Below are 72089 nucleotides of genomic sequence, written 5' to 3'. Positions count from 1 at the left end.
TAAGCGTCCGTTAGAGTTACTACACTTGGATCTCTTCGGTCCAGTCCAGCCGCTGAGTCTGGGTGGAAGAAGATTTTCCTTGGTCATTGTAGATGACTTTTCTCGGTACACGTGGATCATCTTGCTGAGTAGCAAGGATGAGACCTTTGAGACATTTTCAAAATTGATTAGAAAACTTGAAAATGATAAAGACCTAAAACTGGCTCACATCCGAAGTGATAATGGTGGAGAATTCAAAAACCAACAGTTTGTTGAATTCTGTGAAGCCAGCGGCATTGACCATAATTTTTTTGCTCCTAGGACGCCTCAACAAAATGGGGTTGTTGAAAGGAAGAACATAACCTTGGTTGAAATAGCCAGGACAATGCTGAGTGAGCATAGGCTTCCAAAGTACTTTTGGGGAGAAGCTGTTAACACAACATGCTATATTCTTAATAGGGCTCTTGTTAGACCTATACTAAAGAAAACCCCCTACGAACTTTGGAAAGGACGAAAGCCCAACATTGGATACTTTCGTACCTTTGGCTGTAAATGTTTTATTTTAAACACCAAAGATAGCCTAGCTAAGTTTGACTCAAAAGCTGATGAAACTATCTTTTTAGGCTACTCAACAAACAACAAAGCATACAGAGTTTTCAATAAACGAACTCAAGTTTTAGAAGAGTCAGTACATGTTGAGTTCGACGAAACTAACCCTGCAGGAAGATATCTGCCGCTGACCGAGGATGATCCACACTCAGTACCCACTGATCAACATACAGCCGCTGAGTCATTCCCTCAAGGGCTGACCAAAGGTAAAAGTGAACCTCAAATTGTTTTCACTGACCAGTCTACACCTGCAGAGATTGTTGAAACACAGACAGCACAAGACATCAACCTACCAAAGGAGATAAGGATACCAAGAGGACACTCAGAGAGTGCCATTCTTGATGCCGCTGAGAATACCCTGATGACAAGAAACCAACTCAGGAGATACCTCAGCAACGTAGCCTTCGTCTCAGTTCAGGAACCTAAGAACTTCGCTGATTCTGAGGAAGATGAATTCTGGATGAGCGCAATGCAAGAGGAACTTGACCAATTCAGAAGAAACGATGTATGGGAGTTAGTACCTCATCCAAGGAGTCAGAAGACCATTGGAACAAGATGGGTCTTCCGCAACAAGCTGGATGAGCAAGGAAATGTAGTCAGGAACAAAGCAAGGCTTGTAGCTCAGGGCTACAGTCAGCAAGAAGGTATTGACTACGGTGAGACCTTTGCCCCAGTGGCAAGGCTAGAGGCTATTAGAATCTTATGCGCTTATGCAAGTTATATGAACTTTAAACTGTTTCAAATGGATGTTAAGAGTGCATTCCTTAATGGAGTTATAAACGAGTAAGTTTATGTTAATCAACCTACAGGGTTTGAGGATCCTAAATTCCCAAACCACATTTATAAACTCAAAAAGGCTCTGTACAGCCTCAAGCAAGCACCACGTGCTTGGTATGAGAGGCTGACCGGTTTCCTGCTGACTAGAAATTATGTCAGAGGCAAAGCTGATACAACCTTATTCATTAAGAGAAAGGGTAAAGATACCCTACTGGCTCAAATATATGTGGATGATATTATTTTCGGTGCTACTAATGAGTCAATGTGCAAGGAATTTAGCAAGCAAATGCAGATTGAGTTTGAAATGTCAATGATGGGAGAACTCAACTTCTTCCTTGGACTTCAAATCAAACAAGGGAAAAATGGCATCTTCATCAGTCAAGCTAAATATGCCAAGGAGATATTGAAGAAATATGATCTTGAAAATTGCAAGCCAATATCTACTCCTATGGGCACTGACACTGTCCTCTGCGCTGACGAGAATGGTAAGTCGGTAGACAGCAAATTGTATCGAGGTATGATAGGCTCTCTACTTTACTTAACAGCAAGTAGACCGGACATTCAGTTCTCAGTATGCTACTGTGCTAGATATCAATCTAACCCTAAGGAATCTTATTACATAGCTGTAAAAAGAATCCTTAGATATTTGCAAAGCTCAGTGAACGCAGATTTATGGTATCCCAACACTCATGGTTTTACACTCGTTGGATACACTGACGCTGACTATGGACGAGACAAGCTAGAACGGAAAAGCACCTCTGGAGGATGTCATTTCTTAGGAAGCTGTCTTGTATCCTGGTTCAGCAAGAAGCAGGCGTCAGTAGCCTTGTCTACCACTGAAGCTGAGTACATTGCTGCTGGACACTGTGTTGCTCAAGTCCTATGGATTAAGCAACAGCTTGAAGACTATGGTGTTCAAACAAAGACAATTGATGAGGGCATCTGAGATCACAGCTGCTGCGCTGCGTGCCTTGAAGTATGACCAACCCATTAAGAAAGGCACAAATGCTGATGAGGCTGATGAGGAGACAACTGTCTCAAAGAAAGGGAAAAGGACAAATGCTCCAGCTGCCCGAAAAAGGAAAGCTGTTGGGACTCCTTCAAAGAAGGCTGAGCCTCAGGCCAAAAAGCTAAAGTCAGCTGCTCAAAAAGGTCAGGAGAGACCTAAGTCAGCTGAGAAGAGAAGCAGGCAAGATGAGCCTGATACTGAGGAAAGACTGGAAGCTGAGCAACCTCTGAAGAAGAAGAAGTCTTCAGAGCTGACCCCAATTGATGCTATCCCCACTGACATCATTGTTCCTGGTGATTCTCACTTCACACAGTGTCAAGGAACTGAAGCTGAGCATCAAGAAGATGATGTGGAACTCGATGATCACTTCATCACTCAAATGGAAGAAGAATTAGATAACGAAGATCAAGATGATGAGGAGGAAGAAGACGAAGAAGACAGCGATCAGGATGACGCTGAGGAGACAGCAAGTGAAGAGGAAGCTGCTGACCCATCTAATACTGAGTTGGGTGCAGATAAAGAACACGAACAAGCTGACCAGCCCAATGCTGATCAAGAAGAGACTTCTCCTTCTCACTCAGGAGAATCTATCCAAGCTGATCCCACTCCTCCTCGTATAAGAAGATTAGTAAAGGCAACTCAGAAAACGGTCATTGACCTCCCTGTTCAAAAGCCGACTAAAGATCCTTCTTCTTTGAAGCTAAAGTTTTTCAGTAAGCAAACCCCTTCTTCTCAACAAGCTTCTCTTGAAAAGCAAGCCTCTGTTTCTTCACAAAAGGAACAAGCCGACTTAAATGCTTCCGCTAACTCAACGAGCCAAATCGAGCAAGTTCTCATCAATACTGCTGCTCCAAGCACTGTGCTGACTCAGAATATTCCTGCACCAATCATCACTGACAGCATTAGGATTACTACTTCACCGACCATCACTACTGCCGATCAATCCTCTCTTCCAGAAAACCAAGTACAGCTTGAAAACACACTTCCAGTCACTGACCCTGTCATAACTCTGACTCCTCCACAAACTGGTCATACTGAGGAAACTAGGCAACATGATGATGAATCCCTCAACTATCTGCATGCCACCGAGTCTGGTAGAAAACTCATCAACTCGGTGCAATCATTAATTAAGGACATTCATCAAACTGCTGAACTTACTGCTGGGTCTAGTAACAATGCATCAGCTCAGCTGTCTCAAGTCACTCTGCTTCTAAATAAAGTCAAGGGACTGAAGGATTTGCTAAGTGATATGATCACAATTCAATCACATCAGCCCAGACATGACTCAATATCAAAGCTGGCTGAGCTCCAACTGACAACTGTTCAACATCTTAACACTCTTCAAGGCCAATTCCAGACCTTGTCAGCTGCGAATACTCAGTATGCAACTTCTGATGAAGTTAAGATGCTCTTTGCCCAGCTTCACACTGAGCAAATCAAGACCAACAATCAGCTGGCCTCCTACTCTCAATGCTCGGTGGACAAATAAGTGAAGCAGTTCGTCTGCTGAACTTAAATAAACAAGAGATGGACACTGACCAGATGAAGCAGAATGGGATTCTGGTCACTACCCAAAGGACCTTCACACATGTGCGTCATAATAATATCCAGCGCCAATACTATGACTCAGCACTGCTGAAGACCTTTCATCAAGTCTTTACTGCCCTGATAGATTCAATTACTTGGGTAGGTAAGTCTCAAGCTTACATACTGAGCCTGCTCAGCGCCACTGAAATCGGCATACCAAAAGAGGTCTTGAATGAAGGCGTTATTGTTTTTGACGGCATTAATAAAAGTGCCGACAAACTTAAGGAGCTATCCGCCGTACTGACCGCCGCAGTCTTAACCGACTCCTTCAGAATTCCTACTCCTCCCGATGCTGACAAAACGGGGGAGAAAGAACAAGCTAGAACTCAGCAGGAGGCTCCCAGAAGCAGTCAGTCTAAGCAAAAGAAAAAGAAGTAGAAATGGGCTAGCTTAGTTTTTGTACTTAGTCTATAGTCTCTATGTTCTTTTATGCTCATCTTTTGCTATGTATGCTGACTACTTTACTTCAATACAATACTTGCATCTGTTATCCTAACTTGAGTTATTTCATACGATGCTGAGTATTATGTTATAATGTATCTTCAATTACATCAACTGTGTTTATTGTCTATAATACTTGTTGATTGTATCCCATGCTGATCAAATATTTGACATTGTCTTGTATGTTTATAAAATACTGTCTCATAAGACCCATTGAACAAAATGATTACTCAGTGCACTCTGAATGTTATACCTTCCGCTTAATACTGAGTAAAATAGAATATGTTCCATGAGCTGACCTATATCTGAAAACTGACCTTAGACTCACTCAATTAAACCTTAAAATGTTTAGAGTAAAACTAAGTCAGTAGCTCAACCCTGACGGGGGAGTTTGCTAAGAAGTAATAGGTCAACTATCATGGGGGAGCTCAACACTGAGTTCCTCGCTGAATAGTTTTGCCAACATCAAAATGGGGGAGTTTGTTGAAACACCTTTCCACATGATTTTGATTTGACAAAATTATTTAAGTAAAATTAAATATATTCTAAACACACTAAGTTTAAATGCTTTGATTTATTTAACTAATGTGTTTGTTCAATGTTGAGTTATATTGTTTATAAGACATAAAGACTAAAAGGCTTAAAGCCCACACGGAAGTCAAAGCCCAAGTCAAACAGATCAAGACAACTCGGCCCGCGTGTGCAAAATGCAACTCAGCAAAAGAAGGATCTAGAAGACCTTCGTTGAACAACTTCGGAATGAAGCTGTTGAGTTGAATCGACAAAGAGTACAAGATAGCAGCTGAGCAAGAACAACTTCCAGACAAAGTGTTTCCACTTTGGGTAAAGTTCAGAAGACACAGGACGCTGTCTAGTTGACCTTACCATAAATGGAGAGACATTCTGCCGAGCTGACTAAAAGCTGCTCAACAGTGACCAAGGACAAAAGATACTCAAATCTGATTGGCCGAGAGCTCTGAGCAAAACTGAGTGACAATGATAGGAAGCCGTTTCCCTCCAATGGTTATTTCGAAATTCAAAATGACTGATGTCTCAGACGTCTCTATAAATAGAGCCCTTCAGTTGCTTTATTATAACACACAGAACATTATCAAGCCATTACGCTGACCAAAATTCTACTCAAGTTCTGTGAGAAAAATCAAAGCAAATACTTACACCAAATTCCATATCTTTCGTGTAAAAGTCTAGAGTGATTATTCAATCATCTAAGGTGTCTTAGCAATTGTTGTTTAGGACAAATCTTTATCATTTCTAGAGATTAGAAAGGAGAGGCTGAGTACTCGGTTATAGTACTCAGCGAGAGATTAGGAGTGAGTAGAGGTATAGAGGAAGGTACTCTTGTTATACTCAGCTTCTAAGTTGTAAAAGGTTTGATGCTCTACCGTTAAAGAGCTCAGTAGAGAATTCGAAATCTCGGAACGTGTTCCGGGGACAGGACGTAGGCTTGGAGGCCGAACCTGGATAAATCTGCCGAGTAATATCTTTCTAACCTTAAACTCCTTAATATATGTATTGCTTGCTTAAACAAAACTGACCAAGTAAAGAGGTCACGCTGAGTTGTGTGTATTGAGTATCTGAGTTCAGGAATAGACTCAAAGTGCTATCTCCTGACTCAACGAAAGAAGCTGACTTAGTCACCAGTTGACTAAGCTAGTGTCTTATTTACTCAGCGCGCTGTGTAATCCTTTTTCAAAGAAAAAGAAGTCAGCCTTAAAGTACTTAAATTTTAAATAGTTCCTATCCCCCCCCTTGGAACTAACTTGTTACGTTATAAGGGACCAACACTATATCCCTCACATCACTAACCTGGATGTTATGCTCAACCTCTAGTCGTCCATTGCCGACATCAAATGGAATATCTCGGCGACACTTGTCAACCCACTTTATTTGATCCCATGAACACTTGTATAAGCTCCTTCATTGTCTTGAGTTAACAATCTCGGACTTCTAGATTCACCTCTTCACTAACTTGGACACTATCCCACAACTCTTGAATTTCTCCCATCTTCTCTATATTTCTTCGGATGCCATTCCTATTCACTAAATGCTCCAAGAAGTGCACCCTCTTCTCCACAAGGTTACATCTCATAGACTCCTCATAGGGTTTATGCTCTTTCAACAAACCAAGCATAGTTTCCAACACATGCATTTCTATAAAGCATAAAACAACGAGTTCAGATTTTACCAAGTGGGAGACTTGATTCATCCGCCTCATGCATATGCTAGGAATCGCAGGTCTTCATAGAGGCGTCACAAGGTACCATTTATTCTTCTTTTGAAGCTCACTCTTCCATGAGGAAGACTTAGTACATGATCTCCGAGATCCTATTCAATGTTAGGCAGTATCTTCCCTAGTGGTAGCATCCTTGACATACTCAAGCATTGGTCAACTCCCATTGGATTAATCTTTACCGTCTTATTTCTACAATATCACACATAAATTCATCTTGATAAGCCTCAATGGCGAAAGGAACTCTACACCGGTGAGTAACTCAAAGCTTCTCCATATCGTTGACTAATGTGATAAGGTGTTTATACATGTTTATAGGTTGAAATGTACCATTCTAGCCACAAAATCAATCATTTTAGTAAAAGAGAATCATAAAAACACCCATTGTAATCATTGACACACTGTATGCAACCATTCTAGTTTTAATATTTACGACGAGATGTCCCGTCATAAAATCAATTTTTTTTTTTTTGCAATTAAACTTATCTCTATTGAATTTATAAATTCTAAAAATAATAAAATTGAATATTTTCTTGCTCACCCCTTGCATTTTTTTAACCTTTCTTGTAGTATAATTTGCACATGGAACATATTATATATATATAATAAACTATGGTACAATAAAATAGTTTATAAAGTATATATTATGTTGACCAAGAACAAAAAAATTGACATTAATATATATGATTAAATTGATACCTGATCTTGAGTTGGTTGATGTTTGAAGTTTATTTTATGAGTTTGTAACCCTAAGTATATAGCAATAAGCAATTGTCCTCTTATACTAGAAAATATTATTATTATTATTATTATTATTCCAGAAATGAGAATAAGAACAAAATAGTCAAGACAAATGTTATTTTGGAGTGGATCTTAAAATTATATGTTTTTAAAGAACAAAATAGTGAAGACTAATTCATTCACACCTTGCCCTTTGGGGAGATGTTCTAGTTCTTCCACAGATAAGGTGTCTTGGCTTTATATATATATATACACCTTTGCTGTAACTGTTTCTGATAATTCAGTTCTAATTCAACTGATTTTTCCAGTCAAACCAACTACTTCTCATCCTCTCAATTGTCACATGGTCATAATCATGATAATTCACAAATATGAATATTTTGGAGATCCGGCTTCAGAGACACAACCGGATTCATTTGAACGTTCGGTTCGGTTGGTACTTCCCAAAACTTCTTCCTTCCTGAATTAGGATTCTTTATTTTATCCTGTCTCGTCTCTCTCAGAATTCTTTTCTTAATAGAACCAGTTTTCTCCTAATTAGACCAAGAAGGTATTTTGTTTATTCCATTTTCTTTTCATGTTTAACTTTTCAAATTAAAAACGAGAGTTCTAAGTGTTTAGTTAGAGGATAACTATTTTTCTTTTATACATGAAAAGTTTTTTTTTTTCATAAAAAGAATCTATGCTTTTCAAATAGTAAACAACAAACCCCAAACAACAAGTAAATCAAATAGATCTTAAAAAGTCTCTAATACTATATGAACTCCCTTGAAAGGTACATAAATAATCTAGCATAATGATGTTATTGCTCTATTTTCTCTTACCATAACTGATTTGAGCATCAGATAGTTCCTTGCTTAATCCAGTCAAAGTCTGTTTTTGCAGGATTAAAGAAATCACTTCACTCATCTAGGCGGATAACTATTCATCATCTACATCTTCAAAGAGACCTTCCGAATTTCTTTAATCAAACCTTCGGATCTTTAACATTGAAATTTTTCACAACGTTATCAATATATATATACAAAGAGGCTAAAAGGGAAGTAAAGAAGGTCATACGAGATGCTAGAGCAAAGGTGAATCGGGATCTGTATACAAGATTGGATACGAAAGAAGGAGAAAGAGACATATATAGAATTGCTCGGATGAGAGATAGGAAGACGCGAGATCTCGGAAAAGTTAAATGTGTGAAGGATGTGGACCAGAAAGTCCTAGTTGGAGATAAGGATATCAAGGAACGATGGAGGTCCTATTTTGATGACTTATTTAATGGAGATCGCCAACAAGATGTTGGAGATATAAGTATCCATCACGATATGATAAATCACGAATGCCTGCGGAGAATTCAAAAGGGTGAAGTCAAAATGGCATTAAGTAAGATGAAGTTGAAGAAAGCAGTAGGACCTGATGGCATCCCTATTGAGATTTGGAGATGTTTGGGAGAAAGAGGAATCGAATGGTTGACGACGTTCTTCAACAAAATTTGGAGAAACAATAAGATGCCATCAGAATGGAGGAAAAGTACCTTAATCCCTTTGTATAAGAACAAAGGCGATGTCCAAGATTGTGCCAACTATCGGGGAATCAAATTAATGAGTCACACTATGAAACTTTGGGAGCGAGTGATCGAACAAAGGCTAAGGAGGACGGTGAAGATCTCGGAAAACCAGTTTGGCTTTATGCCGGGAAGATCAACTATGGAAGCCATCCATCTAATGAGACAATTAATGGAGCACTATCGAAATAAGAAGAAAGACTTGCATATGGTTTTCATTGACTTAGAGAAAGCATATGATAAGGTACCAAGGGAAGTACTTTGGTGGGCCTTGATAAGGAAAGGCATTTCGCGGAAATATATTGACATCATAAAGGACATGTATGAGGGAGTATGCACGAGTGTACGTACTAGTGTTGGGAAGACTGAAGAGTTTCCTATTACGATTGGAGTGCATCAAGGTTCCGCACTAAGCCCATTTCTTTTTGCCATCGTTATGGATGAACTAACAAGTTCACTTCAAGATGGTATACCATGGTGCATGCTGTTTGCAGATGATATCGTGTTGGTTGATGAGACGAAAGAAGGAGTGGAGAGGAAGTTGGAACTATGGAGACAAACTCTAGAATCTAGAGGCTTTAAGTTGAGTCGAAGTAAGACAGAATATTTGGAGTGTAAGTTTAGCGGCCGTAGGAGTAGGGAGGCAGGGACAATCACCCTAGATGGGAGAGTTGTTCAGGCCTCGGATTGCTTCCGGTATTTAGGATCTATTATCCAAACGGATGGAGAAGTAGATGGAGATGTTGCTCATAGGATTAAAGCTGGTTGGTCGAAGTGGAAGAGTGCTACGGGTTTCCTTTGTGATCCCGGCATGCCTAATAGATTGAAGGGAAAATTCTACCGGACGGCAATTAGACCAGCATTGTTATATGGTACGGAGTGTTGGGCAGTGAAACACTGCCACATCCATAAGATGTCGGTGGCGGAGATGCGTATGTTGAGATGGATGTGTGGTCATACGAGAAAGGACCGGGTGCGTAATGAAATAATTAGGACAAAAGTAGGGGTCACATCTATTGAGAATAAAATGAGAGAAAACCGACTAAGGTGGTTTGGCCATGTGAGACGTAGAGCGCTTGATGCGCCGGTTAGGAGAACCGAAGAGTGGCAAAGGGATGTAGTGGTGAGGGGTAGGGGAAGACCTAAGCAAACTTGGAGGAGGGTGATCGAGAGTGATATGAGTTTACTGGGAATTGAGGAAAATATGGTAGTGGATAGGACGGATTGGAGGGAGCGAATCTGTGTCGCTGACACGACTTGACTTTCACGGTTTTATATGATGGTTCATGTTAGCCGACCCCGAATCATTTCGGGACTAAGGCTTTGTTGTTGTTGTTGTTATCAATATATATATAAATATATATATTCTAAATCAATAAATAATATATTTTTTTTGTTATAAACCATGTAGGATTAAAAGCAGTGGCGGAGCCAGAAATTTATACTTGGCGGCTAATTTTAGCCGTGTGGGTTGGAGTAATTTTTCAAAGTCCAGCCCGTTAGGGATGGGCAAAACTTTTTTAGCCTCCAACGCGTTAAAATACCGTCGTTTTGGTGTGTTGGTTAAGTACCCAATATGAAATTAATTTTTTTAATGATAAAGACATAATAAAAATGAATTAAAAAATGTTAAATAGTCTATTTAAATTAATTAATAATAACATAATTCTATAATTATTGAAAATAAAGTTCAAATAAATAAAAACTTTTTTAAACATTAAAATGAGATCAATGAGAATTGAACTCAACACTACTTGAATTGGAACATGCATCTTAACCATCTCATCTACATTATGATATTAAAACAATCTTACCTAACGTGTCTATAAACTAATGTTAGAGAGTTACAAGGGGCGGAACAACCGATACTCAATGGGGAAGCCGGTGGCCAGAGGGTTTGGACGGTAGAAAAAATAGCTCTCTTTCAAGAATCTCATATTGTTAGCCTAAAGGGAAGAAGAGGAAAAAGTGTATATTAGTTGTTCAAAGTCCCACATTGGAAAATCTATACTTTATGGAGAAGTTTGGAAGACTATATATTGGGGCTTGGGTTTTAAGCTTAAAGTGCCCCACAACTAGCCTTCTCTAATTTTTCTAGTCGTTTTCGCAACATAGACCTCATCGGACCCTAGACTAGCTCCATCCCTGATTATATATCTCCAATTAGACCTGATTGTGGATCTGGTTGGACGGATTTGTGCGAGGCTTGAACTTTGAGATTAATTTCCAAGCTTAAGTAGGTAACGGATCCGTGAACAGGTTTATGACTAACTCTTGATCGAAAAACCCTCAAAATCACAAAGACATTAGAGACAACCTAAGTGGTTACCTTAATTAAAGCAAGAAAACCTAACCCTCTCACCCTATAAAAGAAAGTCAACGAAAGCAATAGGAAAAACTCAAGAGGTTAACGCAACTACTAATCAATTTGCCAAAACTAAGTTCAAAGGAATTCGGACATGTTAAAGAAAAGCAATAATTAAGCAATAATATCTCTTAATCTAATAAGGATTATCGCACTACTAAGAAAAACATTATTATTAGGTTCAAAAAAAAGAAAAAAAAAAAAAGAAAAACATTATTTGAGTAAAAAAAATTCTCCAAAAATATTATTAGAATAATAATAGTCGCCCATATATATCTAGATATATTGGCACATGTGACATGCCAGGATAGCATATGTCCTTTTTCTCTTTAAAAAAATAAAAATAATTATGTTACGTCTGATATAAGGCATTTCCTAAGACAGTTGAAACAAAAACGTGCATAATTACAAACTTTTATTATTATTTTCTTTTACAATAAAATAATAAAGTAAAATGGATATGGTTTGATGAATTGGCAATCGTATTATTTTAATTACTTATTTACAATGTTTAGATAATACCATACAGAATAGAGCCACGTTTATTATTATTATTATTATTATTATTATTATTAAGAAGTAAGTGGAGATCTGCTGAAAATAATGACCCAGTCAAAATAGTATAATTCATATCAGCTCGTCATCACTTACGACATCTGATGCTTAGCATGCATTATTATTATAGGCTTAATAAGTTAATACCCATTTAGATACCTAACTAAAGTTTCAAAATCTTCGATCAAATCATTGAACTAAGTAAAATTCATCAATTAAGTTTACAGTTCCAACAAAAATCATTGATTAAAGTCTTATTACCGTCTGTATCATATAGTCACAATTTCTGATTTTAGAATAGGATTGCGATTCAATTAATGATTTTTGCTTAATTCAGAGACATGATCAATGATTTTAATAGTTTAGATTCCTAATTGTTCGATAGTTTAGATTCCTAATTGACCTTAGTTTATTTTGGAAAGCCAAATTGTGTGATTCCATTATTATATAGACTTAAAATACTATTTTATTTTTATTTTTAGTTTTAGGACATAATACCCAATGTCCAAAAACTAAAGCTTCAAACTCGTTTAGAATCTTAAACTATTAAAATTATTAACCATGTTTCTAAACTAAACAAAAATCATCAATCGAATCCTCATTTTAAACGAAAATAATCAATTGAGGTCTCATCGAAAATCATTCAGTTGAATAGTTTCAGACCTTTTTTCCCAAACTCATTTTGAACCAACACAAAAATTATTATAGTCTATATCAAATAGTCATAATTTCTGATTTTTAGAATATGATGGTGGACTCAATTGATGATTTTTGCTTAGTTCAAAGACCTTATTGATGATTTTGATAGTTCGCGTTCCTAATTGACTTTGAAATTTTCGTTTAGGGAGCCAAATGGATGTGATAACTTATTTTTATAATAACGTTATAAGTAAAATAATACATCATATATAAAATCTCACATAAATACATGATAAAGTATAATACAAAATCCACAAAGGAAAAATGAAAGATTACAAAGAGCAAAAATAACTATAAAAGGTACAACTAAAACAAAAAGACGATAAATCTTATACTTCTCGTGAATCTAAATCCGCATGAAAGCAGTTGTGAACCAATCGTCATCATTTATAATTTCTTTAGGCCAATCGATTTGAGTCATTTCTACATGTGTAGCCTCATAAATCTGTGGATCTACATATAAGATAATTAGGGCAGACCCTTGTCATAGGGCTCAAGGATGGAGGGCCCCAAATTTTTTTAATAGGTCTATAAATATATAGAGAGATAAAAAATTTATATACATATATTAATATTAGGAAAAAGTATGAAAAAAATGTATGTGATCTGCACAATTTACAAACAGAGATCCGTGGTTTAAAAATTTGTACATAGAGTTATGTGGTATGTTTTATTTACAAAACAAAGTATTACAATTATAAAGTTAAGTTATGATTACAACCAAAAAGACATTTTTATCTTAAAAAAATTAGTCTTACATATCAACAAAACAACCTCCCAAAGAATAACTCTCTAAATTTGAAACAATAAAACAAATGGTGGATATTTTATGTTTTTTACTAATTTGATAGTTTATGACGAGATTGATATTTAAGTTCATTTTACACCGTTGCAATTTGATTTTGAGATCTATGTCTTATGTCTTATGAATATATAAATATAATTTAAATGTTTTTTAAAAATACTCCTTGTAATTAGAACTTAACAATGAATTTCAAATACTTTGTTTTGTTAAAAAAGAAGAAGCATACCATATACTTTTATTTGCAAACTTTTAAACCACAAACTTCTATTTGCAAATAGGACAAACCACGAGCATTTTTTTTATACTTTGCCCTTAATATTATTTATGTTGTAAAAGGCTTAAATAATTGAAATTTTAGACTTAAAAGTAGGAATGACAACGGGCTTGTATTGCTCTCCCACAACCCCGTTTTCACGGTTTAGGCTGCTCCCATTTCGCTCGCCGCTACTATGGAAATCGCTTTTGCTTTCTTTTCCTCTGGTTACTAAGATGTTTCAGTTCGCCAGGTTGTCTCTTGCTTGCCCATGGATTCAGCAGCAGTTTGAAAGGTTGACCTATTCGGGAATCTCCGGATCTACGCTGATTTTCAACTCCCCGAAGCATTTCGTCGCTTACTACGCCCTTCCTCGTCTCTGGGTGCCTAGGTATCCACCGTAAGCCTTTCCTCGTTTGAACCTCGCCCTTAACTTTAAGGCTATGCCATCCTAAGGTGCTGCTAAATGGAAGGATCTTATCAACGTCCATGAATGATAAATCATAGATCGAACTGACGAATCGGAAAAATTGGGTGCTATCGTATAGCTTTGTACCGGCTAAGTTCACGAGTTGGAGATAAGCGGACTCGAACCGCTGACATCCGCCACAGGGTAAACCACTGCCTCTTGAGCCCCCGACTGATTCTACCATAGAGGCCAACGATAGACAATAACTCCCCCCGAACACAGCTTACAACTTTCATCGTACTGTGCTCTCCAAAGAGCAACTATTCTCAAAATCTCAAAAGGTGCTGAGTTGGAATCCTATTCTAATTCTAACTAAGGATTCTTGGGGTTCCGGAGGATCCAGCTACAGGAAAACCAGGAACGGAGAGCTTCCCCCCCCCCTTTCCGCCCACTCTTCCCAAACTCTTACCCTTTTATTTTTTAAGTACCTATACCTGTCCCATTACCCTAACGGGTACACCTTTTTGCATCTCATACCCGTCCCATTTAATTCGCGGGTACCCGCTGGGTATCCTTACCCATTAAAAATCAATAAATAAAATAAAAAATATTACAAATTTAACAAGTATAAATTTAATAAATCATCTATCTAAAATTTGAACAAATTGAACCTTAATTAATAAGAATAAAGTAGCTTAGTGGTATTGCTCAATGGTTGAAAAATAAAAAGGTTGGGGTTCAAATCTCACGTCTTATATCTAAAAAACAATGATATTTATTAATAGATAAAAAAGTTATGACGGGTAACGGGTACCGGGTATCGGGTACCTTGTGGGGTATTCCCATATCCGTCCAATTATCCTAACGGATAATGGTTTTGATCTCATACACATCTCAAACCCTTTTATATAGGGTACAGATAGTCCCATTAGTGCTGGATACCCACGGGTACAGTACCCGTCGCCATCCCTACTTAAAAGACGTCTAATTGATTTTTTAAATATAAATTGAAGGTTAATTTAAAAAAATTATGAAACATTTTTTTGATTTTAGATAAACAAAAGTATCTACTAAACGTAATAATATATACTGGATAATTATTAATAAAATACTTATTGTTTATCATTTATTTGAAATACATTTTAAATTTTTTTACATACAATTTTTTTATTAAAAGACTTTTATCTATTATTTTATCTAGAGCCTGTAACTTATCTGGATTGGCCGTGAAAATAATACACTTCCACTCTTAAATTTAAAAAAAATGTAAATGTATGAGTTATAACTGATAAATACAAGGATAGGAATGGCTACACATGTCGGTATAGATTTCAACTTAAAAAACACTAATAAAATGAAAAACACTAAAAGTATAGGAATAGCTACACATGTCGAATTTGCTTCAAATCTGCACTTACCAAGAAAGAAAAAAGAAAAAAAGAAAAAGAAAAGAAACGTAAGAACAAGAATTTTTTACTTTTTATATTATGGTTGGTGCATTGTGTCATTGATAATACTATTTTCCCTTTTTAAATATTGATTTTTAGTCTGTGACTTATTATTTCATAATATTTAATATTGAATTTATCTAAATCTTTATTTATTTCTTACATGTTATTTAGTCACATTTTATTCTATGGCCTATTAAAATAATGAAATCTCAACCTGTTAATTACTATTCATACTCGTTACTCGTTGAGATTTCGCCAATTTTCATAAATAAAATAATATATATTACTCAATAATAGGTCACGAAATAAAGATTAATATTTTGAATAGGTTACAGACAAATATATTAAATGGGTGTAAAGACCAATATATTGAGTGAGTGTTTGTTTTAATTTCGTAGAAAATATAGCATTTGGTTATGTATATATAACCGCAACGTTTAACATTTTTTCTAGAAACTGCAGAGTTTTGGAGCTTTTCACGAAAAGCTCATTTTTGGAGCTTTTCATGAACAACTATTTATAGTTATTTGTTATTGATAAACTTATCCTTCTTATTTTCACAAAATATTTTTAAAACATGTCCATATTGGATCTTTTAAATACTTGCAACATTTTAATATAATTTTACCAAACACTAATAATTAAACAACTAATAACAAACCGCTAACAACAACAGCAAACAACTTATTGGGAGGGTCTTTGTTTTAGCTTTTCGGAAGAGCGTTTCACGTTTCATTTCAAACCGCAGAAAATATAGCGTTTGGTTAGGTTTATATAACCGCAGAGCATTTTCTCTACAAACTGCAACTTACGAAAAGCTCTTATTTGGAGCTTTTCATAAACAACTGTTTGCAGTTACCTGTTATTGACAAAATCATCCTTTTTATTTCTACAAAATATGTTTATTCTTTAACATTATTTATATTTCTACAACATAATTACCGAAAGAACAAGATTTTGTTGTTGCGTTCAATAATTTTTTTATTTTTTATTTAGATTATTTTTATTAATTTATGCAACACATTTTTTATTTTATAATAGGATAAAGTACAAAAATACACCTAACATTTATAGGTATGAGCAATTTTACCCTTAACGTCTAAAATAGTACAATTATACCCCTAATGTTGGCAGCCAAAAACAATATTACTCCTAACACTAACAAGTTGGGCTAATTTGAGAAATAGTTTATCAAACTGTCTTCTTGGTCATGAATATTGTCATCTGTACACCATTTTATCATAGTTAGTAGGGTAATTAATTTATTAGTCCCTATATTTTGACAAAACACACTGTTTAGTCCCTGTATTTTCAAAAACACACACTAAAGTCCCTAACGTTTTTCTCGGTGAACTGTTTAGTCCCTAATGTTTTTCTTGGTGAACTGTTTAGTCCCTGCCGTTAGACTCTCATGAAGATTCTGTTAGTCAATTTGGATTTGTGTTCTTCTTTTCCTTTATTTTGCTTTCCTTTAAACTCTAATGCATCTGAAATCAACTTTGAGTGTTCTTGTTCTTAATTTTCTTCTTAATCGTTCAAATTCGTAAGCGTTGAGTCTGTTCTTTTTATTGTTCTCCATGCAAATAGCTTCTTCTTCTAAATTGGATTACTCTTCTGAAGTTTGAAGGTAAATAGTAAAGGGTAATTTAGTCATTTCCGAAGTCATAAACGGTAAAAAATGTAACAAACAGACGGAAGGACTAAACAGTTCACTGAGAAAAAGGTTAGGGACCTTACCATGTGTTTTTGAAAATACAGGGACTAAACAGTGTGTTTTGTCAAAATATAGGGACTAATAAATTAATTACCCTGGTTAGTAACATATCACAAACATATGATTAACCGTGAATTTTTTTTAAGAAAAAAAAATATATATTGTTTTTTGTACAAGTTGGACAAAAAAATTTCAAATATTTCACCGAATTGATAAATATTAATTTTCAATTTTATTATTAAATCACAAAAAATATATGAAATCTTTTTTTTTAGAACTACTGATATGTGCAATTGGTGTAGAATAAGAAATAAAATATCTATGTTTTTTAATAATATCTTAAATCAACCCAACTTGCCAATGTTAGGGTAAAAATTGCTCTTAGCTGCCAGCGTTATGAGTAAAATTGCACCATTTTAGACGTTAATGAGTAAAATTATTCCTAGTTGTAAATGTTATGAGCATTTTTTTTACATTTTTCCTTTTATAATTTCATCGTTGATTAATTTAAAATATGCCCATTTTAGATATTTTAAATCCGAACAGCAACAGTTCAATATAAGTTTACCAAACACTATAGTACTTAAACAGCTAATAACAAACAACTAACAATTTATCAAAAAAAAAAAAAAAAACAAACAAACAGCTAACAGCAACTCCAAACAGCTAACAGCAACCGCAACAGCTATTAGCTAACAGCAGAACCAAACAGGTCCTGCAACGGCAAACAACTAACAACAACAACAACAACTATTAGAGAACAGTTAAACCAAACAGACCCTGAATACGTTAGAGACAATCAGTACTTTCAATAAAAAACGAATAGTGCTTTAATCCTAATGATATATGAGCAGCTAATCAAACTTTTATTATTTCGATTGGTTTCAAAAATTTTGTAAGATACACTAAAATATACTTCATAAATTTAATTTTTTTTTTTGCTAAATATATATTTTATATGATATTAGAGCTTTTACAAAAAGAAATATAAATGTATCGTATCTATATGGTTTAAATATTTATAAATAAAACATGATGGTATGTTTATTTGTAAATTTTTAAACTACTATGTGTTTGTAAAAAAATAAATAACATCAATGATTTTTTTTTGCACAAAGCAATATAAAATTTTCTTTCAACGATCTTCAAGCATTAAAAGGATATCAATATAAAAGAATGTATTAAAAATAGTAAAGTTGATTGAATAAAGAGCCCATTTAGCCTTTTCAGTTGAGTTTGAAGGATCAATTTATTGGGTTAAAATCTATAATGTGCTATTTACATATATAATATAGTAAATTATGGACTATAATATATTAGTTTGTTAAGTGATCTAATTTAATTTATTTTTTTTAATCAAAGAATAATTAATTAATTAAATGAAGTGTCTTTATAAAGAGGTTTCAATAACCAATTTGAAACAATGAAAGAAGAAAAAGTACTAGCATTATACAGGGCTTGTCGTGCAACGACATGAGCCGTCCGTTCACTAGCCTTGAAACATAAGACACCTGAAAATCCTGTCTAGAACCGAGGACTTGTTTACAGTCCTGAATAATATTTCCTAATTCTGATATATCTTCTACCTGAGAGTGGACTTTGTTAACAATTGCCAGCGCATCACATTCGAAGATTACGTTTGAGCAATTTAACGACATCGACTAGCACATCGCCTCCCTCAGGGCTAAAGCTTCGGCTACTTGAGGTGCTACCAAAGAAGGAAAAAGAACGCTTTGACAGCCCATGAAAGTACCATCTAAACTTCTCAACACAACACCTATTCCGCTGGCGTCGACTTACTGGAAAACAGCTTTGTCGCAATTGCATTTCACTGTCCTAAGCAACGGTTTGGACCAACGATGATGCTCCATCAGACTTCGAACAGCTGGCGTCTGTCACTTTTGTTGGCTGCCAGACCAATCTGCCAGAAACTAGCAGGCCGTCTGAAGTGCAGAATCCGGCAGCGCCAATTTGCTCTCCCAGACGAGATGATTTCGCTCACTCCAAATGATCCAAGTCGTCATTGCCACTGTTCCAGCGACCTCCAGAGAAGAGTTGGAAAAATTCTGCAAAAAAGAGTCAGAAATATGATCGTGTGAAAATAACTCCAGGTCGATTCCCGCTAGAAGCCAGCACACTTGGGCATAGGTAGATCCAACCAAAACATGGTAATCATTCACCAAATCCACGTGAGAAAATGGGCACTGAATGGGAATATCAATTCTCATAGCTGCCAATCGGTACCTTATAGGCAAACATCCCGTGATCAACTTCCATAGAAAGGTCTTAATTTTTGGCGGTGTTTGTAGCTTATAGCTCCCATAATTGTTTCCACCCTGAATGACTCGGGCCTAGTTGCATGTCCCCCGATAGTGCATGATAACCCGATTTACAAGAGTACATACCATTATTTGAATAATTCCAAATCAGACGATCACCTGTGTCATGCACCGATGAAATCAATTTTAGAATTGCCTTCGCATCCTCCTCCACAAATCAAACTGACACTTTTCCTCTATCCCAAACTCGGGTATTTGGGATGAACAAATCTACTACCACATTGTCTCCCACCTCCAATCCTTCCATAGCTTGTGCCTGAAATAGTACTACAGAATCAACCCAAGGATCTCTCCATACTGATATAGATTTGCTGTCCCCAATCCTCCATCTGACACCAAGGTTCAGAACAACCCCTGATCTCCACACACTCCCCCAAATAAAACTAGGATTATTGCCTAATTTGGAAGATAGAAAAGTTCCTAATGGATAATATCTAGCTTTAAAGATCTGACTTACCATAGAATGTGGAGTTGTCAACAACTTCCAACCTTGCTTGGCCAAGAGAGCCAAATTGAAACAATGCAGGTCCCGAAAACCCAATCCCCCATTCACTTTACTTTGAGATAGGCGGGACCAATCAAACCAGTGAATACTTCTTCTGCCTCCCGGCTTCGTACCCCACCAAAAAGAGTTCATAATCCACTCCAGCTCTACACACAAGATCTTTGGGAGAAGGAAAAGACTGATGCAAAAAATTCGGTAAGGCCCGAGCCACCGATTTAATTAGATTTTCCTTCCCCGCGGAGGATAGAAATCTCATACTCTAGCTACTAAGTTTCTTTCTCAACCTGTCCTTCAAAAAAACCAAAAATAGCAGATTTAGACCTACCAATCAGCAATGGCAGGCCTAGATATCTACCCATATCTAGAGACTGATGGACCCAAAGGGTGTCAGACAACACAACTTTCTCCTCCTGATAGACATTCGGGCTAAAAAACACTCCAGATTTCTGGCAATTCACAGCCTGCCTTGAAGCAATTTCATACTATTCCAATATAGCCTTAACCTTTACACATTCATCCAAGGTAGCCCCGAAGAACAAAAAAATATCATCTGCAAAAAACAAATGGGTGATCATATGGGCTCCTCTAGAAATTAAACACCCATGACTCAGTCCTTCCCTCACAGCTTTATTAATGAGCTTTGACAACACCTCATCACAAAGAATGAATAAGTAAGGGAAAGGGGATCACCTTGCCTAAGCCCTCTGATAGGGTTAATAGGACCAACTAAATTACCATTTACCAAAATTGAGTACTCTATAGTTGGTTGTTACACAAAGCATCATCCATTCTACCCATCCCCCATTAAAACTGAGCTTTAACATAACGAGTGTCAAAAAACCCCAATCTACAATGCTAGAGGAGCTTATTTATGTGTATATACTCAATTGCAATATACTAATTCTACGATGGACATAATAGTAATTGCAACAATTAGGTTTTTGCTATAAAACAGAGGGTTATGGTTCTTAGAGCATTATCATTCTAACTCTACAACATTCCCAATCAAGTCTAGATGTGCTAGTTGCTTTTAGCCCTAGAAGACCAATCAACCTAACGTGTTTCTGGTTCTCTTCAATCCACTGTGTTATTGATTCAAGTACACTTCCGTTTTATATATATCTTGATGGATTAACACGAGTTTATGATCTTGTGGTTTGTGGATCTAATTCCAACAAGTTATTCCAATAAAGTGGTATTAGACCCATGATTGATTTATTGAGATTTTACTTTTACGTCGATCGAGAGGTCTGCCATTGTTCTAAAATTCCATCATCTGGTACCTCGAACAATATTATAATGCACTTGGCACAAACTATTAAATTTTTTGACACTCCATGTAATATCATTGGATGGTTTATGGCATTTTTTTTGCCACTCCATCTAATATCCAATATTACATATCCTAATTGCTATAAACCATTACAATATTTTATGTTCCAAACTTCCCATAAACCATAATGCACTTGGTTTGACACTCCATGTCTATGACCGATGAAACACCATCACAACTAAGGCATGAACTAGTCTTTAGTTATTTCTTGTTCTCACGATAATAACAGATCAGGGTCATTTAGAGTAGTATCTTATTGTCACACATCTTCACTTGACTAGGTCCTCGACCATCCAAACATGTACAGATCACTAATATTGGATACTCTGTTAATCATCTTGCACAAGTAAGCCTGACTTAACAGATTATTGCCTTATAGTTAACACTATCGTTAAATATAATGTCTTGTGACTATGGCATGCCCCAACACTCCCTCCTAATAAGAAGCCTATTGCTTCTATATGGGGTTTCTGTTGAAACACCTTTCCACAAGATTTTGATTTGACAAAATTAATTAAGTGAAAGTAAATATTCTACAACACACTAAGTTTAAATGCTTTGGCTTATTGTTACTAATGTGTTTGTTCAATGTTGAGTTTATAATTTATCATAAGACATAAAGATCATAAGGCTCAAGCCCTATATGGAAGTCAAGGCCCAAGTCAAACAAACCCAAGATCACTCAGCCCGCGTGTCTTCAAAACGTTGCCGTTGAAGTAATGAGACGCATGCTGAGTAAAGAAGGATCGAGAAGATCCACGTAGACAACTTCGGTATGAAGCTGCTGAGCTGTCTCGACAAAACGTACAAGACAGCTGCTGACCATAAGACAGCTTTCAGACAAAGTATTTCCTCTTTAAGTAAAAACCAGAAGACACAGCAAGCTGTCTGGTTGACATTACCCAAAATGGAGGAACATACTGTCACACTGACCGAAGAACAGAAGGCGCTGGAATCTGATTGGCTAAAGAGAACTGCTGGCAGACTCAATGAAAATGACTTGTAGCCGTTTCCCTCCAACGGTTATTTCGAAATTCGAAATAACCAGAAGCTCTCACAGCTCTCTATAAATAGAGCATTCAGAATCCACATTCAATAGAGAACTTTGAGCAAAAGCCGTTACGCTGACCAAACGTATACAAAAGTTCTCCATCAAAAGCAAAGCAAATTCTTACACTACAAAGTCTATTCATTTGTGTAAAAGTCTAGAGTGATTGTTTTTCAATCATCTAAGGTGTTCTAGCAATTGTTGTTTAGGACAAAATCTTTATCATTTCTAGAAGTAGAAAGGAGAAGCTGAGTACTTGGTTTTAGTACTTGGTGAATTAGAATAGAAGTGAGTAGAGGTATAGAGGAAGGTACTCTTGTTATACTCAGCTTCTGATTTTGTAAAAGGTTTGAGGCTCTACCTTTAAAGAGCTCAGTAGAGGATTTGAAATCTCGAAAGTGTTCCGGGGACAGGACGTAGGCTTAGAAGAAGCCGAACCTGGATAAATCTGCTGAGTGAAGTATTTCTAAACCTTAACTCCTTATTTATATTGCTTGCTTAAAACAAACTAAAACTGACCAAGTAAAAGAGGTCAAGCTGAGTTGTGCGCTACCAACGAGCAGGTTCAGGAATAGACTCTAAGTGCTATTTCCTGACCCAAGCAACGAAGCTGTCCTAGTCACTAGTTGACTAAGTCAGTGTCTTGCTGAGTGCTAAACGCCGCTGTTATATAAACTTTTCTTAAAGAAAAGAAATCTGCCCAAATTATTTTAAAAAGGTAAAATAGTTCCTAACCCCCCCTTGGAACTATATTTGCAACCTTACAAGGGACCAACAAGTGGTATCAGAGCTTAATAGCTCATTACTAAAGGTCTAACAACCTTGAGTTGATCCATACCATGGGTGAAAACAGCACTCGGTTTCTCCCTGGAAACTAAACAACTCAGATATTACCTGAGGGGCTGTCCATTACCAGGCCTCCCCTATTCTTCGGGTCAAACTATACCTTTTGGAAGAATAGGATGAAGAACTTCATTCAAGCTACAAACATGAGTGCCTGGCTATCTATAGTCCAAGGCCCGTTTGTACCTGTGAAAGTTGTTGCTGGCTAGTCAGTTGTTAAAGCTGAGGTTGAATGGACAGAGGATGATCTCAAGAAGCTACAAAACCATGCTTCGGCTATAAATATGCTTCACTGTGCGCTGGATGCTGCAGAATACAACAAAATATCAGGTTGTGAATCCGCACAGGAGATCTGGAAGAAGCTGGAGGTGACCTACGAAGGAACAAACAAGGTGAAGGAGTCCAAGGTCAACCAGCAAATGAGATTGTATGAGCTGTTCGAAATGAACAATGATGAGGGGATCTCTAAGATGAATGCAAGATTCACCAACATCATAAATGAGCTCAAAAGACTTGGAAAAATCTTCACTGAGGAAGAACAAGTCAAGAAGATACTCAGAAGTCTTCCTAAGGACTGGCAAGCCAAGAAGACAGCCGTTGAAGAAGCTCAGGATTTAACCACCTATAAATATGATGAACTCATCGGCTCACTGCTGACCCATGAGATATCCATGAAGAATTTTGAGGTGAAAGAAAAATCCGAAGACAAGAAGCAAAAATCACTTGTCATGAAAGCTGACTCAACTGATGATGGCTCAACTGACGATGAGGAGATGGCAATGTTCACGAGGAAAATGAAGAGGCTGTTCAAAAGGAATGACAAATACTCCAAAAAGCCCTATAAAAAATTTGACAAATATAAGGCTGACTCAAGTGACAGCAAATTCAAGAAGGACAACTCGAAGCCCATTACATGCTTTGAGTGCCATCAAACCGGACACATCAAGTCAAGCTACCCAATTCTGAGGAAAGACAAAAAGAAGGCAATGGTGGCGACATGGAGTGACAGTGATGATTCTTCATCAACTGAAGCCGATGCCACAGAGTCAGCAAAGATATGCTTCATGGCTGATGAACTTGCTGAGCCATGCATTTCCGAGCATGCTGACCAATCTGATGAGACAGATAATGAAGAGCAATCAAACGAGGTAATCTCACTCTCTCAACTCAGAAATGAAATGGCTAATTCCCTGAGTGATCTTTATACACTTGTCAAAAAGTGTAACAAAAAGATTAAAACACTCAGCAAGCGCTGTGATGAGGTGGAAGAGGTCAAACTGAGTGACCTCAGATACCTTCTTCAAGACAACTCAGTTTTGCATGAAAATATGAAAACCATTCATGAGTCTGTCGTTGAAGTCCAGTCAGTTTCCAAGAAACTAAGGAAGGATGTCACAACCATTTAGAACCAACTAAAGGTTCCAAACAAAAACAATTTTCCTCTGAGAACTAAGTATCAAGGTACTCAGTACCAAGGTATTCAGCAGAGACGAAATCCCCAACGAAGAGTCCAGTGTGACTTTTGTGGGAAGTTAGGACACACTACTAAGGTGTGCTGGCACGCTCAGCATTGGGGTGCTGACAAGTCAGTAAAGAGTCCTAAACATAAAGTCAGTTGTGACTTCTGTGGAAAAAGTGGCCATATTGTCAATATATGCCGCCACAAAATAAAATATGATGCTTTACCTGTTGAACCTAACAAGTCAGGACCCAAAAAGAATTGGGTACCTAAAGGAAACTGATCACAATGCAGGTAAGCCTGAGATGTGCCGAGAAGTAAAAAATGTGGTATATTGACAGCGCATGCTCAAGGCATATGACGGGTGATGAAACTCAATTCATCACGTTTGAACGTAAACGAGGAGGAAGCGTAAGTTTTGGAGACAACAAAAAGGGTAAAATAGTAGGATCAGGCACCGTTGGAGGTAATCCCACTATTGAATCTGTCTCCCTAGTCAGCGGACTCAAATATAACTTACTCAGCGTAGCTCAGCTATGTGATAATGGGAGAAAAGTTATATTTGACGATACTGGATGTAAAATATATGAGGGAAAAACATATGAGTTAATCTTAACTGCCCCTCGGATAGACAATGTCTTCATGCTAAACCTAGAAAAGAAGTTTTCAAAAACTGTATGCTTAGTCACAAAGGAAGAAAATTCCTGGCTATGGCACAGGAGACTTGGTCATGTAAGCATGGACCTCCTGGCCAAACTAGCAAGAAAGCAATTGGTTGAGGGACTGCCTGAACTTAAATTTCAAAAAGATCAATTATGCCATGCCTGCCAAGCTGGAAAACAAACCAAGCAATATTTTCAAAGTAAAAACATTGTCTCAACTAAGCGTCCGTTAGAAATGCTACACTTGGATCTCTTTGGTCCAGTCCAGCCGCTGAGTCTGGGTGGAAGAAGGTTTTCCTTGGTTATTGTAGATGATTTCTCTCGGTACACATGGGTTATCCTGCTGACCAGTAAGGATGAGACCTTTGAGACATTTTCAAACTTGGTTAGAAAAATTGAAAATGAGAAAGACCTAAAATTAGCTCATATCCGTAGTGATAACGGTGGAGAATTCAAGAACCAAAAGTTTGTTGAATTCTGTGAAGCCAGCGGCATTGACCACAATTTCTCTGCTCCTAGAACGCCTCAGCAAAATGGGGTTGTTGAAAGAAAGAACAGAACTCTGGTTGAGATTGTCAGGACAATGCTGGATGAGCATAGGCTTCCAAAGTATTTTTGGGGAGAAGCTGTCAACACAGCATGCTATATTCTGAATAGGGCTCTAGTTAGACCTATACTTAAGAAAACCCCATATGAACTTTGGAAAGGACGAAAGCCCAACATTGGATACTTTCGTGCCTTTGGCTGTAGGTGTTTTATTTTAAATACCAAAGATAGCTTAGCCAAATTTGATTCAAAAGCCGATGAGGCTATCTTTCTAGGCTACTCAACAAACAGCAAAGCATACAGAGTTTTTAATAAGAGAACTCAAGTATTAGAAGAATCTATACATGTGCAATTCGATGAAACTGACCCTGCAGGAAGATACCAGCCGCTGACAGAAGATGAACCAAACTCAGCACCTGCTGATCAAGAACCAGCTACTGAGTCCTTCATAAAACGGCTGACTAAGAGTAAGAGTGAGCCTAAAATTACTTTCACTGACCCATCTACTTCTGCAGAGAATGTTGAAACACAGATAGAACAAGATATAAATCTACCAAAGGAGATAAGAGTCCCAAGAGGGCATTCAGAAAATGCAATTCTTGACTCAGCTGGAAATACGCTGATGACAAGAAATCAACTAAGGAAGTATCTCAGCAATGTAGCTTTTGTCTCAGTACTGGAGCCGAAGAACTTTGCCAAAGCTGAGGATGACGAATTCTGGATGAATGCCATGCAAGAGGAACTCAATCAGTTCAGGAGGAATAATGTATGGGAACTAGTGCCACATCCTATGAGCCAAAAGACCATTGGAACGAGATGGGTCTTCAGGAACAAGCTGGATGAACAAGGAAACGTAGTCAGAAACAAGGCAAGACTTGTAGCTCAGGGCTACAGTCAACAAGAAGGTATTGACTACGGTGAGACCTTTGCCCCAGTGGCAAGGCTAGAAGCTATTAGGATTTTATGTGCATATGCATCTTACATGAACTTTAAACTGTTTCAAATGGATGTTAAAAGTGCGTTTCTTAATGGAGTAATAAACGAGGAGGTCTACGTAAATCAGCCTCCAGGGTTTGAGGATTCTAAGTTCCCAAACCACGTTTACAAACTCAAAAAAGGCTCTGTACGGACTCAAGCAAGCACCACGTGCTTGGTATGAGAGGCTGACCAACTTCTTACTGACTAGAGGTTACGTCAAGGGTCAAACTGATACAACCTTATTCATTAAGAGAAAGGGTAAAGATACCCTGCTGGCACAAATATATGTAGATGATATTATATTTGGTGCTACTAATGAATCCATGTGCAAGGAATTTAGCAAACAAATGCAGACTGAATTCGAAATGTCAATGATGGGAGAACTCAACTTCTTCCTCGGACTTCAAATTAAGCAAGGAAAGAATGGCATATTCATCAGTCAAGCTAAATATGCCAAGGAGATATTGAAGAAATATGAACTAGAACATTGTAAGCCAATATCCACTCCTATGGGCACTGACACTGTCCTTTGTGCTGATGAAAATGGTAAGTTAGTAGACAGCAAGTTATACCGAGGTATGATTGGCTCTTTACTTTACTTAATAGCAAGTAGACCGGACATTCAGTTCTCAGTATGTTATTGTGCTAGATATCAAGCTAACCCTAAGGAATCCCATTACATAGCCGTAAAAAGGATCCTTAGATATTTGCAAAGCTCAGTAAATGCAGGTTTGTGGTATCCAAATACTCATGACTTTACACTCATCGGATACACTAACGCTGACTATGGACGAGACAAGCTGGAAAGAAAAAGCACCTCTGGAGGATGCCAATTCCTAGGAAGTTGTCTTGTATCTTGGTTCAGCAAGAAGCAGGCGTCAGTAGCCCTGTCCACAACTGAAGCTGAGTATATTGCTGCTGGAAGCTGTGTTGCTCAAGTCCTTTAGATTAAGCAACAGCTTGAAGATTATGGTGTTCAAACAAAGACAATTGAAGTCAAATGCGACAACAAGAGTGCAATTGACCTCTCAAAGAACCCAATCCAGCATAGGAGGATGAAGCATGTCAGCATAAGACATCACTTCATCAGAGATCATGTACTCAAGAAAGAAATTAAGCTGACTTATGTGCCAACAGATGAGCAGCTTGCTGATATCTTGACAAAGCCTCTAGCACGAGAGCAATTTAGCATACTAAGAGAAGCAATTGGTATGTTTAATCCTCTTCAGTAAATTTCTATGCTAAATGAATATTGAATGCTGAGTGAATTACATGCTGAATGATTTTTTGTTTGCTGAGTATATCATTAAAACTGACTGAACATACAAATACTGAGTAATCTTGCACACTGAGTAAATTAGTTTAGAACTTGAACTTAAAACCATCCTTAAAGAATGCACTGACTACTCAGAATATGAAACGTTTATATAAACAAACGCTGAGTAAAAGCACTTATTAGCATTTAATGTCACCACATGCGAAATGACACCTGTACGGCGCATGCGCCGAGTAACGTCTTAATAGCGTCATAAGTGTCAGGGTTTCTGTCGATTGGACAACCCAAGGGAAAAACCGGCTTAAATTCAAACGGCACCCTAAACTAAAAATCCATAAATAGTGGATACTAACCCACTACCCTCTTTACATGCGCACTGAACTTTAAGAAAGCTTCAAAATTTTTCCTTCTACACCTAAGAGCTTTAGAACTCCAAAAATGTCTTTTAACGAAAGCACTTTCTCTCCAACTCTAAAATCCTCTGACCAGGCTGGTCCTTCAACCAGCATCATGAGAAAGATGATCAAGGTGCCCTCTTGCGCCAAAAATCAAGAGGTACTAAGGAGTCGATACTTCCACTCCGACTTCATCTCTTCAGAGACTCCATTCTGTGAATGGATCAAAAACAGCGAATGGAAAGGTCTCTTCTCTCTTTCCGGGCAAACCTATCCCACAATAGTGAGAGAGTTCTACTCCAACCTGCACGTTGATGCAGATGACTCTGACTACTTAGAGACCACAGTTAAGGGTCAAAAGATAGTGATAACCCCTGAATATCTAGCAACATTGCTAGAGATACCAAATACAGGGATCCAGTTCAGGACAACAAAGGAGCCGATACCAAAAGCCATCGCAGAAAAGATGAAGGGGTTCTGTAAACCCAAAGACTACAAAGGAGAAGTACCCAGTACCTGCATGGGCAAAAATCAGAAGATGGCCCACTTTTTGCTGACCAACTTTATCTTCCCTAAACTCAGTTCTCCCTCATCCGCCTCAAACTTTGAACAATGTTTCATCTGGCATATGCTGACCAACACTCCTTTCAACATGCCTGTATTTCTGGATAATACAGGATAAGAACATAGAGACTGTTGGTGAAATAAGTTCAACAGGAACTGTTATCACTGCACGTCTGCTGAATGGACTATCACATAGCCAACCCCTGAAAGGATATGACGAGAATGAAACCACTGAGGAGGAGGATCTTATGGCTGAGGTTGAGCAACCCATTGGAGAAATGGAAAATCTAACAGATCTGGATGCTATTATAGATGATGTCATGGCTGAAGCTAATCACACTGCTGAGGGTACAGAACCAACCAATGAACCTCAAACTGAGAATCCTTCTACTGTGCCATCTGAGATTGCTGAAGCTGAGAAGAAGAAGAAAAAGGGAGCCTGCTCGAAGGATATTCGTACTGTCCCGAGAAAGGTAAGACTGATGGAAAGAAATAAGAGGAAAGCTGATCAGGACCCAGCTGAGTCAGCTGAGAAGAAACTGAGAACAGAAGCAGAATCTGTTCTTGAGCCCCACATTACCCAAGAGGGGTCTCCACAAAAACAAGCCTCTGTTCCTCCAAGTGAGAAACAAGCCAAAACCCCTGCGAGTCCAAAAGAAGCTCCACTCCCACCTCAAGCTCAAAGCAACTCAGCACCTGAGGTCAACACGTCTCGTAGTCCTGTCATTACACAGGGCACTCAGTGCGAGCCCACTCCTGCCAAATATGCACACCTAGGTGCTACTGAGTCAGGACGGCGTGTCATCGCCTCAGCTAACACTCTGCTTCAAGAACAAGGTCATCCTCCACCAACTCATGCCCAGTCCTCTCATCCACCTGTCACTCACCCTATTCTGCGTGAAATCCATGACTTGATCAATCACTTCTCCTCTGTCCAGACGCAGCAACCAACACATGCTCAAATGACCAAAATGACCGCACTCATGCTGACTATGGTCAGTCACATGAATTCCTTGGAGGGTCAAATACGTGTGCTGCAAGATCAGGCCAAGTCTCCTGCCCCTACCGTCAATTTGCCTACTGCTGATGCTGGCAAAACGGGGGAGAAAGCGGCAACTAAGGAGAAGGAACTCTAAGTGAGAAACTAGAGAGTTAGAAGTTAGGAAGAAGAACTTTATTCTATTTTATTTTGTTTTAAAATGCTTTTTGTTGTTTTATTTTAAACAATGGTATGCCTAACTTCTATTACTTCTAAAATACTTGCATTCGTATTATTTAATCATTGATTATTCATCCTTCAAATGCCAAGTATTATATGAATGCATGCTGCATATAAATGTTTGAACTTGTCAAATATAAACCATTGAACAAATGATTTACTCAGCGCTCTGTCACTATAAATTACTTCCGCTGAATACTGAGTAAAATAGAATATGACCCACAAGCTGACCTATACCTGAAAACTGATCTTAGACTTATTCAGTTAAACCTTAAAATGTTTAGAATAAAACTAAGTCAGTAGTTCAGTCCTTACGGGGGAGTTCACTTAATTAACAAGTCAACTATCATGGGGGAGCTCATACTGATTTCCTTGCTGATTGGTTTTGCCAACATCAAAATGGGGGAGTTTGTTGAAACACCTTTCCACAAGATTTTGATTTGACAAAATTAATTAAGTGAAAGTAAATATTCTACAACACACTAAGTTTAAATGCTTTGGCTTATTATTACTAATGTGTTTGTTCAATGTTGAGTTTATAATTTATCATAAGACATAAAGATCATAAGGCTCAAGCCCTATATGGAAGTCAAGGCCCAAGTCAAACAAACCCAAGATCACTCAGCCCGCGTGTCTTCAAAACGTTGCCGTTGAAGTAATGAGACGCATGCTGAGTAAAGAAGGATCGAGAAGATCCACGTAGACAACTTCGGTATGAAGCTGCTGAGCTGTCTCGACAAAACGTACAAGACAGCTGCTGACCATAAGACAGCTTCCAGACAAAGTATTTCCTCTTTAAGTAAAAACCAGAAGACACAGCAAGCTGTCTGGTTGACATTACCCAAAATGGAGGAACATACTGTCACACTGACCGAAGAACAGAAGACGCTGGAATCTGATTGGCTAAAGAGAACTGCTGGCAGACTCAGTGAAAACGACTTGTAGCCGTTTCTCTCCAACGGTTATTTCGAAATTCGAAATAACCAGAAGCTCTCATAGCTCTCTATAAATAGAGCATTCAGAATCCACATTCAATAGAGAACTTTGAGCAAAAGCCGTTACGCTGACCAAACGTATACAAAAGTTCTCCATCAAAAGCAAAGCAAATTCTTACACTACAAAGTCTATTCATTTGTGTAAAAGTCTAGAGTGATTTTTTTTCAATCATCTAAGGTGTTCTAGCAATTGTTGTTTAGGACAAAATCTTTATCATTTCTAGAAGTAGAAAGGAGAAGCTGAGTACTCGGTTTTAGTACTTGGTGAATTAGAATAGAAGTGAGTAGAGGTATATAGGAAGGTACTCTTGTTATACTCAGCTTCTGATTTTGTAAAAGGTTTGAGGCTCTACCTTTAAAGAGCTCAGTAGAGGATTTGAAATCTCGAAAGTGTTCCGGGGACAAGACGTAGGCTTAGAAGAAGCCGAACCTGGATAAATCTGCTGAGTGAAGTATTTCTAAACCTTAACTCCTTATTTATATTGCTTGCTTAAAACAAACTAATACTGACCAAGTAAAAGAGGTCAAGCTGAGTTGTGCGCTATCAACGAGCAGGTTCAGGAATAGACTCTAAGTGCTATTTCCTGACCTAAGCAACGAAGCTGTCCTAGTCACTAGTTGACTAAGTCAGTGTCTTGCTGAGTGCTAAGCGCCGCTGTTATATAAACTTTTCTTAAAGAAAAGAAATCTGCCCAAATTATTTTAAAAAGGTAAAATAGTTCCTAACCCCCCCTTGGAACTATATTTGCAACCTTACAAGGGACCAACAGTTTCCACATCAAGTACACTTCTTTTGGTGAAGTGAATTATTACAAAGCTAAACTAGTAGGTAAGGGATTTAATCAAATTCCTGGTTTGGATTTTTATTAATCTTTTAGTCCATTTGCTCGATTTGTGACAAGTTAGATTATTTCTGGCCATTGGTGTTATGATGAATTGGAAAATACACCAAATTGATGTAAATAATGCTTATTTACATGGTGTAATTGATGAAGACCTTTACATGCTCCTTCTTCTGGTTATGACAAAATTCCATCTAGCAAAGTTTGCAAACTTATCAAGTCCTTGTACGAGCTTAAGTAAGCAGGTTGCCAATGGCACACGATGCTGACTTCTAAACTCACAATATGGTTTTAAGAGGTCATCTAATGACCATTGTCTTTTCCTACTTCACACATCTTCTTTATCCATTGCAGTGTTAATCTATGTCGATGACATCCTTATAGTGAGCACTGATCTTGCTCAAATTGAAGATGTCAAAACTTTTCTACACCAATTGTTTACTATGAAGAATATTGGTCTAGTTAAGTACTTTCTAGGAATTGAAATTGCAAGATCTTCATAGGGTCTCATTTTATCACAATGCAAGTACATTACAGATTTGCTTAACGATGATGGACTTAAAAATGCAAATCTTATCTCAAGCCCTTTACCAAGTAGTGATATTCTTTCAGATACAACAAACAAACTTGATGATTCTAGTCTGTTTCGAAGAATTATTGGCAGGTTATTATACATTTGTTTCTCCGGGCTTGACATTGCTTTCAGTACATAACTATTAAGTCAACATATGCAGGAACCATGCCAGACACGCTTGGATGTTTCTCTCCATGTCTTGAAGTTCCTCAAAGGAACACTATCTTATGGTTTGTTCTATCCAGCAACTTGAAAGCTTTCAATTGAATCTTACTACCATTTTGAGTGGGAAGGATGTAAAACTCCTCGACGATCCGTAACTGGCTACTACGTATTCTTTAGCTAATGTTTGACTTTATAGAAAACGAAGAAATAAAGTGTTGTTAACAGATCTTCTACTGAGGCTGAATACAAAAGTATTACTTCTACATAATGTGAGTTGAAATGGATTACATTCTTGTTGCATGATTTCTAGACTCATATGTCTCTCCTAATTATCTTGTCTTGTGATAGCAAATCTGTTATTGCTAATGCTACAAATCCTATGTTCCACAAGGAAACAAAATACGTTGAGATTGATTGTGATTTTGCACGAGATTGTGTTGATCAGAAGTTCATTCCCCATGTTCATGTTGCTACTAATTATCAACTGGCTGATATCTTCACTAAACGCACGAGTCATTCTTCTATGCTCACTACTCTTTCTAAGATGAGTCTCTTTACTCTTCCTGGAACTCCATCTTGAGGGGGTGCCCATTTATTCTTATGCTCGGTCTAGGCCCACTTCCTCACATGGCCCACTTACTCACTTTCTATTATTATGACCGTTATTCATTTTCTTCTTTTAATGTTTGCTTTCTCTTTATAACCAAATATAAATACTTCGTTTCATTTTTCTATAAGTTGTTTTCAACTATTATTTTAAATACACTTCATAGTTCTAGAAAATATAATCTATATTATATAATTTCATAAAATTGACAAAATAAAATTACCCCACAATAATTTTAATAATACTTTTTTTTATCACATGTAATAAATAGATCAAACTATATTATGTGAAATATATCAAAATAGATATCATCGCTATTTCAAGTTACAAAAATCATTTATAATTAAATCTATACTAAGATTTTTCTCTCAATATACAATATTAAATAATATGACAGATATTCATCATCCAGTCTGTTCTGAAACTTATTTTTCATATACTCATAGCTGAAAAAGATTGCTTATATATAAGCAGGTAAATGTCTGATAATCTAATATCAAATGTTAATGTTAATGATGAATATCTTACCATTTCAAAATCTAATTAATCATACAAATCCATACAAAATAATTATCGATAATACTAAGATGGATATTTATAGTGATTGGATTGAATTCCTGTAATCATAGGGTGGGTAGACCCTGAGAAGTTATATATTTTTGTTTGGTTTCAAATTTGTGGAGTTTTTTTTTTTGAAACAAAATGATATTCATTCCTTAAACCGAATCAACAGCAATAGTCTCCTGCAACCAAGCCGGGGCAAAAAAAGATACGAACTCGCTAGCATTGGACAGGGCATGTCGTGCAACAACATGAGCACCCCTGTTCGCTAGGCGTGGGGAAAAAGACACTTTATAATCGTGTCGACTACTTAGCAAAACCTTACAATCCTGAATAATTGACCCATAAACAGACAAGTCTGGATCAACAGATTTGACACTATTAACCACAATCAACGATTCACTTTCAAACAAAACATTAATACAATTAAGATAGGCACACCATTGCAATGCATCTCGTAGAGCTAACGCTTCAGCTTCCCTAATGTCATCGATAATTGGGACTAGGCGACTACGACAAGCCATGAAAGACCCATCAGAGGATCTAAGTAGAGCTCCCACCCCACTCCGAAACTCAGCTTTAAAAGTAGCCGCATCATAATTGCATTTGACAAATCCCAAAGGGGGGCGAGACCAACTAATATTTCGTACCTGTGTCGCTGCCGCCCCCGTCGGTTGCCCGTGATGATGGACAGCAGTGTCTGCAGTTGCGTTTGGCACTAGCCGTAGCTGATGGTTTCTGTTTGCATCGGCAGTAATGGCGGTGGACAGCAGGCGCTGCGCAGCAGGGCGGACAGGGACCGCGACACTCACCCGAGGCACTGGGGTTGGGCGATTTTGAGCGGTGACATCATCGATGTGATCCGTTGAGGGCGTGGAAAGATGATGGACAGTAAGTGGAAGGTTCTTCAATTGAGCCTGACGCCACCCGCAAGGTAGTTATTCGCAAGAGAGATCGCCGTTTCTGGTAATTGGACTTTGCTCTCCCACACTATCTGATTCCTTTGGTTCCAAATCACCCAAAACGTCATTTCCACCTTGGTTATGGTGACTTGGTCATTGGACAGCAGTACCTGCAAAATAGAACCCGTTAGATAATCAGGTTGGAATACATCCGTATTGATCCCGGATAGGTTCCAACACTCATGGGGGTATACACAATCCAAAAAGAGGTGATAATCATGCTCAGTATCCGAACGACAGAAAGGACATTGTGTTGGGATTGACAACCCCCTCCCTGCCAATCTATGTCTAGTAGCCACGCAACCCGAGGACAACTTCCATATAAACATTCTAACTTTTGGAGGAACATCCATCTTCCAAATACTACTCCACCCATCATCCTTATTCGTACCACCATAATCATCACAAAGTGCTCTATAACCCGATTTACTTATGTACGTACCATTTTTGATAAAATTCCACATTGGTCCATCTTCTACTTCTCTAATCGGCAACAACATCCTACACACAATTGTGGCATCTGCCTCAATCAACAAATCCTCAACCTTCCCTCTATCCCAGATCTTCCTACCTTGAATAAACAGGTCAACCACTTTTGTCTCATCCTGCTGCATAACAACATCTCCCTGAACCATAAATGGGGCAATAGTGTTTACCCATGGGTCTTTCCATACATATATTGATTTACCATCCCCAATTCTCCAACGCACTCCCAGCCTCAACACCTCAATTGCTCTCCAAACACTCCCCCAAACGAAACTAGGATTATTGCCCAATTTGGAGGAAAGAAAGGGGTCTCTAGGGAAATATTTAGCTTTGAACATTCTACCCACTAAAGAATTTGGAGTAACCATTAACTTCCAAGCCTGTTTGCCTAATAAGGCAAGATTGAATTTTTGGAGGCTCCTAAAACCCAAGCCTCTCTCTCTCTTATCCCTACAGAGCCTGTCCCAACTCTGCCAATGGATCGATCTCCTACCTCCCGGTTTCATACCCCACCAAAAGGAATTCATTATCTTCTCCAAATCAAGACAAAGGGATTTGGGAAGTTTAAAGACATTCATGCAAAAAGTTGGCAGAGCCTGTGCAACAGCCTTAATTAACACTTCCTTACCCGCAGCAGATAAAAATCTAAAAGACCACACACTCAACCTCTTTCTAAGTCTATCTTTGAGGAAACTAAAGATTGCCACTTTGGACTTCCCAATTAGTGAAGGGAGACCCAAATAGCGTCCCGTGTCCAAAGGATGAAAGACTTGAAAAGAATTACATACCTCATTACGCAGCTCTAGGCCAACATTCGGACTAAAGAAAATCCCAGATTTCTACAGGTTGATAGCCTGGCCAGAGGCTGCCTCATACTCAGATAGGATCATCCCCACTTTGTTACACTCATCCATAGAAGCCCTGAAAAATAGGAAGCTGTCATCTGCAAAGAACAAATGTGTGATTGTTGGCGCACCCCTAGCGATGAGGCACCCATGGAGGGAACCCTCATCCGCCGCCCTTGTAATAAGTTTAGATAAGACTTCAGCACACAGTATAAATAAGTATGGCGATAAAGAATCGCCTTGTCTCAGACCCCTACCAGGTGAAATCGGGCCTATAAATGTTCCATTAATCGACACAGAGTACTCTACAGTAGAAATGCACAACATGATCCAATCAATCCAAAGCCCAAGGAAGCCTAATTTTAGCATAACAAGTCTCAGAAAGGTCCAATCAACCCTATCATAGGCCTTGCTAATATCCAATTTTAAAGCCACCTCACCAATTCTACCTATGTTCTTCCTCTTCATAAAGTGTAATGACTCAAAGGCCACCATGATGCTGTCAGAGATAGACCTACCAGGAACAAAAGCAGATTGAGTCTCAGATACCAAGAAAGGTAACACAAGCTTGAGCCTATTAGCTAGGACCTTGGCAATCAATTTGTAAAGCACATTGCAAAGGGAGATATGGCGAAAATCCTTCATACACTCAGGCCTATCAATTTTGGGAATAAGGACAATTATTGTGTCATTTAAGTGCGGGGGAAATTCCTTACGGTCCAAATAGCCCTTACATGCGTTAACAATCTCAGGACGAATGAGCTCCCAAAAATGTTGGAAGAAGCCCGGGTTTAACCCATCAGGACCAGGGGATTTATCCGGATGCATTTGGAACATGGCAATCTTAAATTCTTCAAAAGTAAATGGAGAGCACAAGTCAGCCTGCATTTTAGGAGTAACAAGAGGGACAAGGGTATTCACATCATCATAGCAAGGGCTAGTAGGGCCAATAAACAGATCAGAGAAATAGGCTTTCGCAATAACCCCCATGTCAGATACTCCTTCCATTACTAGACCGTTCGCATCCTTAAGGTGACGAATAGTGTTCCTCTGCTTTCTAGCTTTGACACATGCATGGAAAAACTTAGTATTTTAGTCCCCTTCATATAGCCAGAAATTCTTTGTAACGCCCGCAAAAAAATATTTTATGTGGATAGAAATTTTATTGATGTATTATTTTAATTCATTATAATATAAGATATTAATAATTTATTTTAATGAAAAGGTGCAATTTTTATTTATAAAGAAATTTGGTTGGTAGTTTAATCTCATTTTTTTAAAGTTTAATGTAATGTGATATATATAAAAAGATAAAGTAGAATATAAGAAAATAAACAAATTTTATAATTTTGAAAAAAAAGAAGCGGATTCTTATTTTATGGGAATGATAATCTTTATAGATAATATTTGTTTTTAAATTGAGATTCGGTTTTTGTGAAACTCTAGTTTTTATTTTAAAGAGAAAACTACACAAACTCCGGAGGGGGGAAGATTCACGGGAGAAGAAGAAGAAAAAAACCCGGACTTGTCTTGTTCCTCTCGCCCAGCAAGGAGATACGAAAATCAAGTGAAAGGTAGGCCAAAAGAGTCAGTTGATTATAATTAGATTTGCAAATTAGTTGATTAAATATACAGTAGCTTTAGCTGTGCGTTTGTTGATATTGATTATTTATTGGGTTGATCTTTGGGATACAATGGTATTGATTATGTTAGCATGTATAGACTTGAGAATGAAATTGATGACGATAATGGGGAAGTGAGAATTGAGCAATAAATATATATATATATATATATATATATATAAGCTGGCCAATAGAAACTGTTTGAAATTCTAAGAGATACAAGCTTAACTAGATTAGTATATTCAATGGTTGCTATTAAATGAGAATAATGATTATTTGACACCGGGTATTTGTTACGACAGGGTGTCAGGACACCGGGTATTTGTTACGATAGGGTATCCAGGTACCGGGTATTTGTTACGATAGGGTACCTATAGATATATCATTGAGGTACCGGGTATTTGTTATGACAAGGTACACTCATGATAATATGACCATGCAACCATTGAGTATTACTAGATTAGTATGAGCAGTACGAAATAAATAGGTTAATTGTTGAATAGTAATTGATGAATGTTTAATAACTTATTAATTAAACTTCACAATTTTAATTAATGATGTTTATTTAGATCGACCAGGGTGTGAAGTTGTCAACCTTAGAATTATTATTATTATTATTTATTAAAATTTTAGGCTGTGTTGATTTTATTCCATCAGAGCTTTTATTAAGATTAATTGTATCCGTTTTGATATTATATTAAACAAGAAAATTATTGTTGTCTACATATTTATGGTTTGTGAAAATGGGTGTTACATTCTTAGCCCTTTATTGCCAATGTATAGCTTCAGACTCAAGTAGGGAGTTCAACTCACTTTTGGCCTGAAGGAATCTGTCCACATCAGCCGGAACACTGCTATCCACAAGGCTATCCAACTTCCTCTTACATCCCTCAATTTGCTTTCTAAACCTCATCCGATACTTCTTTCCCCATTGTTCCATACTACTGGCACAGGCCGTCAGCTTTGCAGCGAGGTTATGACAGCTACTACTTAACCAGCAAGTCCTCACCAGCACCTTGAACTCAGGATCTGAAAGCCACTCTTGTTCAAAGCGAAAATGACTACGCCTCACATTACTAACCGGGGTATCAAACTTTAATAAGATTGGTGCATGATCAGAATAAGCTGAGACTAGAGTTAGAAGCCGATGATTTGGGAATCTGTCCACCCAAGCACTAGTGACCATAGCCCTATCCAACCTCTCCCTAACCCACAGTCTAGTACCCCGACTCCTCTCCTACGTGAATTGACTACCCTGTGTTGGGAGATCAATCAGCAAATTCTCTTCCACCGCCTCTTGTAACCGGCGCATCAACCCTTGAGGGTATCCTGCCCCCCCAACCTTCTCTGAGTCAGAAAGAATACAATTAAAGTCCCCCATAACCAATAAAGGAAGGATCGAACATGAAGACAATTGAGTCAAGAGACTCCAAGACCACACATGATTGGCACGGTTAGAATGACCATAGAAGCCTACCAGCCTCCAATCCCCCTTCTCAGCATCATGCATCTGAACTTCAATATGGTGATCAGAGAAAGAAACCACCGAAGCCATATCTGACTTCCTCCAAAGTAGGGCAAGTCCCCCACTCCTACCTCTACAATCAACTGCAAAAGAGCTTCAAAGCCGAACTTCCTCTTCAAACTATCAATACAAGAATTAGTAACCAGAGTTTCAATCAGAAAGACCATATCCGGCTTACTTGTCTTAACAAGCTCACCGAATGACCGAACTGCCCGGGCGTTCCCCAACCCCCGACAGTTCCAGCTTAGACAATTCATAATCCTCGGCGGGCCTGCTCCGCAGACCGCACCGTTTCTGTGTCATTAGAAGAAGAAGAATCTACTTGGCTCGTAGAAACTGTCCCGTTCGAAGTATTAAGAGTCTGATTAGACCCGTTCCCCTGCAGCTTATTCACAATAGCCTGAACAGAAATCGAGTCCGGGTCTGCACGCCTGCGCTTACGATCCTCTGCCAGTTCAAGCCCGTCATCATCCCTGTCCACATCCATATTCACTATCACCCCCCTCCTGCACAGGCTGTATACTTGGGCTCCCCTTCCCTCCATCCATTTGTGGAGTTAGTCATTATCAATTTGTAATTATGCCCAAGTGTGCATGATCATGTGTCAAATTAGTACAGATCAACTTCCAATATATCTTTTCATTTCCCATAGTTATTTTTTTAGTGCATAATCCACTAATTAGCAAGAAATATCAATTAATAATTAAAGACTCTTTTTGTTTTGAATGTTCTACATAATTAATTAACACTTTCTCATACTAAAATAAAAAACGACAACCATATAATGGTTACTTTAATTTTTTTAATTGATTAATTGATGTTACAGTTATTTCTAATTAAATTTACATACCCACCTCAAAAAAAAAAAAAAAACAGTACTATTGGAATAGTTTAAAAATCTTAATGTGTAGTAATTGCAATGTTATCATAATCGGATAGACATCCAATAGGATTGATAGCTGGGTTACGAATCATTTGGTTGGATCAGATGGTTTGGATTGGTCAAATCGAATGATGTAATAATAATAATATTTATATATAATTAATTTAAAATTATTTTTTATAAATTATATATATCCAAAAAAAATTATAAATAACTTTTAGTTTGTTATTTTTTTTTTGTCAACTTGAGACTTAAATATATAACGGATAAATGAAGTTTAGAATAATTTGAAATATGTCAACATATTCTATGCCATGAAATCTTTTAAAAATATATTATAAATTCAAAATGGACAAGTGATAAATGTGAAATTGACATTCAAATGGAACCACTTGAATGATATGGAAGAATATAAAAGGAAATTCAGCATTTTCATCCCAAATAGGGAAAAAACAAGAATCTTAGTTTATAAGTATTTACAAGTCTTTATTTTATCATATCATATTATTTTATTTTTAATATTTAATTTTAATTATTTTCAAATGACTATTTTTTTAAAATATAACTTTTATACATTTTTTTTAGTTTCTTTAATTTTATATTTTTCGTTAAAAAACTGATTAATCGATCACATGCACCTCTAATAGAAGTGTCAATTTTAATTGTAATTTTTATTATTTTAGAATCCTATTGAGTTTTTGGAATATATTATAAATACACAATTTTTACTTTTCACCGAATTTTGAATCACACTTATAATTTAGCGGAAATTATAGGGTAGACTTCCAAATAGAGATCAAATGTCCTTTGAACTTGATCTCGAGTAAGAACTAAATCTAAACAATAAATATCTTTAGACCAGATATGAGAGACATGCAAAACATTATAGACACTCAGTCAGAGATTTCGAAGATAATAAAGGAAACGAGGTAATACGGAGCAAGACATGAAGCAGTTCTTGCTCCTGGAAAATACAAACACCAAGTTACAGAAATTGAAGAACAGATGAAGAAAAGATGAACATGCAAGAGAAGAGAGAAGAAGCAGGTGAAGAGTCCGGAAGAAAAGAAGATACAAAGAATAATGAGTTCTGGCAAAGTACAATAAATGAAAGAAGACTTCCAAGTCTTTTACGTAACCCCTTGATCAAAGGGTATTTTTGACCTTTTCCTCAATAGATCATTCCAGAAGCAGTCCACCTTTGTAGGATGCACCACACCACATGTAAGCCAAGCCCGAACCAATCACAACCACCCATCACAAGGTCTCTTGATCAACGGCTAGGATTGAAACACTTCTTATTGTCCTTGTAGTCCTTTTTACTTGTTGAGCAAACCTAGCAATAGATTAAATATGTAATTAGTTTTCATATAGTTTTCAATGAGAAATTAAAAGGCTTGAGCTTTACCTCATTCATTCTTCTTATGGTATCAGAGCAACTCTGATTTTTCCTGCTTCAAGCAAGCATTAATGGTTACTCCTATCATCAACTCCAGTAGCCCCTATCATCTTCCACCAAATGAGACTCCGGCCTTATCCCTCGTCTCACAAGCTCTTACCGGCCCTAATTACCACCAATGGTCTCGTGCCGTCAAGGTGGCTTTCATGTCTAAAAACAAATACGCCTTTGTCGATGGAACTATCAAAGCCCCTGCTTTGGACGATGCTATGTACAATCAATGGGAAAGATGCAACAATATGGTCATTTCATGGATACATCATGCCATCTCCCCCTCCATAGCTCGCAACATTATATGGTTGGACAAGGCTGATCAAATCTAGGCTGATTTGAAAGAACACTTCGCCCAAGCAGACTCGTTACGAATTCTGGAACTCCGAAGAGAGATCCATAGCCTGAAACAGGGAAATGGTATTGTTAATGAGTATTACACAAATCTGAAAATCCTTTACGATGAACTGTTAAACTTGCGGCCTATTCCCAAGTGTACATGTCGGCTTGCTTGCAGTTGCGGTGCCTTCAAGACCCTCCGAGACCAACAGGATGCGGACCAGGTGATCACTTTCCTGCAAGGACTGAATGAGTCCTACTCCACCGCCTGCTCTCAGATCCTCCTCATGGAGCCACTTCCTTCACTCAACAAAGTCTTCGCTTTGTCCCTCTAACACGAAAGGCAGATAGGCCTTGCGCCTGTCAAAAATGGAGAAGGAAGTGAAAGCAACCCATTCGCAGGATTTACAAACACATAAGACAGACAAAATAACAACCGCAACAATCCAAGGTATGCAAATCGCAAAAATAACAACAAGAGTTCATCCTTGTGCATCTTTTGTGGAAATACAGGTCACACTGAAGATATCTGTTTTAAAAAACATGGCTATCCCCTAAGTTATGGCAATCAAAACAAGGGAAGTAATTTCAGAACTACACAACCCAAGACGAATTCAACAACCAACCAAAACAGAGAAAGTGGTGATTCAGGTGAAGAAGACAACATACAGACCAACCTAGAACCTTTCTCTCTTACCAAGGAGCAGTACCAGACATTGGTTGCATTACTGCCACAAAATTGCTCAGGCAAAATTATAGCGACTAGTAGCAGTGTCAACACTTTTGCTAAAGGTGACAACTCTGGTATGATTCTAAACACTATCCCTGGAAAGCTTGTTAAACCTTACTGGATAATAGACACCGGAGCCACAGATCACATTGTATGCAATGTTAAGTTCTATATGACATACTCTAAGATAGACAACTGCTGGGTAAATTTGCCTAATGGGGACATAGTTAAGGCTGAATATGTTGGTACTGTCATGTTAAGCCTAGAACTCATCCTACATCATGCATTATGTATTCCCAATTTCGACTACAACTTGATATCGACCAGTAAATTACTAGACACTAGCAGGATGTGCATGGTTATAACTGGGTCTACGTGTGTGATACAGGATATCAGAAAATGGAAGAAGATTGGCTGGGCTAAGGAGCATGAGGGTCTCTATTATTTAGAACATCATATCCCTAGTATAGTTGATGAGCATTCTATATTATCAGTTAAGGCTAATGTATAGCATTTACGCTTTGGCCACCCCTCTTACGAGCGGTTAAAAGGCCTTCATCTATCCTGTAATGATTTTCATTCAATAAAAATTGCACCTTATGACATTTGTCAAAGGGCTAAGCAGAAAAAGGCATCATTTCCATTAAGTAATAGCAAGGCTAACGACATTTTTGACATTGTTCATGTTGACATTTGGGGACCAGTCAAGGAATCCTACTCACATGAACACTACTTCCTAACAATTCTTGACGACTATAACAGGTATATATGGATTTCCCTAATGAGCACCAAGGCCGACACAAGCATCACATTACAAAATTTCTGTAGCTACACCAACAGACAATTCAATAAAAGGGTCAAGGTTATACGCTCAGACAATGGTCCTGAGTTCCTCATGAAACACTTCTATGCAACGAATGGCATCATACATCAGACCTCATGTCGAGAGACACCACAACAGAACGCCAGGGTAGAACGCAAACACTTAGACATCATGAACACCACTCGTGCTATCATGTTTCAAAGTTCAATGCCTAAACACTACTGGCCTGAAGCAGTCAGTCATGCCGTTTATTTAATCAACAGGCTACCTTCAACACTAGTTCAAAAACAAACGCCTTATGAGCGCCTATATGGGGAGACGAGTAGCTTAAACAATCTCAACGTTTTCGGGTGCCTGGCTTATGCCACCACCCTTGACAGACACAAAACAAAGTTCACAGACATGGCTGTGAAGTATGCATTCTTAGGCTACTCTCACGGCATCAAAGGGTTCAAGCTGTTAAACTTAACTACTAACGTGGTTTTATTTTCCAAGAACGTAAAATTCTTCGAGCAACATTTTCCATTCTCAGACAATACAACCATGGCAAGGACATCATTTTGCAGCGACGAGAATCTAGACACCCTACATGCATCCCTTATTGACGATGACGATTTTCAACAAACCACAGAAGCAGAGCAAGTTTTCCAACATAACACACAAGATGTGGATGCAATACAGACCGAAAATGATAGTGACAATGAACTAGAAATTCAACTAGCAGCACAAACAATGGGTAGACCCACCAGAACAAGAAGGATTCCTACCTACTTACAAGACTATCACCTAGCTTTAGCCGCATGATCCTCTTTGCCTTGCCTCACCAACTCACCTCACGCCCTTTCCAAGCACCTCCCCTCTTCCAAATTCTCACCAGCCAAACAAGCCTTCCTCATCAACGTTGCTTGTCACAAAGAACCTGCATCATATAGAGAAGCCCAGTCAGATGACAACTGGAAACAAGCCATGAATATAGAGCTACTAGCTCTCGAAGCAAACCATACATGGGATTTAGTCCCCTTACCTGCAGGAAAACGACCCATTGGGTGCCGATGGGTTTACAAACTCAAGCATAAGGCCGACGACAACATTGCTTGTTTCAAAGCCCGCCTTGTGGCGAAGGGATATGCCCAGTAAGAGGGGGTCGATTTTACCGCCACCTTTGCACCAGTAGCAAAGTTCACCACCATCAGAATCATTCTAACATTAGCCATTGCAAAAAATTGGCACATCCATCAACTAGATATCAACAATGCTTACCTGCACGGTGAGCTTCATGACGATGTGTATATGTCTCTGCCCCTAGGGATCCGCAAGGCCACTCCTCCACTTGTTTGCAAGTTACGCAAGTCCCTCTATGGACTTCGACAGGCAGGCCACCAATGGAATGCAAAGCTTACCGCAACGGTCCAATAGATGTGATTCATTCAGTCCACGGCAGATCCCTCTCTTTTGTCCTAGTTCGGGGCTCTCACACAACCGTCTTGCTCATCTACGTCGATGATGTCATCCTTGTCGGAGATGACTTTCCGACCATCTCCCTTGCTAAACAGCATCTCGACACCTCTTTCAGCATCAAAGATCTTGGTGCTTTGCATTTCTTCTTGGGTTTTGAATTCTCCATAACCAAACAGAGCCTGCATATGTCACAAAGAAAGTACGTTTTAGAACTACTTCAAGATACACACTTTCTAGATTGTAAACTTGCCTCTTCCCCAGCCTTACCCAATCAGAAACCCAACCCTCACTCCACCGCTATCCCCGATATCACCCTATACAGACAGTTAATCGGCAAACTACTCTACCTTATCCACACACGGTCTGATATCTCATACATAGTCAACCACCTCTCCCAATCCCTTACCCAACCCACTACAGATGATATGAACAAAGTACACAGGGTTTTGCGTTACCTCAAAGGGACCATCGACTTGGGTCTCTTCTTTCCTACATGCAACAATCTCACTCTTCAGGCCTTTTTGGACTCCGACTGGGCTACTTGTTCCGTCACCCGCAAGTCCATTACCGACTATATCGTCTTCCTTGGATCCGCCGTTGTGTCTTGGCATTCCAAGAAACAGAGTACTGTCTCCCGGTCTTCCTCCGAGGCTGAATACCGAGCTATGGCCTCCACCTCCTGTGAATTCCACTGGATCACCAACCTCCTTCGCGATCTGCACCTCACTCCGACGACTTCTTCTCTTCTCTTCTATGATAACACCTCCGCCATGCATATTGCTTAGAACCCCATCTTCCATGAACGGACTAAACACATCGACATTGACTGTCATGTGATCCGCGAACGTGTCCAGTCCGGCCTCATCCGGTTGATGCCTATTTCATCGGCTCTCCAACTCGCCGATCTTTTTACCAAAACGCAACACTCTCCTCACTTGCGCTTTCTCATTGGCAAACTTGGCTTGCAAAATCCTTACGCAAGCCCAGTTTGAGGGAGGCTAATATGGAGCAAGACATGAAGCAGTTCTTGCTCTTGGAAAATACAAACACCAAGTTACAGAAATTGAAGAACAGATGAAGAAAAGATGAACATGCAAGAGAAGAGAGAAGAAGCAGGTGAAGAGTCCGGAAGAAAAGAAGATGCAAAGAATAATGAGTTCTGGCAAAGTACAATAAATGAAAGAAGACTTCCAAGTCTTTTACGTAACCCCTTGATCAAAGGGTATTTCTGACCTTTTCCTCAATAGATCATTCCAGAAGCAGTCCACCTTTGTAGGATGCACCACACCACATGTAAGCCAAGCCCGAACCAATCACAACCACCCATCACAAGGTCTCTTGATCAATGGTTAGGATTGAAACACTTGTTATTGTCCTTGTAGTCCTTTTTACTTGTTGAGCAAACCTAGCAATAGATTAATTATGTAATTAGTTTTCATATAGTTTTCAATGAGAAATTAAAAGGCTTGAGCTTTACTTCATTCATTTGTCTTACGAGACATAAAGAGCAGAGAAAATAGTCATATGGCTTAAAGGCCCAAAGCCCTTTATATATGACTTTTAAGTAACCCTAATTAGGTAGAATTAATATATTAGGAAGGAATCAAATATATATATATATATATATATATATATAGAGGAAGGAATCTCTAATCTAAATAGAAAAATAACTCCCTTCAATGTAGGATAGACAAATATTTGTTTAGGATGTTTTTTTTAATCAATTTAGGATGTTACAACCCCTTTAAAATCGTTCAATCCCATTGAGGGTGGAACATTTTTGCGATGTAAAACTAAGCAAATATAAAAGATTTGCATCTACACTGTACTAATGATAAATCATGAAAATAATGTCTAGAGGATGCAATAAAAATAGCTCTGAACTGTACATAATATTTATAAAATATGAGAAATGTGGCTCATAAAATTTGAATAGAGTTTGATTTCATAAAAACAAACGTAATAGACTGATCTATTTAGATGTCCCAAAAAAAAAAGTCATGCTTTTACTAAATTAGAAATATAAGGTATAACAAATACAGTAAGTGTTTACTTATCATGATATTGTATGCAGTGCCAATCTCAAAATGTTATTTGTTTATTTTTAGCGGATATACATTTTACATTTCATATCCGTTCCATTTAATTCGTGGATACCTTCACATATTAAAAATTAATATATAAAATAAAAAATATTACAAATTTAACAAAATATAAATTTAATAAATCATCAATCTATAATTGAACAAATCATAAATATATTCTATTTATTTATAATAATTTTGTCCATCTTTTGAAAATTAAGATTCAAGTGCAGAGTTTACATAAAAAAAAAAAAAAACAAGATTAAAGTGTAGAAAAAGTTGCTTTTATCAGTCAAGGAAAAAACATTTAATTTCTTCTTTCTTTATCTTCCCTAACCATGGATGTGGAATAGTAAATAAATAATCACTAATTATATGTATAGCTTGGAAAAAAAAAATCAAATTAATTGGTAAAGAAATCACATGGAATGGCTAAATCAAGATGATAGTTCCGTAGAAGGCAACAGCATGTGTTTTTGTCAGTTTCTGCAACTTTTATTTTTCTAAATTTTCATTAAGTTATGATTCATCGGTCTACTCTACTTGAATAATAAAAGAAAAGAAAACAGCAGTTCTATCTATGGAATCATCAGGTGCGGAAATTAGCTTTGGAAAATCAATAATCGTACCTAGCGTTCAAGAGCTGGTGAATGATTCCGTCGTGAAGATCCCTCCTCGCTATGAAAGATTCGATCAAGATTCTGTTGGGTCTTCTCTTTTATCAGTTCCTGTAATTGATCTTCAGAGACTTTCTGCTAAAGATTCCATGGATTCTGAGTTGCAGATGTTGGATTCTGCTTGCAAACACTGGGGTTTCTTCCAGGTAACTCTTTCACTTTCAATTCATTATCAATTGCTTTCGGTCCCCAAATTTTGATTGCATTTCGCACCTGGTGATTTAGGGCCCTTTGACTCACCTGTCATGGCTGTCGGTAGATATTATTTCATATTAGTTGCCACAGCTCAGTTGTTTCTAATTTTTACAATGGTAAAACTAATATTTGAGGTTAAATTTCATCAATGATGTACAATTTTGCTCCATTTCACACTTTGGTGTACAACTTCAATTTGTCTCACTAATATGTACGAACTTATTGTATGACTGGTTAAAATGACCGGTCAACGCGAGTCAACGCGCCACATTATCATTTTTTCATTTCTCCATTTAAAAATATAGAATCCCTAAAATTCAAATGTCTAAAATACCTTTATTCTTTAAGGGCTTTCCATTCATCTTCTTCCTCCATCTCCTTCTCTCTCTCCAAATCTTCTTCCCTTATTTTCTTTCTCTATCTACTATATATATATATATATTTTTTTTTTTTTGTCTCTTCTCTATCTTACAATTTTTTTTCTTTTAGAAATACCCCTTTTGAATAGAGAGAAAATCTAAAAAGAGTAAACATTAGATCTAAGAACAACAATGGATAACACAATGGATAAACTTCATCTTCTTCCATTTTTATGTTTATTTTGTTTTTCCAGAATAAGTAAAACCAATTTTTAAAAATTATGTATAAATCTTAATTTGAAAAGACTTAGATAGATAGGTAGTGGGTTTACCTTTTTTTCTTTGCTGTAATATTCATTTCAATTCTCCTTTTTAGGTCTTGCTTCATCTTTAAATTTTCAAACTACTCTATTTATTCTTAATGTTGTTTTTTTTTTCTTTCTTAATCGTTTTCTTCCTATCTATTTTTTTGTTGGAATCTTTAAACAAAGACTATTTGTAAGTTAGAGAAAAAACATTGAGATTTTAGGAATACTGACTATTATGATGCAATTTTTAATATCACTATCTTTAAAATATAGGAGAGAAGAGATGTAAAGAAGAAGAGAAAAAACAAAATTAAACATTCAAATTTAAGGAAAGTTAAAAGAGACAAAAAAAAAATACAGTAGAGAGAGAAAGAAAATAAGGGAAGAAGATTTGGAGAGAGAAAGAGATGGAGGAAGAAGATGAAGAGATAGATGGAAGGCCCTTAAAGAATAAGGATATTTTAGACGTTTGAATTTTAGGAATTCCACATTTTCAAATGAAGTAATGAAAAAATGATGATATGGCGCGTTGGTTGTACACCATTGATGAAATTTATCCTCCTTGATTCCAATTTTAATGGATTGAACTGTGAACTTTTATTTCATTTAGACTTTTGATCCTTTTTAAATTTTTTTTTTATTAAGACAACTGTTTGGGATATTTGATAGTTGTGAACATATAAATGTTAAAAAATGTATTACTTATCTTATTTTGACAGTTCGGAAATGAAATAAATATCACTTTATCAGCAAACTTTTATGTTTAAAATTGATTTTACTCGTTATCAACTTATCATAATCAAAAGCCATAACATTCATAAAAATTTGGATAATATCTCCAAAAAAGTTATAAAGATTTAATTTATCTCAATTGTCCGATTAAAGTCACTTGAAACGTTTTCTTATCATCTTCTCGCTTGAGTTACTGACATGGTGGTATGGATTAATGACGAATGAGTTAGCTTTAGTTATAAACTAACAAAAAGGTTTATTTTCTAGTTAAACTAGAAGAAGTTAATGCCAATATTCACGGTCCAAACCCGTAGGAATTCATTAAATCTCCTGTTGTTGAAAGGATTAACCTAACACAAAACTCTCAAAGAGAAGATATATTTTTTATTAATAAAAAAATATTCTTTCTTACAAATAAGAAGGCTTACATAGGTCTCCCAATTAAAATGTAAAGACACAACTACCCTAGCTAGAGTTACAACCCAATAAAGAAAGGTAGGGATAGGATCGGAAAGGGATGTCAAAATGACATTTAGAGAAATATCAGAATTCTAGCAGCATTGTCCCTCCTGTGCCCTATCCAATTTTGGCTGAACATCCATGCCACACAGCGTATGGCCTTCGGCTCTTTGATTCACTCGTCATGTGTGCAGAGCAGGGCACACGCTGAGTGAATTAACTCAGGAGCCCCTTGCTGTCACAAGAGCTACACACGATGTGTGGGGCAATTTTTCCACACGTTCGCCTTCGCTTCGTATCTCACACGACTTCCTTCGCCTTGATCCAGATCCTTGAAGGAGATGCCTGCATCACGTGGCAGCTAATCATCAACTATTGTCAAAATAGACACCATATTTTACCATTAAAGAACAATATCTATCTAGAAATATATTTTGAAGGAATGTTGTAAAATAACAAAAAGCTGAAACTTTATACAAGAATAATTGAATGTTGAACTTCTATTTCAGGAATTAATATATCAGCAAAATGAATGTAAATAATAGTAGTCATTATCTTCATAATAGTAAGGATTGTAAAACGTTTTCAAAGCAACTCTAATGAGAATGTGATTTGAAAATGTTCAAAGTGATTTTATTAGGACAAACAAAAGCAAACTAAGTGATTTTATTAAAACAATGTAACTATTTGTGACATTTTAGGAACATTGTCTGAACTTTTATGGATGACGGTGCTAATTACCCCATCAAAGGCTTAATGTGATAGAAATCAAGGATTGATTTGAAAGACTAGGAGCTCAATTACTGGAGTTTGTTATTTTCAATCAAATCGCAGGTTGTGAATCATGGAGTAAGCAATAATTTACTAGAAGAATTGAAGTTGGAAGTAGAGAAATTCTTCAAACTTCCATATGAAGAGAAGAAGAAACTATGGCAGCAGCCAGATAACCACGAAGGTTTCGGTCAGCTATTTGTGGTATCTGAGGACCAAAAGCTTGACTGGTCTGACATGTTCTACCTCACCACTCTACCTTATAATCTCAGGATGAATCACCTCTTCAACAACCTTCCTCCCAACCTCAGGTTTATCATCTAGCTCAATCACATAAATTAAACCTTCCTGATATTTGTATATTCATGAATTTTGGTTGCAGAGAGACATTGGAAACTTACTGCACTGAAACCAAAAGGGTAGCCATGGAAATGTTATGTCACATGGCAGAAGCTTTGAAGATGGATGTTAAAGAAATGAGAGAGTTATTTAATGATGGTGTTCAATCAATGAGAATGAATTATTATCCACCATGTCCTGAACCGGATAAAGCTATTGGGTTTGCTCCACATTCTGATGCTGATGCTTTAACAATCCTGTTTCAGTTAGATGAAACTCAAGGACTTCAAATCCGAAAAGATGGGAAATGGCTTCCTATTAGACCACTACCAAATGCTTTTGTTGTCAACATTGGAGACATCATGGAGGTAATCATTTTCACTTACATCTTGCCAAAAAGTATATAAAATGCATTCATAGATCTCTAATTAGTTAAAAGATATGAACAACTGTTTGATTCAATTGGAATTGGACAATTCTAGAGTAATTACAAGTATTTGAAGCTAAGAATTTGTTTCGGTCTAACCATTGCGTTAGAGATATAAAAGAGTTCGAGTCTAGACACTAGAAGACGTCAATAAAGTTTGGAAAACACACACCGACTAGAAAATCTAAGAGAATAATAAAAAGAAAAACGGATGAAGAATGAATAATTGCATCAATTTTGATAAGGTCAACACGCTGAACTAGCTCAAAATGCTAGCAACGCACTGTTTTGTTTTCCACGAACTTGTCGAGCAGCTCTATGAGCTGGAGTTACAGGCAGATTCAGGTGTTTTCCTCTTTTGTGTAAAGTTTATTATGGGATTGAGTTTAGCTTGTGGTTTAAGTCTTACAAAAGTGCTTCTAAAGCGAGAAAAAAATGTATGAACATTGTTGGGTTTTCGAGACAAAAGCAACCATGAGGTTTGGATTGAGTGGTACAGAGTCATTGATTGTCAGATATGAGGTTCCATTCCCCACTGAATTAAAATTTAGCTCTTATTGTTAGGTAACCTGTAAACTATATAATAAGTCCTGGTCGAGGTTTGTGGTTATTGTTAAACAAAATCCTATCCGATCCGATTCCTAACAATTGTGATTGGTTTTGGTATGCAGATAGTGAGCAATGGTGTGTATAAGAGCATTGAGCACAGGGCAACAGTGAATTCAGAAAAAGAAAGACTATCGATAGCAACCTTCTATAGTTCAAAACTAGACGCTGTGTTGGGACCTGCAAACAGCCTTATTGGCCCTCATAACCCACCAATATTTACGCAAGTGCCATTGGACAAGTATTTCAAGGAATTTTTTGCTAGAAAATTGAATGGCAAGTCTTTTCTTGATTTCATGAGAGTAGCAGATGCAGAAAACATGTGAATACAATAAGAGTAATGATTAACACGGGTGTGTTAATCGGAATGCAGATTTTATAGTCAAAGGTGAAATTCTTGGATGGTTAAGAAATAAAATACAGTGAGTGTAGATCATCATGAGAACTACTGCTTGTGAATTGAAGTGGTTATCTTATATTGTCTGAATTCTTACACAGTTACCAATAATAAGTTCGTCTATGCAGGGAAAATATTGTGCAGGAAAATATTGTGTTTAGCAACAATACTGAAAAATATTTTACGGTGTTTGGCTACAACACTGTAAAATATTTTCCAACCACTAAAAACGTGAAAAAACACATAAAAAATGTGAAATTTTGTTAAAATCACAAAAAATGAAAAAATGCGAAAATCATGAAAAGTAAAAAAATATTAAAAACATGGAAAAAAGTGGGAAACCACGAAAATGTGAAAAAAAAATTAATATTAAAAACACGAAAAAGTTTTGTCACATTTTTGGTATTTTTTGTACGTTTTCTTGTGTTATTAACGTTATTATGTTTTTTAGATTTTTTCTTCATTTTTTCGTGTTTTCACGTTTAGTTTTTCGGTTTTTCGGTTTTTCACTTTTTCTTTTTTTCACGTTTTTGTTTTGCACATTTTATTACTTTTTCGTGTTATTCACGTTTTCATGTTTTTTGTATTTTTCACGTTTTTGTGTTTTTTACGTTTTCGTATTTCGTTTGCATTTTTCGTCTTTTCATGTTTATTGGGTTTTTCACTTATTGTCACGTTTTTGTGTTTTATCATTTTTCGCGTTTTTGTGTTTTCGTATTTTTTCACATTTTCGTTTTTTTTTTGTATTTTTCACGTTTTTGTATAATTCGTTTTTTCTCACTTTTTCGCGTTCATGTTTTGTGCCTTTTCATGTGTTTTTTTTTTGCGTTTTTGTGTTTTTCACGTTTGTTCACCTTTTCATTTTTTTTATGGGGTTTTTTCCATATTCTCGTGTTTTGTAACGTTTTGACGTTATTCATGTTTTTTCGTGTTTCATATTTTTGTATTTTTATATTTTTAATGTTTTTTCCATTTTTTTCTAGACATGTATATTTTGGAGAAAATGTTTTACCCTTTTGAAAGAGGTAAAACATTTTCCCTTATTTCTTCCATCATTTTCCATTGACTTGCAACTCATTTTCTTTTAACTTATTTTTATGTCCAAACAAACAGTGGAAAATTGGGAAAATATTTTCCTACATAATATTTTCCCCAAACAAACGGGGCCTTAAAGTGTATTATTGTTCCTGAAACTGAGGATGGCCCAATCATGTTTTGTTCAGAAATAACAATGGGTTGTGGGCTGGTGGCAACTCAAGTAAAAGGCAACACAAAGTGGGCTATGTTTACCATTTTAATTAAACTCAAATCAAGATATTAAATAGCTTCTACTCTAGATAAAACTAAAGCCCCCTCTAGAAATTAAAATAAAAACTATTCTTGATATCAGTTTAAATTTAGGGTTAAGGTACAAAAAATACTCCTAACGTTTTGGATCAGGAACAATTTTACCCCTAACATTTAAAATGGTGCAATTTTGCCTCTAATTATAGTCAAGAGCAATTTTACCCCTAACTTTGGTAATTTGGATCAATTTGAGACACTATTATAAAACACATATATTTTGTTCATTATTTTGCACCAATTCATTCTAAAAAAAGGATTTCATGTTTTTTGTAATTTAATAATAGAATTGGAGATTAATATTTATAAACTCGGTGAATTTTTTGAATTTTTTTTGTCTAATTCGTACAAAAGACAATATTTTTTTTTATTTTTTTCACATCCCAACATATGTTTATGATTTGTTACTGATAAAATGACGCACTTGTGAAGTGTAGATGATAAGATTCATGACCGAGAAGACAGTTTGATGAATTATTTTTGAAATTGACCCAATTTATCAACGTTAGGGGTAAAATTGCTATTGGCTACAAAAGTTAGGGGTAAAATTGCACCATTTTAGACGTTAGGGGTAAAATTGCTCCTGACCCAAAACGTTAGGGTATTTTTGCACCTTAATCCTTATATTTTTAAGTGTCGGTTTAGAATGGACTAAAAATATATTCTTAGTAAAAAAAATTTATTTGACCATTTGATTTTGTTTCATAGAATTTACAATTGGTGGAACACGGATTTTTTATTAATTTAATTTAGGAATAATTATTTCATAATTATTTTTTTTAATCTCAAAATTAGCATTGTCATTGCTATTGATCATTTGTTTCAGATTTCATGTGAAAAATATAAAAACAATAAAAAAAAGGGGAAATGTGAAAAGCAGAAAAAATGAAAAAAATGGATAGTAACGTAGAATTCTCAATTGGAGACAATATATACAGACTAGTCCCCATAGTTATATTAATTCTGAATATGTCAAAAGGTCCAAAACAATTAGATTAATCTCTCTAGTTATATTAATTATTCAATGATAAATGGTTGGGATAAAGATAAAAATATGATAGTCGAGAATTATTATTCAATGTTTGGTACGTAAGATAGAGATAGGGATAAAATAATACATTTTACTATTTTAACCTTATTTAAACTACATAACATTAATTTGAGAGATAAGATGGACTTTTCCATCCTATTAAAATCGCAGGAGCTTATCCCACTTCCTTATACCACCCCCTCCTGGGTACAGGATTTGAGGGATAAGAGTCTTATCCCTCATCTGTCTCACTCTTCTATCTTCTAAACAAGCACAGGATAACTTATCTCGTATTTTTTATCCATATCCCACCTCCTATATCCCTTCTAACAAACGTCCCGTAATTGTCAAGGAAAAATGATATTCCTGAAATATAGGGTGAATTAATAATTAATTAATTTAAAATAAATAGAAACCATTTGTGATTAAATAAAGTTCTCTCAAATCTATGAAAAAAACAAAACCGCCAAATTCACATTTTTGGAATGAATCAAAAGTCTTGCTTTCTTTTTCTATTTGCTCTGAATCTGCATAGAGATGAATTTTTTTGAAGATGATGCTATGCTCTTTTACCAACAAATTTTAGATTCTATTACTTCATTTTAAAAAGCAATGAAATGCTTAGAAAAACGAAAGGGCAAAGGAAGGAGGAAAGAAAACAGAAAAGGTAATGAATTGACAAAAGTAAAATAAAGTATTTGAGTTTTTGTTAGCATTAAGATAAAGAAATCAAAATAATTAATTTGTAAAATTTTAAGCAAAATGATGCTTGATGTAATTTCTCCTATTTTCCCATAAAAAGAAGGGTAAAATAGATAAATATCATAATTAAGTAAAAAAGTACAACTAAGTTATATCACCAAACTTAATTTTTAATATGTCATTATTCTCTATATATTATGATTTTACGTTATAATTTAAAAAAATAAAAAATTAGACTTTATTGTAAGGTTGTATTTTGAACTACAAAACTAACTATTTTATTTATATTATTTCATCAACCAAATATAAAAATAGTTATTTCTAAAGAATAACTATCCTATTGCTCGGTGATACCTATTTTATTCCATTTTATTTCAATCCATGAACCAAACAATAGCTTAATTAAGGAGTATTTTGTTTACTCAATTTTCTCCTATTGTTTGTGTTTTTTGGTGTTTGATTAGAGAACCGTCATAGAATGAAAAATAATATTTTTCAATAACAAACAACAAACTATAACAGCAAACAAAAAATAATAAGAGAGTGTTTGTTTCAGCTTTTCGGATGAGGGTTTAGCGTTTCACTCCAAACCGCAGGAAATATAGCGTTTGGTTAGATTTATATAACCGCAGCGGTTAGCATTTTTTCCTGCAAACTGCAGTGTTTTGGAGCGTTTCACGAAAAGCTTCTATTTGGAGGTTTTCATAAACAGTTGCTTGTAGTTAGTTGTTATTGACAGAATTATTCTTCTTATTTCCACAAATATGTTTATTCTTTAATATTATTTATATTTATACAACATAATTACCGGAAAACAAGGTTTTGTTGCGTTCAATAAATTTTTTATTTTTTTATATACAGTAAAACCTCTCTAAATTAATAATGTTGGGACCATGTAATTTTATTAATTTAGAGAGTTATTAATTAATCGATAAATTAATAATTATTAATATATAGAGTGATTTTAATTTTTTTTAAATAAATTTTAAATTACTAATTCAAATAAAGTTTTTTTCTAAAATCAATGAACAAATAAAATTAAATGTGCATTATATAAGTTAATTGAACTTGGAAGTTCATTGTATTAGATGCTATAAATCTTGCATTCTCATCTTGGAAAATAGATATCAAACAATCGACAATAGCAAATTGTTTCAAAAATTGCAAAACCCGTACACGGGATGAATCTGTCACAACGAATTGAGAGGAAGCAACCACTGAAGACGTTCATGGACTTGAGGGAATCATTGGTCAGCTTGGATACCGCAATCCAATGGATTTCAATCAAATATTGGATTATCCAGGTGAAAACAATGAATGCTCATAAGTCTAAAGTTTTGAAAAAATTGTGTCGAGCGTTATGTAAAATTCAATTGAGGATGAAGTTGGGGATGATTGGGTACCTTTGAAACCAGTCACAAGAAAGGAAGCAATTATAACATCATCCACCACTCTATACAATTTTTTGTTACAATTTGACTAGGATACATCAGAACTTTTGAATGCACTAAGAATAGTTAGAGATGAAATTCAACTAGATTTAAATTTCAAGAAAAAACAAAATATTATAGATTCATATTTTGCTAAATTATTCTAAGTATGTATATCTATATATATTTCACATATGTATTTGAGAAATTATTAATTTATAGAGGTAATAATACAATGTATTTATAAAGGGTTGTTCCAGAAAATTATTATCTTATTAATTTATTAAAATTGATTATTTTTTGAATTGGCCCAAGTCGGGACCAGAATAAATTATTATTTTAAAGAGTTTATTAATTTATCGAGTATTAATTTATCGAGTTTTTACTGTAGATTATTTTTATTAATTTATGTAACACATTTTTTATTTTATAATAGGATAATATGCAAAAATACTCCCAACATTTATAGCTAGGAGCAATTTTACCCTTAACGTCTAAAATGGTGCAATTATACCCCTAATTTTGGCAGCCAAAAATAATTTTACCCATAATATTGATAAGTTGGGTCAATTTGAGAAATAATTTATTAAACTGTCTTCTCGGTAGGGATGACAACGGGTAGGGTACCCGCGGGTAGTGTCAATCTCAATCCCAAACCCTTACCCGTTTATTTTTTAATTACCCGTACCCGTCCCACTACCCTAACAACGGATCAGCCGGCCGGGTCTACGAATCTATTCTAACTATCAAAAAATTCCTAGAATTTTGGGCGGGATGGGCATTGTAATTCTTTCTACTTCTCGGGGTATACTGACCCATCGAGAAAGAGAACTGACTAATCCTAAGGCAAAAGGTCAAGAAACTCAACGCCACTATTCTTGAAGAACTTGGAGTCGGGCCAACGGGTATATTTTTCTCATCCCATACCCTTCCCATTTAATTTGTGGGTATCCACGGGTACCCTTACCCATTAAGAATCAATAAATAAAATAAAAAATATTACAAATTTAACAAAGTATAAATTTAATAAATCATTTATCTAAAAATTGAACCTTAATCAATAAGAATAAATAGCTTAGTGGTATCACTTAATGGTTGAAAAATAAAAGGTTGTGGTTTAAAATCACAAATATTACATCTAAAAAACAATAATTTTGTTAATATATAAAAGAGTTAACCCTTGGGGGCATTCCCATACCCGTCCCATTACCCTAACGGGTAATTATTTTGATCACATACCCTTCCCATACCCTTTTATACAGGGTACGGGTAGTCCTATTAGGGTCGGGTAGTGCCGGATACCCGCGGGTACACTACCCGTTACCATCCCTACTTCTTGGTCATGAATATTGTCATCCACACTTCACATGTGCATGATTTTATCATCGTTAGTAACAGATCACAAACATATGATTAGACGTGAACTTTTTTTCAGAGGATACAAAAATATATTGTCTTTTGTACGACTTGGACAAAAAAAATCCAATATTTCATCAAATTTATAAATATTTATTTTCAATTTTATTATTAAATCACAAAAAATATGAAATCTCTTTTTTAGAACCACTAGTATGTGCAATTGGTATATAATAAGAAATAAAATATCTATATGTTCTAATAGTATCTGAAATCAATCCAACTTGTTAATGTTAGGAGTAAAATTGCTCTTAGCTGCTAGTGTTATAGGTAAAATTGCACTATTTTAGATATTAAGAGTAAAATTATTCGTAGTTGTAAACATTATGAGCATTTTTTTTTTACATTTTTCCTTTTATAATTTCATCACTGATTAATTTAAAACATGTACATTTTAGACATTTTAAATCCGAACAGCAACAGTTCAATGTAATTTTACCAAACACTAGTAATTAAACAGCTAATAACAAACAGCTAACAGCTTACTGCAACTGCAAACAACTAACAACAATTGCAACAACTATTAACGAACAGCTGAACCAAACAAACCTCCAAGTTTCAAGAATATCTTTTTATTATTGGCGTACAAATATCATCCATTATTTTATAATTATGTCTGACTAGAGTAATCCATTTTTTTTATGTATTCCATAATTAATAATATTAAAAAACAACAACCAAGTATTTGGGGAAGTTAGTAAGAGCAACTGCAGTTCATGTATCACTTTGATAAAAGTGATACAATTCAATGAAAGCATGCATTGTGGGTGAGTGAAGTAAGTGAGGAGAGAGGTTTTGTGTATCACAATTGTGTGATACAACCGGGTGAGAGTGGAGTGAATTGATTGTTTGGGATCCACCTCCACAATTGCGGCTGAGATTGCTGCGTGTATCACACGCGCGCATGAGGCGCATTTCAGCCGCAATTGTGGACTGATCCCACTCTTTTTTTTTTTAAAACCGGAAATGCAAGCGTCGGCAGTTGTTTGTATGTGATAATTTGATTTAAAAATTGGATCTACCTTTTATTTTGGGTCCTCATCTGGACTAAATAAATATTAAAAAATATTATTAATATTACCGTTTAAACGACTTCTATAATTTAGGAAAAATATTATCAATATTATCAATATATCTTCAGGTCTATTTATTTTTAAAATTTCATATAAATACTCAATCTTGGATATGATCCCAAATATTTAATACAACAACACATAAACTAAAAACAACATTATTTAATACAACACATAAATTAAAAAACCACATTATTTAATAGAACAATATATAATGTATTTTAATGTAATTTCCTCGTTTTTAAATCTTGTATTTTATTCCGTTTCGTATTCTCATGTTTTATTTGAATAAAAAATTATCTTTTATGCTATTTTTATTTTTGCAATTAATTATATTTTTTATTAACTATTTCGGTTCAAAATAATTATAGATATAATTGATATTTATTTTTTTAACCAATATATATATTAATGGAATTATTTAGATTGAATGATGAAATAATTATTTTAATTGTTTGGTGGAAAGAAATAATAATTTATTTGAAATGTGTAAAAGTTTTATGACAAGTGGGTCCTACGTAAAAAGTGATACAAATTGGTTTAATGGAGAGGTAGTTGAGTGTATTAGATTTTTTTGAAAAAAAGTGGTTTTTTTTCATATGATACAAAAATATTGTATCATCCATTGTGGATGATCTAAGGGTTGGATTCTTATAAGTTAGAGTGATTTTGTTTGAGTTGTAAGTTGGAAGTTGCATTATTCAACCGACCTTTTTTTCTTTTTCCAAAAGAAACAAATAGCACTCAAATGCTCCTTTGCCCACTTCCAAAGCCTTTCTTAATATTTTTATTATTTATTATTTGAAGGATTGTGTTTTTTTAAAGGGTTAAGGTGTAAAAATACCTCTAATATTTTGGGTCAGGGGCAATTTTACCCCTAACGTTTAAAATGATGCAATTTTATCCTTAACGTTGATAAATTGGATCAATTTGAGAAATAATTCATCAAACTGTCTTCTCGGTCATGAATCTTGTCATCTACACTTCACACGTACGTCATTTTATAAGTAACAAATCACAAACATATGTTGTGATGTGAAAAAAATAAAAAAAATATACCGTCTTTTGTACGAATTAGACAAAAAAAAAATCAGGTTCGGGGCTTTTTTGGGTCTGTGGTGGGGGTGCCAGCATAGCTGGGATGTCCGCCGCTTACCCTTCCTCGCTAACCAATCTTTAATAAAAAAAAGACAAAAAAAAATCAAAAAATTCACCGAATTTATAAATATTAATCTTCAATTTTATTATTAAATTACAAAAAAACATGAAATCATTTTTTTAAATACGAATAGATATGTAATTGGTGCAAAATAAAGAACAAAAATATATTTGTTTTATAATAGTGTCTGAAATTGACCCAAATTATCAACGTTAGAGGTAAAATTGCTCTTGGCTACAAACGTTAAGGGTAAAATTGCACCATTTTAAACGTTAGGGGTAAAATTGCTCCTGGTCCAAAATGTTAAGAATATTTTTACACCATTTTAAACGTTAGAGGTAAAATTGCTTCTGGTCCAAAATATTAAAGGTATTTTTGCACCTTAACCCTTTTTAAATAATTTGAAGGATCTTTTTAAAAGCCCAACACAGCAAAAATGTATACTTTCCATTACTAGAAACATAATTTGCTTTCTGTAATCCGAATAAATTAATGTTACAAACCCTTGCATATCATCACAACTTTGCACTGTTTCAGCTATTTTCTTTTAATTTTTTTTCTATAATGTTGACTTGTTTTTATTTATTTTTTTTTTTATTTCCACCAAGGTTATTAATTATGATTCATAAGGCCTTGAGGTGTAAACTTAATTTGATGGCATTGTTTGTGCAAAAGCCATTTTTTAGCTTTGCCCAATTTTTTTTTAAATAAATCGTTCTATTCTCATTTTTCCTTAATTAGAATTTACTTTACTGATGAAAAAAATTTAATAGTTTAATATCTGACTAACAAATCTATCAGATATACTTTTCAGACTTTCGTTAATTCAACAAAAATTATGATAAAACATTTCAATAGAATGAAGAATTGTTTACATTCTCATTGATTACTGATAACTTGCTAGATTCGATTGGTAAATTGATACTGGTATTATGGGGAAAAGATGTGAATGTACCTGCCCATTTGCTTCTATGTCCTTTTTATAAGTGTTCCTAGGTAACCGCCGGGGGTGGTTACTCTTTCCAGGCCATGTCCCTTACGTGGCTACAAACGTGGTCTCGTTTGTTTTGAGTGGGAGGTTTAATGCTCCGTTTAGGATTTCGGAGCGGTTACTCGTTTTACCCGCTTCCTTTATTCGGAGCCCGTTTGATCTTGAACCATGGGCCTACCGTGTTTATGATTCGGCCCGGTTTGGTTTCACGGATCATCACATGCCTCCCCCTTAGTTTGGCAAGAGCCCTTTAGGGTCTTTTCATATGTTATAGGGGACTCCTCGTCTTCGTCTGGATATTCAAAATTCGAAAGTGGTTCTTTCGTTCTCCGTCATTTCTTCTCCGGCGTCAACCCTTTAGCGTTCGTTCTTCTCTGTGTTCTCTTTCACATGTAAGTGTTCCTTTCCGCAACTTGTAACTCGTTCGACCCTTTTCTTATTTCTGCTCGTCTTTCTTCGTTAATATGTCGAACCCTGACCTCGATTTCGCACCGTTCGACGAAAATTACGTTCGCGAGGTGTCTCATGAGGTTGATGAAGATTCAACCAGCTCTCCTTGGTCTAATTCCCATCCCGTCGATTTTCTCCATCTGGCGAATACAACTGATGAGGGTCTAGGTTTTGACCCTAAGAAGTTGATTCCACCACCTGTTCCAACTCCCTGTTTATTACCAAAAAAGGACAGGTTGGGAAGCCTAGTTTGCCGCGAGACGATTGATGACTTGCGGGAGCAGTATCCTTGGCTCCAAGGTCTGGAAACCATTATTCCCGGGGAGAATAGAGGGCCGGGCGACTACCCAAATGGGTATTTCACTATTTTTGTCGCCCAGATTATCTGCGGTTTCACGTATCCGCTGGCGGATGAGATTGCTTCCATCCTTGGTGGTTATGGAATCGCACCCGGACAACTGCATCCCAACGGATGGGCCGACTTAACCTTGGATAAATTTTTGGCGGATTGTCTGGAGGTTCCCCTCTCGCTCAAGATTTTCTCTAAGCTTCATCATTTCAAGAGTTCGGGGGACTACTTTACTTTCATCCGACAGAGCGGTTACTACGGTTTTGATGAGAAGTCGAACAAAATCCGCGAGTGGGATAAGTCCTATTTCTTCATTAAGTTCCATGAAGGGAATCCAAACTTTCTTCGCTGCTGGGGCCGACCCAATGTAAAGAGTTTGAACTTTGGTTACCCCAGCAAGGACGAATCCGATATTATAAAGTTCTTGAAGAGCACTCCTCCTTTTGTATGGACATATGATCAGGCATTCCATATGCTAAGAAGCCGAGTAGCGATTGCCTACCGCGAGGGAGATCGTGTTGTCTATATCCCTTATCGCGTTTTTGTACAAGGTACTATTAACTTATTTCCAAGTTGATGATTTCTTTTAACCCTTTGCAGGGGTGATCCTTTATCTCAACTCGCTGCAGATCGGGAAGCGAAAGCCCTGGCGAGAAGGAAGAAGCGGATGGCGGAAATAACTTCTGCTGCAGGGGCGAGTTCTCCTGTGGGGGCGACTCCTTCTGTTGAGGAGGCTTCCCCCCCAATTGCTTCCGTTTCACAGGGCCCCGCTTCTGTTTCTGAGGAGCTTCCCTTAAATAGGAAGCGGAAGAGTAATGTGGATGTGGAGTCTTCTCGCCCTAGGAAGAAGAATACCTCCGCATCCTTGACTGTCGGTGGTACATCTACGTCCACTCCATCCAAAGCCAAGGGCGGTCCCCCATTTCATGAGGTATCATAATTTATTCGCTCTTCTTGCATTATTTATTTTCTCTTGTCAGTTTTCGCTGTTCTCCTGACCCTTCTCCTTGTGTATCCATAGCCGATTCCTGATATCAGCGGATGGTGGACCAGAACCTTTGGTAAAGCCGTGAGCTTTTCCTGTAGGGACATTGTTTCTTCCATATGCAATGTCCTTGGGCGACTTCCCTCCGCTTCTCGTGTGCGCAAACAGGTGCCGCTTCCGACTGCCATGGAGGGGATTGAGAAGCGAGCTATAGAGGTATATTGCTTTCCACTTATGTTCTATCCTTCAAGCGCATGTCTTTATTCGCTCTTTTTATTCGCGTATCGTCTTATATGCAGATTATCAATTTCGCGGAGGGTGCTCTCTGCAGGGATGCTGAACGAGCTAGAGAGTTGGAAAGCCTTGGTACTGAATTGGCGACTCAGAAGTCGCTTTTTGATGATGTCCAAGGCAAAGTAAAGGTCCTTGAAGGTGCTTGTCAGAAGGCTATGAGCGAGAAGGAGGAAGCTCTCAAATCCCTCCAGGCTAAGTCCGATGAGCTTTAGAAAGTCATTGATGATCTGAATTCGTCCAAGGAAGCCTTGGAGATGCAAAAAAGGAGGGCCGAGGAGATCACAGCTGAAGATGGTGCTCGCATCTATTGGTATGGAGAGCGGATTCATGCGGCTTATGAGCATGGACATCCAAATCATGTACTTAATCGCCCCAAGGTTCCCATTCCTGAAAAGGATTTAGCTGAGAAATGGGACAAGTTGGAGGCCGAGGATGCTGATATGGATTAGGTACTTCTCCTGGATTGGCAGAGTTTTCATGATTCTCCAATTAGCTGTGAGATCCCAAATCAGAACGTAGAAGGAGGGGCACCACAAGATGTTTCCCACGTTGAACAAGATGTTTCTCGCTCTGATGCGGTTACTGATTTGATTGTTGGGGATTCGCTTGAAGCAGATCATCCCACAGGAGAAGATGAAGGAGCCGCTGAAGGCGAAGGGGGCAATAGGGGCGAAGGAGAAGAAACTGTAGTATAATTTTATTTATATCCAAACTGTTGTATGTAACAAACTGCCAGTATATATATCAACTATTTTATCCTTCGTCGCTTTAATGCCGGTTATTTTCGTATGTGACCCTTGCCTCTTGCCGACTTCATACTTGTAATTTTTCGTAGTTAGTTTTGTTTTCATTAGGGTGGCCAGACCCTTTTCGCAATTTTTTGAGTACTCGTTTATTCGCTTAATTTTATGCCTTATAATTTTTCTTTCAAAAATAATCATAAGGTTGATCATAAGGTTTTGCGAGTGATGCGTAATCATGCATCCGCCTTTCTTTAATAGGCAACACATTTATGTGTGTTTAAGATTAAACATAAGGTTTTGCGAATGATGCAACAATTGAATATCTTTATTGATAAAGAAAACAGAATTCTTGTTACATGGGTATACAAACTGTGCGGGATCAAAGCCTCATTAAAACCTTTTATCAGAAAACCCAGTGGGAAAAACTCATAAAAGGAAAAAGAGTACTCGTCATTTCCCTGAACTACTCGGCCTGTTTATATAGGCGTAGATTCTCTAGATTCCAGGTGCGCGGGAGCTTTTTTCCTCTCATTTCTTCTAGTTCAAAAGTCGATGGTCCCAGCTTCTTGGATACCCTGTAAGGCCCGAGCCAGTTGACGCCTAATTTGCCTTTGCCTTCTCTGGATTGTATTTTATCCGCTTTTTTCAAGACCAAGTCGCTCTCGTTGATTATCACCTTTCGCACCCTTTTGTCATGATACTTCTTGATTCTATTGCGGTATACTGCCATTTGCATGTAAGCTTTTTCTCTTCGTTCTTCTACCGAATCCAATGCATCTCTAATGTTGATAGGATTTTGGGTGTCACAATAATAAATTATCCAATCTGTAGGCGACTTGATTTCAACAGGCAGGACTGCTTCAGCTCCATAAACCAGCGAGAAAGGTGTTTCGCCTATTGCTGCCTTTACAGAAGTTCTGTATGCCCATAGCATATGAGGTATCTCATCCGCCCAACATGTTTTTTTATCGCCTAGCCGCTTCTTGATTCCCTGAATCATGGCCCTGTTGGTAACCTCTGTCATACCATTCGATTGGGGATGATTTACAGAAGAAAAATGATTTCTGATCCCCATGCTTTCGCAATATGCTTTGAATTTTACACAGTTGAACTGGGTGCCATTATCAGTTATAAGCGTTTGTGGGATTCCAAACCGTATGATAATGTTCTCTCGTAAGAACTCGATCATTCGCTCAGGTGTTTGAGCGGTTACTGCCTCCGCTTCTACCCATTTGCTGAAGTGGTCGACTGCGACTATCAAGTACTTCCTTTTCTTTGTCGTTTCTAGGAACGGGCCCACTATATCGATCCCCCATGTTGCGAATGGCCACGCCGTCATTATAGTGACTTGTTCGGCTCCGGGAACATGCTTTTCATTCGCATGGATTTGACAGCTGTGACATTCCGCTACCATCTTTTGGGAATCCTCCACCACCTTTGGCCAATAATATCCCATCAACTTGACTTTTCTTGCCAACACCGCGGATGCTTCATGTGCGCCACAAATTCCTTCATGGAGTTCTCGCAGTACATAGTCTCCTTCGTTGCGGCTAATACATTTCAACCATGGACATGTATATGATTTCCGGTATAAAGTTTCATCTCGAATTGAGTATCTCGCTGACTGCCCAATTAGTTTTCTGGTTAAGCTTTTATCAACCGGCAAATCTCCATGTTCCAGATATTGGCGGATGGGCATCCGCCAATCTTCATCATCTTCCAGCTCTTCGATGACCATAATCTGATCGACTTGGAATGCTGGTGCTGACCTTATTTCCAAATTGCATGCTTTTTGACTCCATGGTTCTCTACTCGCCGCTGCTTTTGCCAACTCGTCAGCCTTTGTGTTATGGCCTCTCGGAACATGCACCATTTCCCAGACGACTCCTTTGTTTGTTAACTCCTGCGTCAGTCTGCCGACCACCTGATGGTACTTGACCAGATCCTCCTGTTTCACCAGATAATTTTTTGTGATCTGATTTATCATGAGTCTAGAATCACTGTAGATGACCACTCTTTCTGGCATAAGTTCATTAAGCAACTTCAATCCGCATATCATTGCTTCATACTCCGCAGCATTATTGGTAGTTTCGAATGTTAACTTTGCCGCATAGTACAGGCGAATAACATCCGGTCCCTTAATGACGACTCCCAGTCCAGCTCCATCTGTGGACAATGCCCCATCTGTGAACATACTCCATTCTTCTTTTGTGCTTTTGGACATTCGTCTTCATCCCACGTGAACTCATTCACAAAATCTGCAAGTACTTGACTTTTTAGAGCTGGTCTTCCTTCGTAGCGAATATCGAACTCTCCCAACCGAATTGACCACTCCATTAATCGGTCGGATGTGTCAGGTTTCTGTAGTACCTTTCGCATTGGAATTCCAGTTCTCACAATGATAGTATGCGCCTGAAAGTATGGCTTTAACCTAGCCGCCGTGGTTATCACCGCGAGGGCCATTTTGTCTAACCTTGAATACCGAAGTTCTGCGTCTTTCAAGACTTTGCTCACATAGTACACTGGATATTGTTGCCCCTCTTCTTCCCGCACCATCACCGTGCATATCGCCATACTGGTGACGAATACGTAAAGAAATAAATCTTCTCCATCCTCTGGCCTGCTCATCAAGGGCAGATAGCATAGCAATCGCTTTATCCCCTCAAATGCTTCTTGACAATCCGGCGTCCATTCAAAGGACTTAGATTTTTTGATGGCATTGTAGAAAGGTAGACATCTCCTAGCTGAGCATGATATGAATCGCCCTAATGCCACCAACCGCCCATTCAGTCTCTGTACTTCTCTTATGTTCCTCGATGTCTTCATCTCCATCACTGCTTTAACCTTCTCAGGATTCGCCTCAACTCCTTTGCCGCTAACAATGAAACCCAGGAACTTTCCTGCTCTTGCTCCAAACGTGCATTTCTCTGGGTTCAATTTGAGGCCATATTTGATCAGTACTTCCAAGATTTCTTTAATATCCTGCGGGTGGTCCTGCATCTTCTTGCTTTTAATGATCATGTCATCTACATAAATCGAGAAGTTCTCGCCTGATTTGTCTGAAAATATCTTGTTCATCATCCGTTGATATGTTGCTCCCGCATTTTTCAGTCCAAAGGGCATCACCTTGAAGCAATAAGTTGCCTGATGAGTTATGAACGACGTCTTGATCTCATCTACCTTCTCCATTGGTATCTGGTGGTAACTGGATTTCACGTCGGTGAACGATAAAGCTTCAAATCCCGCAGTCCCATCTACCAATATATCAATGTTAGGTAGCGGATACATATCCTTCGGACAAGCTTTATTCAGATCTTTGAAGTCGACGCACATTCTGTACGTTCCATTTGGCTTTTTGACTAGCACCACATTGGCTAGCCACTCCGGATAGGTGACTTCTTGAATTGCATCTGATTCTAGCAAATCCGCCACTGCTTTTTCAATCGCCTTCTGCCGTTCTGGAGCATGTCCTCTCTTTTTCTGTCGCACTGGGGTTGCACCTTTGTCCACATTCAAACGATGGGTTGCTATATCTAGACTTATCCCCTTCAGCACTTCATTCGGAGCGACGAATGCCGACTCGCATTGGATCAACACCTCGGTAATGGCTTTCTTCGTTTCCTTTGGAAGTCCTGTCGCTATCCGTACGTTCTTATCATTTGAGAGGGCGAATAGTTCTGTTTCTCCTAACGCTTCAGCCGGCAACTTCTCATCAACTTTATCCTCTTCATCTGGCTTCGGTTCGAGTGACAATGTATAAGCTTGTTGAGATATAAGTTGATCCCCTTCAACAATGACTCGCCCTTGGTGTGTTGGCAAATGCAATGTCAAATGCTTCATTGAGATGAGCGACTCCGTTTCCGACAGGAACGGACGCCCCAAAATTATGTTGTAGGCCAATGGGAGATCAACAATTGCGAATTCTAGATCACCTCGCCATTTTAGATTCTTGTCGCCCATTTCTGTCTCCAACACCACCTGTCCACTTGTTTGAGATGATTGACCTCCAAAACCGGTTACATCCATGAACGTATGTTCCACTCGCTCGTCGTTAATTCCCAACTTGTTGAATGCAGTTCGAGTAATGACATTGCAAGAACTGCTTGTATCAATAAGGACCCGCTTAACGTCCCATCCTTCAATGGCCATCGTAATCACCAAAGCATCCGCATGCGGCTCCGTGATTCGTGCAAATGAGTAATTGAGGGCATCCCCCCTACGCGTGTTGCTTTTTCACTGTTCACGGCGAGCCCTTTTTGTTGGAGGCTCATAGATCCCGCCTGCTATCACGTTAATCACCCCTTTTTTCTGCTTTTTTTCTGGCCTTGCTTCTACCTCATGCGGGAGCGTTGCTTTCTCATCAATCGTTTCTTTTCTAATGAATTGACTCAGTTTGCCCCTCTCAATCAGCTTTTCAATCTCCCTCTTCAATTCATAGCAATCGTTCGTGTCATGGCCGTTCAATCTGTGGAACCTGCAATATTTGTTAGGATATCGCCCCAAATTGGTTCGACCTTTCGCCTCAGGAAACTGCACATCCTTTTTCAGAGGGTTTTTCTCAATCCAAAGTAACACCTCATGACGAGTCGTGTTCAATGGTGTTTGATATCCCCCCCTTTAAAGGAATGATCGCTTTTTCGAACCAGATTACCCTTAGAATATGCTTGGCCTTGATGGCGGCGATTGTCCAAGGTGGATCTAGCCGCATCTCTTTCTCGCCGGGTTTGAGCTCTATGCTCCCTGTTAACATCGTCCACTTCCATGAATTCTTTTGCTATCTTCATGAGTTCAGCCACTGTGCGTGGTTTATTGCGGATGATTTCCTCCCGCATGCTCCAATCTGTGGTTCCATCCGCCATGATGTTGCGGATGCTCACGATATCTGGGTTCTGTAACCGCACCAGAATATCATTGAATGCGACTACAAATTCCCTTAGGGAATTATAGTTTCTCTGCTTGATCTCCTTCAGCTGCCTATCCGTCACATCCGTTGCTTTATAGCCCACGAACTTTGCACAGAAATCACGACTGTATTGATTCCAGTTGTGAATAGATTCAGTTGGTAGGGAGCGAAACCAATCGGATGCTGCTCCTCCCAAAGTGGTCGAGAACAATCGACAAATTATACTTTCGCTTGCTCCTGCAACATCCATCAACTCTCTATAGTTTCTGACATGCGCCTCAGGGTCAGAATTTTGATCCCCATAATATTTAGGTATCGCCGGTGCTTTTATTCTGTGATCTGGAATAAATTCTCGCAATGACTGGGCAAAAGGCGAATCACTCTGCACCGCTGCCCTTGCCCTAGGTGTGTATCCCATCCGCTCCATCATGCTTCACAGTTGATCTTCCAATTCAGTATTGGGTTCCCGCCGAACTTCTTCCATCCGTTGCTGATGAATTCTGGGTGACGTCCACCTGCCATACCGTGTCGTCACTTGTTCTCACCGTGGGGCTAACTGCTGTCCAGTTATAGGATCAAAGTTCCAAGTATGCTCCCGCCCAGACATATTCCCTCCAGACGTCATCAACCCTGAATGTCCGTGGTCAAAGGGTTCCGTTTGTCGTAGCGGAAGGATTCCTTGCATTCCTGGAATTGGTTGGGATGACTTCCAGGTCGGATGGATCGTCATAATAGGATCTTGGTGTGAGTAGTGGTCTGGATGGCTATGTGGTGTCATGCGACTACTCTGACTCATCCGATTTGGCTCTCGAGATGGCTGTGGAAGCGGAGATATGGCAGGAATAGTTGGTTGTTGTGTGGAGATGACAACAGGTTCTTGAGGGGCAGCCGTTACGGCGGTATTGTGTTCAGCGATTGCAGTTAACAAACTAATCATTCGATCCCCAGCCGCTTGGCTCATATTCGAAGCCAAGACCTATCCTGCCATTTGTACAAAATCGCTATTAGACATCTCCATCTCAGTTTGCACTTGGACCTCCAATAAGGGACTCAACTGCCCTGAAGGATTCGACGAGCTGGGTACCACAGGCTGTGTACTCGCAGGCTACCGTGGACCTCTTAAGTTCGTACTAGCTGATCTGGTTGTAACTCCGGCCATTCGTGATGGTTCTGACATGTTCTTAGGGTACCTTTAACCAAATGTTGGTAAAAAAGGTCCACCTTCACCGCACCAATGATAACTTGCTAGATTCGATTTGATGATCTTCGCCGCGGTTACCTGCAAAACAGAACCGGAGACAGGATCTCCGGGAAAACTCTCCGACGATCAAGTCAGTTTTATGGGAAGGTTGGTAAATTGATACTGGTATTGTGGGGAAAAGATGTGAATGTACCTGCCCATTTGCTTCTATGTCCTTTTTATAAGTGTTCCTAGGTAACCGCCGGGGGTGGTTACTCTTTCCAGGCCACGTCCCTTACGTGGCTACAAACGTGGTCTCGTTTGTTTTGAGTGGGAGGTTTAATGCTCCGTTTAGGATTTCGGAGCGGTTACTCGTTTTACCCGCTTCCTTTATTCGGAGCCCGTTTGATCTTGAACCATGGGCCTAAGTATAGGTTGGGCCCGTGTTTATGATTCGGCCCGGTTTGGTTTCACGGATCATCAATTACGAAAGGAGGAAGCACATCTCTATATAATCTTTGAAGAAGAATGTGTAACTTCTATAGCTAGTACGATTTAACTTTTTACCATGTTTAATATTTGTGTACATCTTTATTTTTGCACATAAAACTATTACATTATGACCTTTCACTAAAACCTGTAGACTTGCTTATGGGCCGGGCTCGAGCCGAGCTATCGGGTTTTTATATAAAAGTACCCAATCTAAGCCCAGCTAAGCCTACTATAAATTTAGACGGGCTCAGATCGGACTGGGCTCGGGTTTAAAAAATCAAATCACAAGCTCAACCCATATAAACCCACCTAAATATATATACATAATTTTTAATTAAAAAAATAAAATTTATATTTAATATATAAATTAATTAGTTAATATTAATAGACTGGGCCGACCCATGCTATTTTAATCAATCCTAAGCCCGCCCAAAACATAGGCGGACTTTAGCGGGCCTGGACCTAAACTTAATTTATACTGTCCAAACCCGACCCAAGGGACGCGGGCCTAGACGGGCTGGGTGGATACCCGAACCCGTAGATAGGTCTAATAACCTATAATGATAGACAAATCAACATGTAGTATCACCAAGAGGGAGAGAGAGAGAGAGAGAGAGAGAGAGAGAGAGAGAGAGAGAGAGAGAGAGAGAGAGAGAGAGAGAGAGAGGCTTGAAAAAAATGAAGTGGATAGAAAATAACGATGGAGATATAAGGTCGAAGAAGATGGGTGTGTTCCATTTTTCTTAAAGGCTTAGTTAAAAATTGGTGATTTTGGAGGTTGCCTCGCGTTGATCAATCACAATTCCCAGTTGTACACCTTAGTGAAAGTTTACCCATAAAGTGAAATAGTTTTGTGCGCAAAAATAAAGATGGTAAACCAAAGTATGAAATATGGTAAAAATTGTACAATGCATGTGTAATTACTGGCCAGGAAAGATTAAAAAGAAAGTTCTTCTAAAA

General features: G+C 37.3%; 2 protein-coding genes across 7 annotated transcripts; one reads left to right on the top strand and one right to left on the bottom strand.

The window, feature by feature from the left end:
• Nucleotides 1-41590: 41590 nt before the first annotated feature.
• LOC136232037 (uncharacterized) lies at nucleotides 41591-48085 on the bottom strand. 6 transcript variants are annotated; one of them, XM_066021076.1, is made up of 5 exons: nucleotides 47948-48085; nucleotides 45690-46639; nucleotides 42384-45413; nucleotides 41843-42288; nucleotides 41591-41770 (listed from the first exon to the last, which is right to left on the bottom strand). In XM_066021076.1, the coding sequence occupies exons 2-3, from the start codon at nucleotides 46065-46067 to the stop codon at nucleotides 45234-45236; spliced, it is 558 nt and encodes a 185-aa protein (XP_065877148.1). In that variant the 5' UTR covers nucleotides 46068-46639; nucleotides 47948-48085; the 3' UTR covers nucleotides 41591-41770; nucleotides 41843-42288; nucleotides 42384-45233. The 6 variants fall into 6 exon arrangements, 5 of the variants coding, with proteins under 5 accessions (XP_065877148.1, XP_065877146.1, XP_065877147.1 ...); XM_066021074.1 differs by having other exon boundaries at nucleotides 41843-44695; nucleotides 44801-45413; XM_066021075.1 differs by having other exon boundaries at nucleotides 41843-44936; nucleotides 45037-45413.
• LOC136232035 (protein SRG1-like) lies at nucleotides 47713-52674 on the top strand. The gene is made up of 4 exons (XM_066021072.1): nucleotides 47713-48141; nucleotides 50883-51130; nucleotides 51202-51526; nucleotides 52257-52674. The coding sequence occupies exons 1-4, from the start codon at nucleotides 47899-47901 to the stop codon at nucleotides 52515-52517; spliced, it is 1077 nt and encodes a 358-aa protein (XP_065877144.1). The 5' UTR covers nucleotides 47713-47898; the 3' UTR covers nucleotides 52518-52674.
• Nucleotides 52675-72089: the final 19415 nt, after the last annotated feature.

The sequence above is a fragment of the Euphorbia lathyris genome, chromosome 6 (assembly GCF_963576675.1).
Source record: "Euphorbia lathyris chromosome 6, ddEupLath1.1, whole genome shotgun sequence".
Lineage (NCBI taxonomy): Eukaryota > Viridiplantae > Streptophyta > Magnoliopsida > Malpighiales > Euphorbiaceae > Euphorbia > Euphorbia lathyris.
The sequence above is the reverse complement of the archived record's forward strand: the minus strand, read 5'-3'. Positions and strand labels throughout refer to the sequence as shown.

Coding starts and splice junctions, on each gene's coding strand:
- LOC136232037 (XM_066021073.1), bottom strand. CDS start 46,067: ATGACAGTCAATGTCGATGTGTTTAGTCCGTTCATGGAAGATGGGGTT. Junction 45,414..45,689: donor AAGTCGATGGTCCCTTTGAG/GTAACGCAAAAC, acceptor TGACATATGCAG/GCTCTGTTTGGTTATGGAGA.
- LOC136232035 (XM_066021072.1), top strand. CDS start 47,899: ATGGAATCATCAGGTGCGGAAATTAGCTTTGGAAAATCAATAATCGTA. Junction 48,142..50,882: donor AACACTGGGGTTTCTTCCAG/GTAACTCTTTCA, acceptor ATCAAATCGCAG/GTTGTGAATCATGGAGTAAG. Junction 51,527..52,256: donor ACATTGGAGACATCATGGAG/GTAATCATTTTC, acceptor TTTGGTATGCAG/ATAGTGAGCAATGGTGTGTA.